This window comes from Haemaphysalis longicornis, unplaced genomic scaffold (genome assembly GCF_048455015.1).
Source record: "Haemaphysalis longicornis isolate Haplotype H1 unplaced genomic scaffold, Haemaphysalis longicornis Haplotype H1 scaffold_7, whole genome shotgun sequence".
In the NCBI taxonomy this organism is placed as follows: Eukaryota; Metazoa; Arthropoda; class Arachnida; order Ixodida; family Ixodidae; genus Haemaphysalis; species Haemaphysalis longicornis.
The window spans coordinates 109997278-110069366 of record NW_027526422.1 but is presented as its reverse complement, the minus strand read 5'-3'; positions in this window follow the sequence as shown (position 1 = coordinate 110069366).

Genomic DNA, 72089 nt, shown 5'->3' with positions numbered 1-72089 from the left:
AATAATGCAAGTTTGGTGAAAGTTCCATCTGTAATCGTTTTAATAGCTTAATTGGAAATCATTGCTTGAACGACATTTCGAAAAATAAAAAGAAAAGAAAAACATAAAAAATGCAGAAAAGGGCGAACCGTGTAAATCCCCCTTAATTTACAATACCCAAATTTGGCTACAGTTCTATTGATAACCGTAACAATAGCGTAAATGAAGAACAAAATATTGCGAAATAGCAAATAACAAATATATTAAAAATACGGGATATGATAGACCGTACAGCGTCCTGCATTTCCAGAATATTGCCGATTTCGCTAAAGTTTCAGATGTATTAGTTTTATTCGCGTAAATGATGATAATTGGTCGAACTATCGAAAACCTAAAAAAGTTAGGAAAAATGGAAACCGCATAACATCCTGCATTTTGACAATAATGCATATTTCGCGAAATTTCCACCAGTAATCGTTGTAGGACATCAACGTAGATATTTGGTTGAACAAAGTTTTGAAAAACTAAAAATATAGGAAAATATAAACGAATTACGCGAAATCGCAAAACGTGTATTTCCCTGCATTTCTGCGATATTGCAGCTATCGCGAAACTTCCGCCTGTAATCGTTATAATAGCGGAAATTGGTCGGACAGGATTCAGAACCCCCCCCCCCCAAAAAAAAAATGGCTGTGTAGAACCCACACTCAAGACATGCGGCGTAAGAATGCTGCTAATTAATGGATAATTCAATGCATTCGTGCAGATTTTTTATCTATACGTACTCCTTCGGATGGTGGCTATGTAAGAAGAAAATCGAATTTTGTAACGTTTACAATTCACTATAAACAATTTATGACCCTAAAACAAACTCGATGGGGCAGTGCAGCCGTCTCAGCAGTAAATTTCAGATAGATTTTTTTTCAAAATGCCTGTATTTTACTAACAGCTACCAAAACTGGATCAGGAAACTGCAGACGACATTTTAAAGACGATAGTCCTTCTTGGGATGTCTGTGACTCGATTCAGCCACCCGGCCAAAGTAACACAAGGCCTGCGAAATAGTCTTATATAGTCAAAGCTAAATCTACCCGTTTAAGTCCAGTGTAATGTTCATACTCGTCAACATTGTTGAAGAAGAACAAACGATTACACAAATATAAGACAAAAAATTAATACAGAATTGATATTTGCAGCGTTCCTTTATAAAAAATCACACATACTCGATATTTGCGAAATTAAATACTTCATCAACTGCAGAAAAAAAATTCACGCCGCCGTCACCTGCCGTCGCCCGCGCCACTATACCTTCTGGCACCATTTTAAGAAATCAACCAGCAACAGTTACGCAAGGTTCCACTAGATAGTTTCCACGTTCTGCTTGCAACGCACGTGGAGTAGGGAAACGCGGTTCTATAAATGTTGAAGTAGGGTGCCTCGATTAACGCGCGTCTTCGCGCTACGGCAGCGTTCGCATCGAGACACCCGGTTTGGAGCAGTGGAACGCGGGAAATTTAAAATGATTTAAGCAAAGATTTGGCGTCTTTACCTTGGGAGGAGCGCGACGCAAAAGGAAAACATGAGAGGTGAGCGGGAGAGTGAAGGGAGACATTTACTTGGCAAAAGTCGCTAGACTACCGTCATTTGTCGACATTTGCAACGAAACGTGCAGATACGGCGCCAATTTTTTTTGTGTGCCGGCGCTACGCTTAGGCGGACGCGCATTGACTACCACCGGGATGTAGCTCCGTACAGGCTGTAGAACGAACTTCTCCATACAAACGAAATGCTGAAGTCAGGTGCGCAGACGCAGCAGTACACAAAAGTCGACGAGCCCACAGGACCCGCGTCTTTAAACACGAGCAGCTGGAATTAACTTCTGCATCCACAGCGGCAAACGACCTCGACACTGCCGAGAAAGCATCGATTACCCTTTCAGCGAGCGGAGAAAACAACATTTAACTGTTATACAACACTCTAGGACGGCGTATGAAATCTTCTAACAGGACGCATTGATCCAGAAGGTGTCATTTTCGAGTCACGTCCGGGTCACCAATTTTTATGGCGACCGGCACAGACACAACCAGCATGAACAGTAAGTTGGCTTGAAATAATTTTGTTTCTAGTTAGCCTGAACGCACGTGCAGGTGCGCCTTTTGAGGAGCGCCAGCGTAGCCCAGGTGTACGCGTGGGCTTGCGCTATGTGAAGAGCTCCTGCCCTCGTCATTGTCGTCGTATTTGTCGTAATAGACCACTGGCACGCCGGTCCCTGCAAAATATACCTGCATCCTGTTTACCAAACCTCTTTTACCGGGCATTCTGACCATCTGAAACGTGTTGGTTTATCCCTGGAAGCAAATGAGGTGGCTCATGCCAGAGCCCGAGTTTCAACACGCCGGGAGCCTCATTCTGGAATCGCAGCCACTTCTTCGGTGGCCCCAACACGCCAAATTATTCCCAGAATGCACGCGGACATTCTGCTCGATTACCGATTTTTACTGAGCACTTTTACGCCTCAATATCTCAACGTGTCTAGTAAAGGCACGGTCATCTATCCACACCTCCAGAAAAACGAATTTCCCCGCACGGGGCACCTTGAGTAATCTTGGTGACGGTATTGGTGACGCCGCGTACCCCGAGCCCCCGTACACAAGTTGTGACAAACCATGACGATGTGTTTTAAGGTGAAAGGTAGAAACCGCAAACGGAGGCTGTCGGAGCCCAGGTCAAACTCCGGGGGATGGGCTCCCTGTCTGTTTACCAGGCTACGGGACCTCTTCAGCTATCAGGGTAAGGCTGACGAAGAAAGTACCCCCGTCCACTGCTTCTATACTATGATATATGGTATTTTCTAACCACCCCGAAAAAACGTGATCGGTCCCTGAAAAAGGCTCGCACCGAAGTTTTTTTTCCTCCTTTGCAATCAATCTCGCTCCCAAAGCCCGATAATTTCTCGCGCTTCGTGATCATGTAATCTCTTGATAAAGCAAAGCCAATCACTTCTCAGTCGGTGTTTCTATTCTCCAAGTATCTTGAAAGCCTTGTCGGTAAGTCGTGCAAGGCTAAGAAACTGAAAACGGGAGAACTACTGATTGAGGTAGACAACAAACAGGAGTCCGCTAACCTCCTCGCATAAACGTGCATTTTCGATGTTGAAATCAAAATAACGCCCCATCAGAGACTTAATAGCAGCCAGGGCGTGATCTTTCATGGGGATTTTATAAGTAAGCCGAAGCCGATCTGATTGAGAGCCTTCGTCATGAGGGCGTGACGGCAGTGAAGCGAATAACCATACGCCGAAACGACCAAATAGTACCAACCAAACACATAATCTTGACGCTTGAGCGCTCAACACTTCCTGAGTCGGTCAGCGCAGGCTTCATGACATGTCCGGTCCGACCCTACATGCACAACCCACGCCTCTGCTTCTAGTTTCATCGGTTTGGGCACGGCACAACCTCTTGTTGTGGTAAATTGACGTGCGGAAAATGTGCAGCACAAGATCATTCAATTTACAATTGCGACCTCGAGAACTCCACCTGTGAAAACTGCCAGGGACAACACTCTGCCTAATGAAGGAGGTGTTAAAAACGTAAAAAGAGAAAAAAAATTTTCCCTTGAAAGTGAACGAGACCATCTCTTTCCCAGCGCCGTGGAAGAGGTTCGCCTCTTTCCCCCTGGAAAGGTATGCCGACGCAGCTCGCCGGTGGGTGGAGCGGCGTTAGGTTCGGCGGGAACCCAGTACCAAGAGTCGTACTTGGTCCCGCCCCCACCCCTCTCCCCCCCTGGGTTGCCTTGCCCAGCCCAACCCGCCTCTGCCCCTGCTCACTGAACCAGCCGCGGCTGTTGTGGAAACAGCCACCATCAGGATCGATGCCCATCCGGCCCCTACTTCCCCACTCTCACTGCTTCCACTGGAGCATGCGGAGAAGATGGAAACCGGGGTTCCCGCATCGGCTCCCACCTCTGCCGCACCGCCCGTGCCACCTGTGGTACTCCCGACACTTTCGGCGGTTGCGGCTCAGAGAACAAAAGGCGCCCGAATGGGTGCCAAGTCCAAGGGGCCTGGTCCATCAGGTACGCCTCGGACATCCGAGGAAGAGATGGACATCGGACCGTTCCTCTTTGCGTCGCAACGGAAGAAACGGGTTCCCGCATGCACACCTGTAGAGAGGCCGAAAAAACCCCCTCCGAGAGTCGAAGCCCCGAAAGACGATACATAAACAACACACTCCACTAGCTCCAACACTTCACAATGCGAAGAGAAAACATAATCAAATGAAACTGCAGACAGTCCTGAAAAATCTTGATGATGTATACAAAATACTGCATGCCAATAAGCCAAGTGTAATGTGTGTTCAGGATACACATTTGAATTCCAAGCACACAAATTTCCTTAATAGGTACATGGTCTTCAGAAAGGACAGGGATGGCTGCACAGACTCGTCGGGTGGTGTGGCCATAATCGCCCAGAAATCCTCAGCATACCACCCTGTCACTTTGAACTCTGTCTTTGAGGCTGTAACAATTCGCAGAATAATAGGTAATAGGCTCATAACGGTATGTTCTATGTAGATTCCTGTGTTCCTGCACTTTCGAGCTCTGACTTCGAGGCGCTGGTCGACCAACTGCCCGAACTATACAGTTTAACATGCGACCTTAATGAACACCATTCTCTTTGGGGCTCTTCTCGCACAGATGCCCGAGGTCGCCAGATAGAGAAGTTTTTAACATCCTCTGGAGCATGCCTCTTAAACAACAAACAGCCTACATACCATAACGTAGGACACAACACATATATCTTGACTTGGCTATTGGCTCTGCAGTTCCCTTTCCTCTTCTCGAGTAGGGTGTGGGCACTGACCCATATGGCAGTGACCCCTTCCTAACCTCAGTAACATATATAGGTAAAGGCCCATGCAGTCCATCTTTCCAAAACAGGTTCAATAAAGCAAGAGCTAACTGAAATACATTTACAGAGACATTCAAACTCAACCACACATCCATTGGACACCTACACACAGATGAAGCCGCTCAACTCCTCACGGCGCACATTCTCGACGCCGCCGAAAGGTCCATTTAACACGCTTCTGCTGCCCCGCGCAATCAGAGGAGGCAATGTTGGAATGAAGACTGTAGGCGAACGCGAGAGGCATAGAAAGAGGCAAGGGATATTCTCCGTCGGTACCCCACGGCGGGTAACCTGCTCTTGTTGAAACGGGCTAAGGCGTTAGGAGAATGTGTGTGCCGTGAGGCCAAACGAGATAGTTGGCGTTCTTTCATACCATCAATAAACTACACAAACACACGAAAAGTATGAACACGTACACGCAAACTCAAGGGACAACAAACACACAGCCTGCCCCTGGTCAGTATAAAAGGGGACACACTGGAAGACCAGACTAACACACTCACACAACACTTCCAACACGTGTCCAGCTCAGCACACTACACACACTTTCATGAAACACGAACTTTCAGCTGAAGAGAAGCCTTTACATGACAGCAACAGATCCACCAGATCTTATAACTCCGAGGTTTCGCTTCATGAGCTGAGGGGTGCTCTGAGTGCCTGTAAAACATCAGCTCCAGGCCCAGACAGCATCACATATAGAATGATACAGCACTTACACGCAGACACTCTTGTTACACTCCTTCACCTTTAGAACAAGATATTTCTTTCGTGGCACATTCCAAAGTCTTGGAGGGAGGACATAGTTGTAGCATTCTTGAAAGAATGGAAGGATGCTTCCTCTCCTGCTAGCTATCGACGCATTGCTCTGACCAGCTGCCTGTGCAAGCTTCTCGTGAAGATGATCAACAGAAGACTCGTTTACGCCTTGGAGTATAAAGGTCTTATCGAGAGCGGCCACGCAGGCTTCAGGATGGTGCGATCTACGAATGACCAGCTTGTCGCTCATAAATCATATATAAAAGATGCCTTCGTGCCTAAACAATTTTGTGATACGGGGTTTTTCGACATCTAGAAAGCCTATGACACCGCTCGGCGGTACGGCATCATTTCTGACCTGAAGTCAATCGGTGTTGCCGGCAACTTGTTGAACATCCTTCGTAGTTATATGTCGGAGAAAACCTTTAGCGTCAGAGTTGGTTCTGCACTGTCATGTTGCTTTATGTGGACTCTTTCATAGATAAGATGAACTCTCTTGGAAACGCATTGCCACCCACAATCTCTTCTTCCATGTATGTAGATGACATCCAGATTTCCTGTAAATCATATAATATGTCAATCTGCGAACTTTAAGTCCAGCTCGGCGTTAGGAAACTTGCCGGCTGAGCAGGCAATAATGTTCTTTTTCTTAATCCTGCACAGACCTGTTGTGGTCTGTTCTCCAGGAGGCGTGGGGTAACCCGGACCCAGACATCACTCTGAACGGCGTGTCGATTCCTGTGAGCAAGGACCACCAATATTTAGGTATTGCATTTGACGAAAAGCTTACATTCATGCCGCATATCAGATAGCTTAAATGCAAATGCTTAAAAACAATTAATATCCTTAAGGTCCTCTCGTATCAATCTTATGGGGCCGACAAACAACTCCTGCGGCGCCTTTACATAGCCTTGGTGGGGTCTCGGCTCGACTACGGCAGTGTTGTGTATTGGTCGGATACAGAAACAGCACTGAAAATGCTCGACCCAGTGCTGCATCTTGGCCTTCGCCTCTCATGCGGCGCTTTCCGCACTAGCCCTGTCGAAAGTCTGTATGCCACGTGCAACATATGGTGCTTATGGCATCAGCGGGAGTACGTTGACTTGCTGTATGCATCTCATATCGTGTCTCTCGCCAACCATCCTTTTAATCCTATCATGACCAATACATCAAACTTGCAACTCTTTTTAAACAGGCATGTATTTCCTTACCTTTCTCTCTCAGAGGGAGTGAGGAGGCTTCTGCACTAAATGTTCCCCTTTCAAACACGCACAAGACACCCATCCATAATTTATTTCCACCATGGCGTCTACGTACTATATCGCGCGACTGTCATTCACACTTGTAGAAAACATAGGGTACCCAGAGCACTTCCTGTTCCTGCAGGACAAGTACAGGTGCGCAGAAGTCTTCAGTGACGCGCCCGAAACTGTTTCTACTGTCTTTTGTGCAGCGCAAGGAAGAAACTTTAAGTTAGCAAAACAATGAATTTTCATAACAGTTTTACACGGCAGAAGCGTATGGCATCTTACTCATTTTAAATCGCATCATTAAACATAAAATTCGCAAGTCCATCGTGTACACTGATTCCCTAAGAGTTGTACAGGCACTGTCATAAGAAGGTCACCCAAAAACTATGTGATCAATGCTCTTTTCAAGGTACTAATGACTGCATATGCCTCCTCAAATCTTCAAAAACGTATATTCTGGGTACGTGGGCACTGTGGAATTCCTGGCGATGAGGCCGCCGATCAAATGACTGGTGCTGCTGCTCTCGTGACTACAGTTGACATTAAATTAGTACTTTACACCGACCTAAAGATACACATCAGACGACAGCTTCGTAACACTTGGCAATTACACTGGAATCAACAAACAGACAACAAACTACATGTAATGAAACCACAATTTAGACGATGCACAACTGACTCAAATAACAGATACTCTGAAGTGGCACTGGCTAGGCTGCGGATAGGCCACACGCATGTAACGCACTCCTACCTGTTCACTGGAACTTCGAGACCCATGTGTAGCAGGTGTGGAAAGGGCCTACCTGTATTCCACATACTAATCACATGCAAGGCACTTGTCACAACACGACACAAACATTTCCCTGAACTATACCGATGACACATTCCACTGCACCCATCATACTTTTTAGCCCATGAACCAATGTTTTCTAGTCAACGTGTTTTTCAGTTTTTAGCTGATGTAAAATTTCTGCAGCTCTTGTCATATCACGTGTAATCATCCTGGCCGTATCACCAGCCATCTTCATTTTCTTTTGTTTTGCGTCACTTTTACTTCTACTCACAGGTTTTAGTATTTAAGTCTCATAAACCATTAAATAACTTCTTCTCTGGCACTCTTTGCCCTTAGTCGGCCTTGCGCCAATAAACACTAACCATCATCATCATCAGAAAAACAAATATCCACGTGGTACGTTGCTACACTTCATACACCCCTATTTACATAAATGCGATTGTAAAATCTGTGTCGGGCAATGCACTCTTTTTGATATGATATGAGAGGGCCGCAAGGCACCATCTCTTGCCCCAAATACCTCTCTTCATGTGAGTGGTAGAACTGACGAACGACCAGTTCCAACCCGAGTCACCAGCAACACCTGCTAGTCTGGGTGAGATAAGGCTCCCAGGCTTATGGATCCCTGGACAATGGAGGTGGACTTCCACAATACAGATGATATGAAGGTTATACATACGTGATAAACCTTGCAGGTCTCAAAAAGAGCATCCTGCCTGCTTACGCACGTATTACTTGTAAACTTGACTTCCTGCCCGTCTCTGTGCAGTTTATAGTCACAATGTGTTTGCTTTGGCCTGCTGTAGCAGAATCCGATCTTTTTAGTAGTATTACCTGAAAAATGCGCTGCCATGACGAGACCTCATGAAATGTTTTCACTTTCAATGATCTAATGGGCTTGCCTACTGGCTATGTTGCTGTTAGTTGCATTTTTAAAACATGGCTTTGAGCATGAAAGGTTAACAACCGTGTTTTTACATCTCACCAGAGTCTTGGAAGCGCGCATGAAACAGTCACTTAGCAGTGCAACTTTTATTTCACACAATTTCTCGCACGGGGGCTGGCACAATTTTAGGGGCGAAGCTCCTCTTTTTCGGGCCCTGTCCCGTCCCTCGATGCTGCAGTACACGGCACCAGGATAATGATTGTGGCAGGATCCCCCTGGGGATTGGCCAACCGAAGAGTGGCCGAAGAGGTCAAAACGTTCAACGTGTTCGTTGCTACCCAACAAGGAGGACAGGAAGAAGAAGAGATTGTAGTTCGTCGCCTGCGAGCTCAAGACACGTACCGAGGGTACGCGACAAAAGATGCTCTGCATACGGCGACGGCCGTGGTGGCTAAAATGTCACACACCGAATTCGCCAACTTACGCATGGAGATTCTCATCGTCCAAAACAAGCACTACATAATCCCCACAAACATCGACGTCGTCGACGGGCTTGTCAACAAAGCGGTGGGACGTCTCAAGCTTTGCGAGTGAGGAGTGGTGGTCTTCACTCGGCGGCGCCCGGTTTCGATCCTACTACTCTCTGGCCGCGACGGCAGGTACGTGGTGCAATTCCCACTGCTCTACAAACCAAGATGCGAGCATGGATACGAACGCGCCTTATGTCCTTCACTAATTCAGATGGTGCGCGCCGTCAAGAAGACCTATAACAATGTTTCGCGGTTTTACCGATCACCATTTTGGCTTCGCCCCGCTCCTCGTCATTCAATTCGTGGAGATGGAGGGATTTTTTTGTTATACCTGGGGCTCTTTGAAGCTGTTTGGGTTGACTTCAATCTGTTATTTCTTATACGTAATAATACTTTTGCCTTCACATGCATGGATCTCCCGCTGAAATAGTCCCTTACTGATTTACTGCATGTGCTTGATGTTCTGAGCAAATTACTCCTTAAAATAGGGACCCCTTCCATGTAGAGAATACAAATACTACTTTGGGCTGACAAAAAGTCTTATGTCTTTACCGCATACATTGATCACTTTTCGGTTTCTGGTTTTGAATTCATTATAGATACAGGCTGCAGAGGGCGCTAATAGGTCCCGTACTATACAGCATATTGTCGCGACGCAAAAGACGACGCAGTTGTCTTCAAGGAAAACTAGTTTATAGGAACGAACTTGTGCTCTCCTAACAACTCAAAGAATACGCAGGCGGCGAAGCAGCAGTCAACAAAGTGATATGCGCAAGCCAGCGTCGGCAACTCGAATACCGCAGCGTCTGCTCTACAAGCTTTTTATCGTTCGGCACGAGTGATTCTCGAACCGTGGATGTACAGCCAGAACATTGAAGATCAAACATAAATATTCGAGGCTAGTGACGTTAGAGCGAGGCACTCTCCCCACTAGAAGGAGATAAACCGTGCCGCCTAAAAATAAAGAATGGAACACGCGCTTCGCTTGGCACACAGATATGAGAGCTGGCGCGGCTGGGCAGTAAAAACTAAGCATACAAAAACAAACCTGATACCTGGCTCGTGGCATTATCCCCCCTTTAAGAGTGCATCGATTCGATGCAAAAATAAAACGACAGTCTGAACAAACAACAACCACAAAACAACAACAAAAAAGCCCTTCATCTTGCGCAGTCAGGTTTGAGGTGAACCACGGGGACGACTTCGGGTCGCGTGCGTCATCCTGATATGCCGAATCCACCATCGGGGATCACTTCGTAGGTAAGTTGGCCAACACGTCGCAGAATCTGGTGCGGTTCGAAATACTGTCGCAGAAGCTTCTCACTTACTCCGTGTCGTTGAATGAGTCCAAACCCACACACAATCCCCTGGCTGGTACTCGGCGTCCGGGTGTCGGATGTTGTAGCGGCCGGCATCCACCAGCTGCTGGTCCGTGATAAGGACTCGAGCGAGCTGGCGGGTCTCCTCCGCGCGTACAAGGTATATCTTCGTCGTTGAGGGCGTCGTCTTCTACGTGCGGAAGCATGGCGTCAAGCATCGTAGTCGGCCGTCGTCAGTAGACTAGCTCGATCGGTGTCACCTGCGTAGTTTCCTGGGTCGCCGTGTTGTACGCAAACGTGATATACGGGAGCTCATCGTCCCAAGTCTTATGTTCAACTTCGACGTACATTGAAAGCATATGCGCGATCGTTTCAAGCGTTCGGTTAGTTCGTTCGTTTGAGGGTGGTACGCCGTGATCCGTGTTGCTGTAGCGTAAGATTCTTTGCATAAGCTCCACAGTAAAATCCGTTCCGCGGTCCGTGATTACTACTTCAGGGGCTCCATGTCGCAGTACAACTCGGTTCATGTAGAACTTGGCAACTTCTTGTGTAGTACCCCTCGGAAGAGCGCCAGTCTCTGCGTACCGCGTCATGTACTCTGTCGCTACGACACACCACTTGTTGTCGGATCGTGAGGTAAGGAAAAGGCCCAGTAGATCCATTCCAATCTGTTGAAAGGGACTCGATGGGACGCCGGCCGGCTGCAGAAGTCCTGCGGGTCTCGTAGGGGGCGTTTTTGGTCGCTGGCAGTCACGGTAGCTACGGACGTAGTGGACCACATCCGTTGTAAGGTGGGGCCAGTAGTACTTCGCCTTGATTTTTCCCATAGTTCATGCTGTGCCGAGATGTCCGGAAGACGGGACGTCATGGCACGGTTCCATATATCCGTCACGAGGTCTGCGGATATGACAAGAAAATAATTTGTTCTCGTTCCAGGGTTGAAAGTTTTGTTCACGAGGACGGAGTTTTTGAGGCTGAACACAGGTAAGTTTTGTTTGAAAGCCCTTGGCGCGCTGACGTTGCGTCCTTCGAAATAGGCGGTCATGGCGCGTCCCTCGCGGTCGGCAGGCTGCTTGGCGGCTTGGTCGCCTCCTGTCACGACTCCGAAGAATGCGCCGTCTTCATCGGAATGTTGTGGAGGTGGGGAGACAGGGGTGCGGCACCAGCGTTCGGCGTCGTAGTGTTTCTTGCCGGTTTTTAGACTATTGTAACGTCAAATTCTTGAATGCGCAAGCTCCACCTACCAAGTCGGCCGGAGGGGTCCTTCAAATTGGCGAGCCAACAGCATGCGGCTCTGTCACAAGCTTTAACGGTCTTCCTTACACGTATGAGCGAAATTTTGAAACGGCCTATATAATGGCGAGGCACTCTTTCTCGGAGGCAGAGTAGTTTTTCTCCTCCTACAATAGACCACGGCTGGCATAGGCGATTACTTTATCCTAACCGCTTTGTTCTGGAACAACGATGGCACCCAAGCCTATATCACTGGCATCCGTGTTCATTTCCGTGTTGGCGAAACGAGTGAGCACCAGCGGGTTCTGCCGGCGTTGTTGCAACTCGCGGAATGCCTTTTCTAGGCGTTTTCCCAGCTGAAAGGGGTGCTATCTTTCGGCAAGCGCCTGAGTGGCTCTACAATGCGTGCGAAGTTTGCGACGAAGCGCCGGTAGTACGCGCACAGTCCCAGAAATCTTCGCACACCCTTGTCTTCCCCTGGTGGGAATTTTGCTATGGCTGAACGTTTCTCCGGGTCAGGCGGTATTCCCGCGGCGTTGACATGGCCCAATAACTTCAGCTCCTCGTACGCGAAGCCGCACTTTTCCGGCTCCAGGGTTAATCTCGCCGTGCGAATAGCCTCGAGTTCTAACTTCAATCTTCCAAGGTGTTCGCCGAAACTTCTGGCGAATACCACAACGTCATCGAGGTACACGAGGCAGGTGTGCCACTTCAAGCCAGCCAGCAGGGTGTCCATAACTCTTGGAGACGTTGCTGGTGCTGTGCACCGCCCGAATAGCATCACCTTCAACTTATAAAGGCCGTTCGAAGTTATGAATGCCGTCTTCTATCTGCCTTTCTTGTCCACTTCTATTTGCCAGTAGCCTCTCTTTAGATCCATTGATAAGGAGTACTTCGCTTGGCAAAGGTGGCCGAGGGCGTCGTCGATTTGTCGTTCGTTGCAGGGAGTAGACGTCCTTTTTGCTCATTTTGTTCAGTAGTCGGTATTCAACCCAAAACCTTAATGTGCAGCCTTTTTTCTTCACTCGTACCACCGGGTAGGTCGGGCTCCATCTTCGGTTATTATTCGGTGCTTCGCTAGAGCTGTCTGACGGAATTTGACTCGACGAAAAACGCTCGCTGTAGCGACGCAGCAAAGCCAATAATTTGTTTCGTTTTTTCTGCGTCAGCTGCGGATTCACGTAGAAGGGATGCCGAAGCTGGAGGGTATCTCCGGATGCGCGTTGAAAGCCGGCGAACGCGATCACGTCACCTGCTTCTTGCGTTTCTCCGAGGAACGCAAGTGCAGCGCCCTCGTTTAAGTGCTGGTACCTTTCGGTGAAATTGGTGACAAAAACATTGGATTGGCGCTGTTTCAAGCACGCAATGGGTCTTGCGATGGAGGCAACGCTGTCGAGAAGCAAACTTTGATCACTCTCTGTGATAGCGTCGACGTCAGGACCCGCATTTTCACAGTAGACTGTGATCATCATGCTTGCGCCTGGTGGCAGGGGGAGATGATCATCGGGGATCCTTACTGCAGCACGGTGTTCGGCGTTCGGTTCTGGCGTCATGGAGTGATAGGGAAAAAATATTATCGACTTAGTGTACAGAACGAATATTGCACCATTCTCCCTCAAAACTCCATTTTATAGAATTGCGTCACTGCAGCAGTTAGGCAAAATAGCGAACGCGGCAGAGTACGCGGTGACGGCGCGATGTGCACGTTCCACTTGGCGTTACGACATGGCCTCCTGCTGTGCGTATGAGAGGACCACACATCTTGGCGTGACTGTCTTCAGCTTCGACGCGGATGCTCCGCTCATTACTCAGTCGTCAACTCCATTGTGTACAAGGGCGACCACATCAACGCCGTCAATGGACACCTTGACGTAGGACGCCGCCTCCCTCGAGTTTCGGGTTCCTTGGGGCGTCGTTCTCGGCTTGTGCGTTTTGATGGTCAGGCACTACGCGTCGTCGTGTTCGTGGTCTTCACCGCGGAAGTCTCCGTCATGTCGCGTACGCGTCGCACCATGTGGCTGTCGTCGTGTTCGGGAGTCTCGTCAGGGTTAGATCGCGTCCTCGGGGCTGTTGGCGCGGTGTTCGGTGCGTACATCCGTCGTTGGATGGTTTTCGTTTTTCCGCCATTGTGCAGCTTTCCCTCCAGAAGTTCCTTTTTTTTATTGCCCCCGCCTGGGCTCGGTGACGTTCTACAAGTGATGTCTTCGCTGCTTCGGCGGCTTGGCGATTGGTATGCGCAGGATGAAGGAGAAAAGTTGAAGCGCGCTGGACCTCGGTTCGCGTTGGACAGGTAATGTTGGATATCAGTAGGGCGCCAGCAGTCCGGGGCGTGGTGCCTCGACGCAGAAACGTCGCAAACCGATCCTTTTGTAGGGGCAGCGATAGTAGATGTGGTCGGCTTCTTCACAGTGGTGGTTTAGCGGACGATTACCTGACGTTCGTCACACGTCGGTCTTCCTTGGAGCGGGGTGTGCACCGCAGGTGGTCGGGCCGGCCACAGGGAACGACGGTCGGGAGCCTCGGGACGATAGGGTGCAGGTTGGCGATTGCTTGCGGCTCGCGGGGTGTGTCTGGCGTCGTCGAAGTTCCCAGCAATTGCTGAACTTCTGCCCTAATGACTTCGGTAAAGGAAGCGACGTGGGGTTGCGGCGGCGTTGGAAGAAAATTGTGCAGCTCCTTCCTAACTACTGCAAACATAGTCTTGCGTAGGCTATCTTCTGGAAACCGCATGTTGCCGGCATAGTTCGCGTTGGGCACGCCAATAAAGCTGCGGTCATACTGATTAGCACCCATATCGAGGGCCTTCTCAACCATGCTGGCTTCAGTCGCAAATTCAGCAGCGGTTTTGGGCGGATTGCGGACAAGTCCAGCAAACAGTTCCTCCTTTGCACCGTGCATCAAGAAGCGTAACTTCTTTCTTCCGCCATGCAAGAGTCAGCACGCCTGAAGAGCCTCCTCTTGTCCTCGACGCACACATCGATGCTTTCCTTAGGGGGTTGTGTCTGCGTCTGCAGCAGTACTTCGACCCGCTCTTTTCAGACAGCCGTGGTGAACATCCTTAAAAATGCGCTCTGAAATCGTTCAAACACTCGAGAGAGCTCTCATGGTTTTCTAACAGGATTCATGCTGAGTGCTCAAGGTAGAAGAACCCTTGTATCAGTGTCTCTGCGTCGTCACATTGTTGTCGGCGGTTGACATGAGTTGCGCTTGCTTGTCGGCTTGAAGAGGCCTTAGTCTGCATGTACCCAGCACCTTACCAGATGTCACGAAGCCAAAGACGACGCAGTTGTCTTCAAGAAAGTCAAGTTGTTTGGAGCGAACGTGTGCTCCTCTAACAACTCAAAGAACGCACATGCGGCGAAGCAGCAGTCAACAAAGTAACATGCGGAAGTGAGCGTCGGAGAGTCGAATGCCGCAGTGTGTGCTCTGAAGGCCTTTGATTTTCCCGCACGAGTGGTTCTCGAACCGTCTATTACATCCAGAACATTGTAGATAAAAGAAGAATATTTTAGGCTGGTGACGTTAGGGCGAAGCACTGTCCATATCTGAATGAGATAACTCATGTGGCTTACAAATAAAGAATGGAACCTACGCTTCGTTTGGACACACATAGCAGATACCTGCGCGGCCGGCAGTAAAAACAAACCATAAAAGAACCCGGTGCGTGACTCACGGCAATATCGCCTCCTAGTTATATGGTTTCGATGTACACGTCACAGATCACTTTACTACTTTTATTGCTTTGCCGCTGGGTCCTCACGCAGAAATTTTTCATACACACATGTCTCTTAATTCTGACAATTTTTTCGTATCCCTGTCGGCAGCTAACTGGTGCACTGTCAATTTTCCGTGTGACGCTGACAAAGATCTGCGATTTTTGAGGCTGTGCCTTCAATTACAACTGCTCTAAAATTTAGGGAGAAAAATAAATACCAGAGTAAACCTTGGGGCAATATGATTATCTTAGAAGGACAAAAAAGGCGGTCTGTCGAATAAAAATAAAGTAGTTTTCATTACCTTGCCCAGCGTTAAAAAACATGCTCATGTATTGTAAACCTTAAAATAAAGCAGCACATAAGTGTTCAAATGGAAATGAATTTGCAAAATGTGAAGGCATTCCAAGAAAAAACAATGTTAACTGCTGACCACCTTCCTTAAAACATCGTCAATAAACACTGAAAAATTATTCATAATAGCATGAATTTATATGAGCTAATTGAGATAACTCAAGCTGTTATTGAACATTATCTTCTTCAGTAGGCGTACACCTGTGAGAGCTTCAGCGTGCGACGTAATTATCGAAGTGCTTCTCAATACTACTTCTGTGCGCACCATTTATAATTGGACTTAAAAATGAATCCCGTCCGTCATTCTGCGAGCATCATGTCCCCAACGTTGGCCACTCAAGATAATATTTGATATTGAATAGGGGACGGAAATAAAAATAAACAGAAATATTTGATTCGAACGCAAGCATTTAATTGATTTGCGCTGTTTTCTACACATTCTTTTTCGATAAGACGCAAAGCTTATCTGCCTTAGCGCATTTCACAAAGATAGCACGGCAGCAACAGCAGCAACTAGGATCACCAAAATATTTGATTGATTGTAGGGTTTAACGCGCCAACGCAACGCAGACGATGAGGCGCGCCTTAGTGGAGGGCTCCGGATTAATTTTGACCACCTGGGGATCTTTATCGTGCGCCGAAATCTCGTACGCACGGGCGTTTTTGCTTTTCGCCTCCATCAGAAAAGCGGCCGCCGCGGCCGGGAATCGAACCCGCGACCTCGTGCTCAGCAGCGCAACGCCTTAGCCACTGAGCCACCGCGGCGGGTATCACCAAAATATTTACGCTCCGGTATTTTTAACTAGTGATCCAGGAGAATGGGCGCATGCTGTTACTGGAGAAATGTTCCTTGTAGCACCGTTCAAAGCAGCTGCTCCTTCACCTGGCCAGAATTGCAACGAAACCGCCTCCCGGGCTGATGCGGCTTCTCATATTGCTGGAACACACCCGACATCGTCAGGAACCTACCAGAAATATGATCCCCACCATACCGAACCTCATTTCCAGCCGGCTTTGTTGATTCTGCAGTGGTGAACCGAGCGTCATGTGTTACTGCCTATAATACATTTCCCCTCTACTCAGGAACTTAATGTGCGGTCAGCGAGTGACTAACGCGTTTTTAGAAAATACCTCGTACGAGTCCTCGTCCGCCAAGCCAACGCGGAAATTTTGCATGTTTGCCACCGTTATCCATACCGCAACAAGCTCTCCGAGTTAATTCACGCTACACTGTGACCACTCCTTCCCGCCGTGAGGAGAAAGAGAGAGAGACAGAGAGAGAGAGAGAAAGCTTTAATGAATACTGAAGAGGTTAGCCTTACAAACCAGGGGAGATTGAATAAACACAGTGAGATGAAAAAAGAAATAACAGTGTGGAAGAAATACAAAGCAACAATAAATAAGAGCGAGAAGAAAACAAAAGAGGGAGACAAAATGAGGAAGATTAAAACGAAATAAGAAAATGAAGGATTACAAAAGAGAGCAGGGGTTCATTTCACCGCACGGCTTGGGGAAGTGAAGTAGATGAGGACTGCTACGGGTGCGTTACGCTTCGGCTCTATTTAGTACATGACGAGAAAAGCATTCAGCTGCGGGTCTCAGTACTCTCCCGCAGGCGCAGGCCAGCATTTTAATAGTGTACTTACGATTTTCTTCTTGCTTCTGCCCCCTAACAGGATAATCGAAAACGCAGTCACAAAAAAAAACGCGTGAACATTTATCTCACCATATTCTGTGTGTAGTAAATCATTACTAAATAACTGATGGCGATTAGCCCGGAGAATACTGACGACTAGAGGGAGGGTAAAGAACAGGGACAGAAAAAAAAGTCGCGCTGCATATTTCACTGCACCTCTCACTGTCATTTGGTAACTACTGATAGAATGTCTTTGGAGCCCCTATATATATAAACTTTCAGGGTAGGTGGTTTTCCGGCCGATTACGTTACAGGACGGTGTCGTACAAATTTGTTTTTTTGCTCACGTACCTTGGTGGTAATACACCGTACACGTGTGTTTTTGGTTATTTCAGTTTTTATGTATTTATTTATGAGTATTTATGTTAACAACCCCCGCATTAGAAAAGAAATGCTGCCATAGCCGTTCCCGCAATCTTTACATTTGAACTTGGATATATGGACCAGTCCTTCTTGCATCTCAACGTTTGAAAGTTGTATTCACTGCCACACAAGACATTGATGATCTGAGCAAGTTTTCCAGCTAGATGAATGAATGAATGAACTGTCGTGGGTGTTTCTTTGTACAAAATGAAGCACGAGGGTTTTCACTCTGAGCCCTTCTACAAATCTTTATTTCCTTTTAGGAGCAGTGAACACAACATTAACTTTTGAACGTTCAAAATGTTTTGGCAAAAAGCACTACCTTTAAAAGCAGCATCTGCCCAACTTCGTGTTATATTCTACAAAAGCGTGCTAAGGTTTATTGAACCAAGAACCCAATGCCCGAGCGTCAGACCTTAGGAAATACAGACACATGTTCATGGCAGCAGTCTTCTTAGCTGTGCAAAACAGAGCCGTGCTTGTGAGTAAATTAGGAGCTCGACACCAATCAACCAACGCAGAATTGCACAAATTTATTTTACAATCAACCATCTAAACGACCCAGCAGATGGTAGAGGAGATGCGTGGGCTTGTTGGTGATTCATATTCGAGTTGAATGCACGGCCGAAAACTCATAAACACGAGATAAGGCAGGCTACAGCACATGAAGTGACAATCCTGTGCTCAGACGTCCCCAAAATGATGATTGATGACCTCAACAAGGCAATAACAATTTCTTCAGAGTATATTAAACTATTTATAAATAGATTTATCTATTCAAGGAAAACATTTATTCTGTACGCACTGCTGCTGCCATTCCGAAAACATTGAGAAATCACGAATGGAGAGGGCCTACAGACATGTCTTGGAGGGAGCAAAAAATACACGTGCAGCATTTTTTTTGCGAGAAGAGTGAAGCATTCCCTATGTCGATGGATCTTAGGCACGGATACCCTGTGGCTCCAACATCGTTTCCATTCAGTGTCTCGGGGATATTCAGAACGATTTAGGTGCCCGGTTACTTCTGCAACTTTATATTTCCGGGTGAAATTTTATTGTTCACTGAATAACGAAAACGTAAAAATACGCCAGGAGCTTCACTAAAAAACTTATATCAGAATACGGATGATAATGATGAAACCGAAAGAATTCCTAACAGTCAAACTGGGAACATCACGTGTGAAGTGTGAAAAACATTTCATGAAATGAATTAATATGCCTGAGTAGTACAGCACGTCCTCGTGTATCGCAGCAAAGCAAAAAAATCCATCGTGAAATAAATATTGAGAGGGCCCTTTTTGCAAGAATATTCCAAAACCTAACTCTATGCCCCTGCATTACTAAAAGGAAAACTATACTGCCAATGCGTAAGGCCAGCGATCACTCCGAACCGTGGCGCCCTACTAAGGTCTATGCATAAAATTTTAGGGCAAACGAACCAGCAACAAAAACAGGACTGATAAGAGTACCCCTTCAAAACACGCAAAAATCACCAGGTGTAAGAAAATAAACTCCGGTGGATATCATAACAGAAATCAAGAGAAAAAGTGAATTTGTGTATGGGCATGAAAGTACTAACTGACGATTAGGGGACCATGAAGGGGTGTGGCTATCGAGAAGCGCCCTAAAAGTAGATGAATACCATTACCTTGATGGATCGGTGAAATAATACTGAGAGGCAAAGAATTCAGTCACAATTCTCCTCATTAGGCATCGCAACTGTGGAACGGCTGTAAGAACGCTAAATAGCCTCCGTACTGCAGTGAAAAAAGAGCCGGCCTATGAAGATAGCACAAAAACAATTATGCATACAAAACTTGCTCATCCTGATCTAATGCAAGTTTCTGTGTATGTTCTGACACGCTTTTATGTTAAATAGTCAAAGTTTAGCATTTTATGTGCTGTTCAAGCACGCGACTCACGTATGAATGCAAAGGAAATTTCACTTAGCGGTGTGGGCATAAAAATGCAAGGAAACGGCACTTTCTTGCCGTCATGTACGGCAGGGGGGCCTTCTTGTTTTCTTTCAGCGAATGCATGCCCTTTATTGTATATTCCGTAAGCTTTGCCAGTCTATCACTCTAGCGCAAATGTTGGATGCTAGTGATCCGCCGTATTACCGCCAAATAATCGTATAGGTGCCCAAGTTCACCCATGCAATGATTGTTATATTCACAGTGTAGGTAAATGATACCCACAGAATTGAGAAGAAAAACTTTAGAATGAAAGAAACAAGAACACAAGAGCGTGGCCTGATCTGCCACATGTGCTAGCATGCAGTTCTTTACAAAATTGACGAAAACCTTACTTGAGTTGTGGTGCAGTTGAATCTTACGAAAGTATGGGATTGCAGGCCCTAATGTCATGATAGCAATGTATTGAACAACTCACATACCCCTTGAAAAATGTCTTTCTAGGAAAGCATTCTTACGCATCTGTAAAGCATTCTAAAAATTTCGAACAAACTGAAAAATAACAATTATGCTTATGAGCATCCTCGCGAATTCAGCTCACAATAGGAAACAAAAACGCAGAAGCTCACAAGCATAAATATTTTTAAAAACTGTAAATATATTTCAAAGAATTGTCTTAACCAGCACCAACCCACCATTGCCTCACAGAAAAAAACTGAAAGGGAAAATTAGAACAATGTTATATGGTTTACACGGTGTACGCCATAGCAATCTGAGAGGCCTGCTGGCATTTTGTTACGATACGAGAAAATGGGAAAGAAAAGACGACACGAACAGTAAGACAATACACAGCACTTCACCGTGTGGTGCTTTTTTTCGTTTCATACCGTCATATTTTTGCGTATTTATCATAAGGGGTTGCATGCAAGTGTGTCAAGGACTGCGCCTGTCCTTGTGTACCTCTTTCTGTGTCGTGACTTCCTTCGCGAAGTTTGCTCATATTGATAATATGAACCACCTCGCCCAACAACAAGGCCTTCTACTTTTTTAAATACTTTAATTGCGTCAAGAAATCCAGACTATACCTTTCCTCACCGAACTCGACACCATAATATTTTCCCGCCCAGTTCGCCCCAACATGACAGCCTTCCCCTCTACATGCGTTGCATGCCATTTACTATGGGGTGCCTTCACAACCCAAGATTCACCCTTTTCCCCACCCATTCCCAAGATCAAACGAGAGCCAGCTGGTCAGCTCCCACCTTGAATATAAGCTAGAAATTAAATCGCTGGGTCCGCTGGCTGCGCGTGCCAAGGAAATCCCATACTAGGAACGTTCTCTGTGCGACGGAACTGCTCCGCTATTGTTCATTTTGGCCTACATAACTTGGCCTACAGACCTTGGACTGCATAACTTCCTCTCAAAACTCATAGAAACTCAAAGAACCAGCCAACTCGCTCGATTCAGGCTCACGCCCACAGGCCGCACAATAGTCCAATATTCAGTCCGCCCATTACGTGATCGTCATGAAGCGTTATAGCCAATACCAGCTCATTTACGGTCCAGCATCAAAGTCATCCCAATTCCAAAACATATGCGTAGCGAGTTCAACAGAGGACTTCACAACGCTCCCGATCGCTACCCACCAACGATAGGCTAACGACACCCGCTACACTGACATCGCTCACTCACCTGCCCATACAACTTTTGCGGTCACTGGCACAAACGGCACCATTTACACCGCAGCCGCATACCTCCACCTATTTCCACCTGCAGCGGAAGCTAGGGCAATGGCCCTAGCAACGCACACAGCAACGTGCGATTACCCCTACATCACGATTGTCACCGAGACACACCAAACCTGGCGAACATACCGCCTTAGAAGAAGTCCCCTACCTGCCCTTAAGCTTCTACAAGCCCTAGCATCCCCCCTAAAATCACCATCCTGTGGACCCCAGGTCACTGCCTCCCTCAGCGGGAAGGAAGCCGCCCACGCTGCGGCCCGCGAACTCCACCAGCGGCAAATAACGACGCTTCTGGACGCCATGGTCACTTGGACAAACACGCTAAACATTTTGCCACCAGCCTACTCCTTTCTTTTCCGCACTGCCACCACACCCGCCGACATTACCCTCCACATGCTACTCCCGCCAACGAAGAATGCCGCATCGGGCGACGTCTACAAACCAATACACTCTAAAACGGCACCATATTGTCTCACATCACCCCCATTTGTTTCACCTACAACTGCCCTGATTTGCACACCCGAGACACAACTCCCCACTTCGTATTCTTTTGCCCACACCACCCCTCCGCACTCCCTTCACCTACTAACGAACCGTGGAAATGCGCGCTGACCAGCTCGAACCTGCAGGGCTAGCAAAACCTGATCCATCGGGCCACTCAAGCAGCGGGAGAACGCAGCTACGTGGAATGAGGCGGCCACCCATCTGCTGTAATTTTTTTGAAATAAACGTTTATTCCTCCTTCTCCTCCTGGAATTAAGTGTGCGTTCTTCCTTTTCATTGACGTTTGGGCTTCGTCAGTCACGGAATATCCTACGAAAGCAGCATGTGAAGCATTGTCGAATACCCTATTGCGGGTATTTTAAATAATCGTACGCTTGGAACCCTTCGCTTGGCCTCAGCGTCCGCATACATGGTCACAGCTGGGAATAGATTTCTTGTGACTGGCACTTATAGTGCTTGCGCCTAAAGTAACTGCTTCATTCATCCTTTGATTGGGTGCCGGGTCTATACCCGAGCAGCGCGAGTAGCGACGCGCGCTGCAGGAACATACATTTCTATTTAGAAAGTACGGCCCAATGTCCCCCAATGCGGGTATAAGCGACGGCGTGGTTGAGAAATACTCTACAAAATAACAGCAAGCTTCGGGTATGTTGTCCTGGTGAGTCCAACAATTTGGGCTCTGCGGCTGCCATGGCGGGGATTTTCGTTTTCGTCGAGGCGAAAACCCATAAATTCCGTCTCTCAACATATAACCTGTGATAAAGACCCACAAGATGTCAAAATTTGCCTGAATCTTTTTATTAAAGTGTGTCGTAGCCCAGGTGCGTAAGCCCCCTCCACCAGAGTTTTTACTTGCCTGTGTTTTGCCCTTGCACGGGATAGTAAGCTTAAAGTTAAGCTTTGAGGTCTAAGATTGTGAGCTGGTGACCGCCGCCTGAAGGACACTGCACAGAATGAGTCCTCTTTTCAGTGAGAACAGTTTGCGATGTTCAACCTCAAAGAGTGACGTTAATCCCAACGTCCTATTTCGCGACGGGCGTGAAGTACCCTTGGAGTTATGAATCAGGACATTCAAGAAACTATAGGCTCATTTTATTCGGTGCTGCGAGTAACGGGTGACAGCATGATAAATATATTGGTGGCGTTAGGTGTCACGCCAGCGCTGCACACCCGCGTCATCCCCTCACATTTTTTAGCAACGTTTGAGGAAGCAAGTTGCAAACTGAAAAATGCCTGTTTTCAGCTGGTGTCGCTTATATTTGGTGGCGAAGAACTTGCGCTCGACGGTAAATGCAATAAACATACGTCACGTATATGCCGCCAACGTAACTGAAGGTCGCCCAAAGGTGGAACACCAGTAATATTCTTTGCACTTCCATGGAAAATTCTCATAATTTCGAAGGTTGTTTGACTCTTAGGGCATCAGCGTGACATTTACCCCCCGGTTGCTAAACCTTGTTTTGTCCTATTTAATAGCCTCGTTTTACTTAATGTGTAGTCAATGATGAACGATAGCCAATTTGGGAAAAATGTGATTTTATTGTATGGATTAGCTAATTTTGCTTTTATTACAGCCTTTGGAACAACATCCACTAAAAAATGCAACTTCGACAAAAGACAAGATATTGGTGGCCAAGAGTTTGATGGTTTCACTGTAAGTAGGAATCTCGTATAAAAAATATTCACAATTCGACCTTTTATGTTTTTGTTTAAAAGTACAGTGTCACATCCTTTCACACGGACTACAAACGTTTCCTGCGACATAGTGATTCATTTGTGTTTGTGTATAATGGTAGTTGCTCTCGTTTCCTGCACCACATCCGACTTTCAATCGCTTCGATTTTGATTGATTGATTGATTGATTGATTGATTGATTGATTGATTGATTGATTGATTGATTGATTGATTGATTGATTGATTGATTGATTGATTGATTGATTGTAGGGTTTAACGGGCGACGAAACGCAGGCGATGAGGGGCGCCGTAGTGGAGGGCTCCGGTCAACCACGTGGGCATCTTTCCCGTTCGCCGAAATATCGTACACACGCGCGTTTTTGCTTTTCGCCTCCAACAGAAAAGCTGCCGCTGCGGCTGGGAATCGAACACGGCTTCAATTTCGCTCGACCCGCAGAAATTACCCGTTTTTCTCTTATGCTTCGAAATTCTTAAGCGATACCAAGAAATTTTTATTTCAAAAATTACAAAATGGTAAGTAGCCGAGAGAAACAGATTATTGTACTTGCTTAGAACGGCGCTCATGTGCACCCATTCCTGTGGTCTCGCGTCGTCCGTCCCCGTCAGCCCCGTCGTAACCGGGTGAACAAGTAGGACACCGAAGATAGACAAGATACAGTGCGCAGGATATCGGGAAAGGAATCTAAGGTTAAAGTGTGAGGATGGGCTGGCATATCGAGGCCGTCCAAGTCAATTCTCCGTGGCCGTGACACGCTGAGAGATAACGCTAGAACCCCCAAGCCGCGGTGCGTTTACTGATCCCGCCATCACTTCCTCAAACGCAGCATCTATGCGCCGTCACCAAGAAGCCTACAGATGGCGCTGCGCTCAAAGTTTTATTAAAGAGTACCGTGATAGCCCCTAATGTTTTTGCGGTCTCATTTCATTAGCGCGAGCATTTTGGGCAAATGAGTGTTTTATATTCGCACGAGGATAATCAAATTCACTACAAAGAGTCCTCATTTTTTTCTTGCCGTGCACGCTAAACATCGGTTAGTCCGCTTTTGGATAAATAACAGGTAAGATTACTGAAATCTTTGGATAAAAAGCCAAGATTTTGAAAGCGGTTAGCGGAAATAAACGTAATGTTAGAATCGCAAACGCGAATGCAGGGAGTTCGATAACTCAGAAATGAGACTTTACCAGTTGGTAAGTTTCCTTCGGCACCCTGATTTCTTAAATTATAGAACACAGTTATTGTGTTTGTGAAGTGTTTAGCAGTCTCTTCCCCCAGCCGGCTTCTTCCTTCTTAATTTCTGTTTTTTTTTCCTCTACCCCGCGCTGTCGGATGTCTTCCATTGTATAAGCAGATTTATTACAGCGACGCAGCACACCTCTTACCAGCCAAGAAAATACTCGTGTCTGCGTCAGCAGAAACGGCAGTGTAAATAAAAGAAATTACTGCAACCACTAGGAAGCGAACCTGGACCCGAAAAGAGAAACGAAGGGTGAGACCGTCGTCTTACGAACTAAGCTACACCCACACGATGAGACGGGGGGACAGGCGGTGCACTCCACGAGCACAGCGGCGGGTCTACCACCTGTGCTCATTCAAAGCACTCGTGTTAATTGAAAACCGCATAACGTGTGTTTACGGCGTTGACGTGGTTTAAATCAGCGACGAACGGAACAGCGTCTGAAGAAGCGGAAAGGGGCAGGGCTCTCCTAAGCGGCTACGCATAAAAAAAGAGTAAGGGAGGGGCAAAGAAAGAGGTGACGCTTTAGGAAGCACACTCGGTTGAAGCGGTTGAACCTTCCTACATTTATTAAGGTTCCGCAGGTCCGGCCTAAACTGGAAGCGGTGGAGACGAGCAGCCGTCCAGGCGCGCAGTCCTGTTTCATATTATCCGTTGCAAGCGCGCATGCGCCAGTCCCAGTCCATTGATGATGATGGCGCTCAAGAAGGCGATGACACTGATGTAACTACAGGGCTCCCGCTCTAGTGCACACCCCGTTAAAGTAACAAATGTAAAGAACAATGCGCACAAAATACGCTACGTACTGGCATTTACAGCAGAGTCACTCAGCAACGTTTGTCCGGATTGAGGTTAACACAGTAAGCAGTCTTTTTCAGACCAGACAGAGCGCCCAGTGAGCACATGGGCTTGAGGAGGCCTTGGCTTGGAGCGGACGAGGGTACGAACTCGCCTGCGTGTTAGCAGTCTCTCTCTACAAGGGGCATATTCCGCGGCCATGGTTTACATGACAGCCGCAGTGTTGACGACGTGACGAAGCTTGTAGGACTGGAGCTTTTGTAGAAGTCTCTCTCGACGCGTGCATACTGGCATCTGGCTGAAGAAACGAGCAGTTTTGTATACTGGACGTTTAGAGCACACTGTCAAGTGCAGCATCGTCGGGTAAGTTCTAAGTGCCACCTTGGTACAATGTCCATCAATATGACTCCAGCGAGACACCGATTTCACGGCACACCGATGAGCTTGAGCACAGAACGGTAGTAGTAGCCCGCGTGCAGGTTTTTGCCGCTTGGCAAAAACGTACTGACTGCTCGTGGGTGCACCTCGCTGTTGTACCAATGATGAAACTCGTCTTTGTGATGGGTGGGTGACGCGTAGAACTCGGCATCCGCGCCGAATGGCGTAAATTCGCTCAAGGGCTTACGACTTCGAGCAGTTACGAACGTGGACGTCTATTTCCGGCATTTCGTGCTGTCATGGCTCTCGCGGAACTGGGGACAGCCCACTTGTCGTAAGTGTATTGTCCACGTACTATTCGGTGCAGATTTTGGGCTAGTCCTCTGGTGGTTGAGAGGCAAAATTGTAGTACCTATGGTTTGCAGTTTCACGCCCTGGAAAATTCAGGCGTGGTGTTGAATGCAGGCAAACGGGAGACGTGAGTTCTTCGGCGTTGGCGTTGGGAGCCACAACATGCGTCTAGTGCGAGTCATGCTGTGAGCGCAGTGTTCCAAAATTTCTCGCTTTGTGTTAACTACTTGGTGGACGTGACGTGCAACGGTGACGTAGCGGGTGGCCAGGTTGGAAACGATTTGACGGCTATACAGCAAAGTCGCTCGCCGGAACCCTCGTCTGAGGCGGTAGAAGCAGGCGAGGCACGTTATGGTTGGTGGGCGTCAGCTGTGTCGGCGGCGCCCAGTACCGTCGGGAAAAATACGGCTGCCAGCTGGAGATCCGCGCCGATGGAAGAGAACGTTACCATGCTGGGTGGCACGGAAGGTACCGTGTGCGGTGGCGTAGCGTGCACAAGCCGTACGGGTACTTCACGCGCTGCAGGCTTGAAAACCAAGCTCTGAGGTTACTTGGCTCGAACTCCGGTATAGGTGGGTCCCGCCACGTCGCCATGTCGGGAGGCCGCCAGTGGGGCGACAGGGTCAGAAAGTGCAGGTAACCACATTTTATGCACCGGACTCGGTTATATTTATGCACCTTCCTACATATATTAAGGCTGCGTATTTATTGTCACCATCAACCTATCCAGACCCACAGAAGGGCGAAGGTCGCTTCCATGATCTCCTATTATCCGCGTCCTGTGGTAAGTACGACCAATGTATCTTGATATCATCTGCCCATGTAACTTCCTGCCGCCCTCTGCTACGCTTGCCTTCTCTAAGCATATACTCGGTTACCCTTACTGACTAACGGAATTATCTTGCCTTCGCATTACATGCCCTGCCCACACCCATTTATTCTCCCTTGTATCTACTAATATGTCCTTAACACGTGTTTGTTCCAAGACCCACTACACCTAATTCTTGCCCCTTAATGTTCTACGTATCATCTTCCGTTCCATTGCTCGCTGAATCGTCCTCAATCTAATTTGAAGCCTTTTAGTGAGCCGCCAAGTTTGTGCCCCGTAGGTTAGTACAGATAAGAAGCATCTGTCATACATTTTCCTCTTCAGGACAATGATTGGCTCCCATTGATTATCATAAAATGCCTCTCGAATGCGCCTCCTCCAATTCGTATCCTTCTAATTATCTCTGCCTGATGGTTGGCATTCGGTGTCACTACTTGTCCTGAATAGATCTGTTCGCTTACCACTTCCAATGCCTCGCCACCAACCTCAAACCACTGCGCTCTTCCAAAGTTACTAAGGATTACTTTACTTTACTGCATATCAGTTTTGAGGAGCGTGGTTCTACTTTGCTTGTATTCATGCTTTGCCATTCATCCCCCAAGTTGTTTAGGAAGGCAACGTCACCAGCAAATCTGAGGTTACTGAAGTTTTTTTCATTAACTTTTATGCCCCCAGATCCCAATCCACTTTTCTGAATACCTTTTGTAAACATGCTGTGAATAAAATTTAAGAGATTGTGTCTCCTTGTCTGACGCCCTTCCTTATAGGTATTTTACTGCTCTCCTTACGAAGGACAATGGTAGCTGTGGACCCATTGTAGATATCCTCTAGTAGTCGTACATAATGCTCGTCTAAACCCTGATTCCGCAACGCTTGACTGACTGCTCAGGTTTCTACAGAGTCAAAATTGTTCTCAGAATCTATGAAAGCTATATATGGGGATTGGGTATACTCCGGGAATTTCTCTATTACCTGATTGATGGTGTGAATATGGTCCTTTGTTGAATAGCCTTTATGAAGCCCTCCCAAGAATACGCCAAATAAGGTTGCGTAGGTCCGGCGCAAACTGGGAGCGCCGAGAAAGCGTGGCCACCCAGGCGAGCAGTCGTGTTCTATGTGATTTGTGGCCAACGCTGACGTGACAGTCTCAATCTGCTCATGACGACGATGGCGCTGAAAAAGACTAATACGGCGGTGTCGCTACACAGTCGCCTAGCATTCAGACCTTCCTAATGCTTGGACACGACGGAAACAGCAGCGTACTCCCTGCCATCCACATACACCAGTTCAAACACGAAAAAATAAACTCAGACTCAAGCAAACTACGCCGAGGGATCACATTTCCAACCATCTTTCCTTACAAGAACCTCAGAAATATTTAACAAATTATTTACGGATGCATCGTTTTCCACAGAAACAATTCATAAATGGTACTACCCCACCATCAACCCGAAATGCTCGTATTGTCAGCAAACCATCAAGCCTGATTTCCAGCACTTGGTCTACACATGCCTCAAATTCTGTCGATACCAGATTTTCACTTCGCGAAACCCAGATCCCCCAACCCATATCGATTCCCTCACACTAGATGAACACACCACTAAATTTATCATGCAGTTTTGACTAAGAGTGGTCTAGCGCGATTTATATATCGATGGTCTACGCCAGTGAAAACGCCATTCAGTGCTGCACAACCTTGCAATGAAAAGAATCATGCAGCCTCCCGATGACCACGAATCCAAACGAACCCCATTAGGCAATGCATCCTCCACTCCTAACTCCCCCACAAGGCCTCCGGCATTCTGTTTTTGAGTAAAAGGTTTAACAACAACAACGGCATAGCCAGGCGTTCCGCCCTCCCCCTTCAGGCTTTCCCCAGACCCTCGTCTCCGTTTCCTTTCCGCCGTCGCTGCTGCGCTCGCTTCCTCTGTTGCGTGACGCCGCCACAGCAAAACCGAAGTAACAGGTGCCCAAGTCTCTGATTTCATTCTGTGTAGAGCCACACGTGTGAAATCAAGTAAGGGCGCATGTGTAATCATTGTGGGTGTCATTCACAGCGTAACAGTCCAAATACCTTCTCAGCGTAGATCGGAACCTATCTATTTCTTTCTTTCTTTATGTCTTTAATTATTTATTTATTACTTTGTTTATCTACAAACACCTGAAGGTTTCTACTGAAGAGCTCAAAATTGCGACGGAAACAAGAGAAAAGAATGACGACACAAAGTGATCCTATCAACAAAAATTTTATCCTATCGACAAATTCGGTCGTCGTCCTCTTGTTCTTACTGCGAAGCAATATATGTCTCACCCCCAAACCTTTAGTTCTGGTGAAGCCAATATTCTCTACGGCGCGCCGGGGCTCCTCATCGGCTCTGCCTATCCCTCTTTCACAGCGGCTATCCGGACAGTTATTCCCCTCGCCATTACCTATGCCTCTTTCGCAAATTGTGCAGCGACTGACAGCGGCCGTAGCGATGTTACGAGATTAGGGCGAAGAACCAACAGCAGCCCGAACGGGCGTATTAAGGCCGGAAAGCCGAAGCCAGCCGCCGATATTGTAGACACGGCCGTTGCTGCCTCAAATTCCCCCTCCATCAGTAGTGGCGGGTCCCTGCCGGTTGAAATGAACTAGCCTGTTCGAACACTGGCGTGAGAAGATAATTCTTTTTAGCTTGAAAGCCGTTCCGAGTGACATGGTCGCTTCGGCGGCCGTCGTTGACCGGCTAGCTGGTTGTAGTTTATCAGGGGTAAGACTAATAATACATCTTACCCTGGTCGCATATAGCCTTTCTCTCTCTGTTCCCTGTCTAGTTCACGCCAAATTTTGTGCCAATCCCCGGTAGCCGGTGTAGTCGAGCACGGGGTCGGTGTGGAGTCAGGGGACATGCACGCACTGGAGGGCTTTATGCTGCTAACCATGACGTACTCGTTGTGGTGGTGAAAGATTTAAGTGCGGGAGTCTCATAGCTCAATGCGACCTTTCATCCGTCCTCTGCAATGAATTGGTTACGGTCTGGGTTGGTGTGTTGCACAGAAAATAAGATGCCTATAACCGGGCAGCGAAAGGGACACCCAGGTATGCGTCCACTGGAATAAGGGTCGACACCTCCGAAGTTTCAACTCGCTATGGGACGGGCGCATGTTGTTGGATTATAGAAAGAAGAGCGGAAATAGAAAAAAGTGTCAGCCCCAACAGCAGCGTTAATAGGCGCAAAAACAACAAAAAGTCGCTGCCGCCCCCATTTTCGTCTACGATTTCAGTCAGTTGAGTAGCTGCGAATCCCTCCCAGATCAACAGCAACTGGCCGGTATGCAACTCAGCTGTGGGCCAATATCACTAGTTGAGCAAGGCTTTTAGAGCAACATGTTCGACAGCGTCGTTCACTTCTAAGCACCCGCTCATCGCCGGTTGCCGGTTTATGCGTGTACGGGTTATGCGTGCAACCAGCCCCGTTGGAACACCAGCGGCAGCACATATTTCTTCTTTAGCTTGAAAGCCATTCCGAGCGACATTTTCACGTCAGTGGCCATTGTTGGGCAGCTGATAATAGTTCTTATGGCGGAAGAATATTAATACATCTTACTCTGGTCACATATAAAGTCTTTCTCTCTCCATTTGCCAGTGTATTTCCCGCCTAATTAGGTGCCTCTCCTACGTTGCCGGTTTAGGCCTGCAGCGGTTGGGGGTGAAGGGAGGGGGCATGCATGCACATCAGGGTTTAATGCTGCTACCAATGACATACCCGTTTTGTTGTGGCGGGAGATTTAAACGTGGCAGTCCCGTGGCTCAATCCGGCAGTCAGCTGTCCTGCACAATCGAGCTGCTTCGGTCTCGTTTGGTTAGTTGCACAGAAAATGAGATGCCTATGACTGAGGAGCGAAAGGGACACCCACGTGTGTTTCCACTAGTACTGAGCTCGAAGCCATCGAGATAGTCTCGCTGTGGGACGAACGCATGTAGCTCGCAATCACGAAGAAGAGTGGAAACTTAAGAAGCGTCCGCCCGAACAGACGCGTGAATGGGCGCGAAAACCATGGGAAGCTGCTGACACCACCCTTTCCCCCTCACGTTCCAGCTGGTCGTGTGGCTACGAATCCCGCCTGGATGAACAGCAACTGGCCCGCTTAAAACGCTGACATTGGCCAATATCACTCATTCAGCTTAAAGGCCTTTCAGAGCGACATGTTTGACGGTATCTTCACTTGAAAGCACCCGCTCGTGACCGGTTGCCGGTTTACGCATGCACAGATTGGAAGATAAGGGCCATAGGTGGCGCAGCTGGCACATGACGGTAAAGGTTTTATGCCCTTACTGATGACTTCTTCATTGTGTTGGCCTGAATTTTAAAAGTGGCTGTCAAACACCCCAATGCGACCGGTCCGGTGTCCTCAGTGATAGACAGGATTGAGTTGGCGTGTTACACAGAGGCAAATGTGTACGTGCAAGAAGATAGCAGACAGCTTACGTTTTTTCCGCTAGGACACAGCTCGGGTCTTTCCAAATGTTATCCAGGCAGTTTTCTAGGAAGTATGCTCATTCGTAAATAACAAGCAAACGTGTTTTCTACCATGCTCTCCGTGGAGGGCGTGACGCTGCTCATGTCTTCCGTTTTTATACAGTGGAAGGGCACTATTTCTTCTTGATTGCAAGTTGCACTTGGCAAGCAGAGATTAGTAATTCCAACTAGCCTAAAAATTGCCAAAGGAATTTGTGGAAAGGGCCCTTATGCAGGGTAAAAAAGGGTGCCATTGTAGCAGAAATACCGAGTTTTATATTGCCGCAAATAGGAAATGCAAGAACAGATATGATCCTTTACCAGCCGCTATATTACTAACGTAATAATTGCAAACACAGATACAAAAAACCAAGTAATGAAGCAATTGCAAATGTATGTTGTTTTGTAGCAAGGCTCGAAATTGTGCTACTTTCAGTTGCACAGAAATTAGTTGCAGTCTTTTTGGCTTGCTATATTTGGCACATCCCAATAAGTGGCATTAAAACTAATAACCCTGAACAAATAAAGTTGATAAAATATGCCAAATTATACTAAAAAGCTCTACCTTTCCTTCCAAAAGAAAGTAGCGAGAAGCGCAAAAGTATTCTGACATATCAGTTGAGTGACGAGAGCCCCAACACCTTCGCTAAAATTACCCCCAAACTTTGCTCAAAGTGCGCCCAATCTATGGTGAAACCTTCAAAGTCCCAAACAGCGAACTAACAATGAACGCATGCGACGATCTTTCGCCGCCTAAGTAAACGTATCTACGAACGATCTAACACCGATTCGTAGCTTATGAAATAGCGGTATGCAATTTTACCTGTTATCCATGCTAGATGCTTGAATTGCCTTAAGTTTGCAATTGTCTTGTCTTCGCAATTTTCACTAACCATTCTGACACAATGGAAGCCCCGTTTCACGCTCGCGCCCTTTGTCCACAGATCCTATCAGAGCTTTCCGTCGACCAACCGGTCTATGGGAAAAGCATTAGTTTAATGAAATGACGCAATTGGTCACAAAAAAAGCTTTGGCTTTGAATGTCGTACCGCAAACGAACAAGGCGATACAACTTAAGGCAGAAGACGGAGCGAAGTAGTTATTAAACATTTGCTAATAAAATTCGTTTCGCGTGATGTCGAAGGTTTATGCGCTGGAGCACGGTGAGTGGTTTTGGAAAATAAAAGGGGCAGCACGCTTTCCCAAGTCGCAGATACCACCCCTCTTGTACACCAGATTGGGATCTACTGGGGCCGATGTGTGATGATTGTAAGGCTATAAACGAGATGTGGACAGGTTTTCTGATGTGTAAATGGCATGCTCCAGGTTTTTGCATTAGACCCAGTGACTGGTTGATGAATGCAAGCCTGTCAGAGTTATGACTAAGCATGATTTTCTACTAAAATTCAGCTTTAAAATATATATGCTGAGAGGAACTCTGATCCAGGAGGGTTTATAGTTCAGGACGAAGAAGAGGCGCCGGAAAGACTTTTAGTTCACGAGGTGTGAAAACTATTCAGAACACACTGTTTTTTTAAAGTGAGACCAAGAGAGCTTAACATACTTCTCACTTGGTATCACGCAATAAGTACCACAGTGATTGCCAAATAGAGTTACCCCCGATATTCAGCTGATAGTAGAACTTACAAAGAGCATGACACCACTCCCGCTACACGGAGGAATAACGACCATTTGTGTCACCTAAAATTGATATTTCACCTAATGCAAACACTGGAGGATAGATAAAGTAGCATGCTATCATTAGATGCGAAAATAAAAGCACTTATTTCACTTGGTTCGTCTGCAATTGCTTTGCCAATTGTGGCGCTAGGACTGCAGCATTCATATCCAATAAACCGCACCTATGTCTTGCACAAACTACTGTTTATGTTGCTGCCCCAATGCCTGCCCCAGAGCTGAATGAGAAGTAAGCCTCGGGGAGAGAACACAATTCGTTAAGCGATTCTCCGTCAGCGGCCGCTCGCCGTGCTTCGCTTCCCATGCACGCGATATAGACGGCGTCGAAAAAGGACGTCCTAATTTTTTTAGTGAAATATTTCTATAAGAAGTTTTTGGTTTTATTTTAATACAAGTGATAATAAAGGTGTAGCATGCATTTTCAGTGATTACCCCTGCTCCGGTGAATGCAACTCTGGACATCTTTAGCGAAAGAATAGTCGTATGTATTATTAATGTATGAGTGGCTTGAAAACATGCGTGGTCCTACCGAAGCGAGTTCCGCTCGAAGTGCAATGAGCAGTTTTGTTGAACCCTTCGTGATCAAATGGCAATAAGTTTTGAATTGTTTGAAAACTACGTCATTCCCGCCCTTTGGCTTATTTCTTGCACATGAAATTTGAAAGTTTCCTGAAGGACCCGAAGCCATCGAACTGAGAAATGTTTTGCATTGCCGTCAAAACTCGAACTAAGTAAACCTGAATCTGACGAATTTGGCGATCTAACATGCAAATTCGAATTCCCCTGCAGGTGCATGTGTGGCTTTTATGAACTTTAACTTTAACCCGTCGCTTTTATGAACTTTAACTAAGGAAATTTATTGAACTATTTAACGAAGAATTTTAAGAAACAGAAACATTTTTAAAAAGGAGCAATTTAGAATGTGTTTTGTCACAATACCATGAAGGCGTCATAAAAACCAAAGCATCTATTTTCTCAGTATTTCGCATGTTTGCTGGCGTGCGACGACTTCAAAACCAAGCCGGGACTGGCTCCTTATTATTACCGTGGACTTTTAGCGCATTGATGTATTATGGGTAGGCAATTGTCCGGCCGCTTCAATTACGATGTTATAAAAGCTGCTGGGACGCGCCTCCGATGAGACATCAAATTTATGGCTTGTACTATCACATTCTTGATTTTACGAAGTTCTCAAGTTAACAAAATTATTCGCGTTTCCCGGTTACTTAATTAGACGGGGTTTTAACTGTGTAAGCAATACCAGAGTCCTTTATTTTTTTCGGTGGTCGCGAAACATATCAGTAATTTAAGGCGTAGTGCACCGTGGCCAAGGACGCCATTTCGATGACGGATGCTGTAGGTGCTTTTCAAATGGGAGCAAAAAATGAAAATGCCGGTTTTTTAATATGTCGGGGCCCGTTAAAATTCTCAAGTGGTGATCATTATTCTGGAGGCCTCTACAACGGCGCGCCTCCATGCCCAGTCGTATCTTCTGCTAGTTCGGCCCCGCAGGGAATATATCAATCAGTATCAAAAGTGTGGCGCGTGTTTTATACAAGGACCGTGCGCGATGTGGCAGGAGCACCCGCCGCTGAAAGGGCTTCCAGCATCCGGACGTGCCGAAAGCGATATTTGTCCCGTCTCGCCATGACAATTCTCGCCACGTGCTTTCCCCGTTGAAGTTTATCTGCCATTTTTAACCGAGCTCTAAGCGATACATTGTCCAATCTCCGTAAACGAACACCGTCTGCCTTACATGAGCATGTGTTTTAATTTTTTTCCCCATTGCCTCCAGACGTACTCCCGCCGCGCCTAATGACCCCAATCCTCAGGCCTACAGCACCTACATGTTTACATACTTTCAAATTTCTAGTATTTTTGGCGTATACCTTATAACCATTCAACACGCACGAGCACGGAAGTCTATAGGAGCTAGGATCTATCGATAGTAAAAAAAAATTCTGAATTGGGGAAATATGCGCCGTTCAGAGAACACCATTATTGAATCTGGTAATTGCGCTAATAACACACAGATCACGACAAAAATATTAAACTATAGGAAAGCACAAAACGGTTATCGCTTTGGAGGATTAGTACATGCAGCTAAGTGTTTAAGTGTTGTCCAGATACAAAAGAAATTGTAACAAAAATCACATTATACACATTGTGCCCTGCAACTATAACGCATTTATATCCTCGAAAATATGTGAGCGCAATCAGAAGAATAGAAAAACTGCAGCAGACGCTTGAAAAAAATAACAGGTCATTCTACACAGAAAGGCTCGAGCGCGTGATTTGCTGTACACAACATCTTTATTTATTGAGATAATACGCAGCACACAGCGGGAAGTAAATATGGACGTCACAAAGAACACAGGTACAATTCAAAAGTTTTTTCGGCACCCACTACTGGGTGGTTAGCTAGCAAGTGATTAAGGTACAGGTCCCAAATTTCTGGTAAGACGAAATTCTGCATAAATTTAGCGAGTGTTGTACACTGATAGGGGCAGGGACTAGCATAGGTAACGAGACGCTCGTACAAGTAGAAGAATATAGTTTGTGTCAATGCTGGCACAAATTACAAGGGAGAAACCCGACGCAGAATAGGAATGAACTTCGGTGCAATCAGCAAGCAATCCCAAATAACAAAGAGAGGTATGTTTATTACTGAATAGCAGAATATACAGCCAATGCGTCCTGCCAGTATTGGCACATTGATTGGCAGCTTAGCGCCTTATTAAACAACTGGAAAATATACTTGGGTCGGCTGAATTGTTCAAGAAACCAAGACTTTTATGCGTAATGCGTATGGACAGGAAACAAGCTTTTTGTATCAGCAAACAAACACAGGTAGAAGATCTGGTAGTTCCAATAAAAAAAACAAATGGACTCTGGCTAGGAATGTATATAGCGAAATGACAACCGGTGGAGCACAAGGGTGGCTGAGGAATAAAAGTAAGAAAATACCCCACCTTCCCGCTAGAGGAACCCTGTGGAGATGCGACGCATTTTGGGGGTTCACTTGGTGTTTCCGTTGGATTTATTCTCTAATTGCCTGAAACGTGTGAGGAACGCGTATGATGTATTCTTTATTTAACACGTGGCGTAACGTTAGCGATGATGGCCTTGTGGTCGCTGAAGTGTACGGGTAGTGGATGGTCAAGTAACGGGACCACCGTTCAATTTGCAGCGAAGATCAAGTCTATGCACGTGCCCGAAATCGGAACGCAGGTGCTGGAATGACCGCGGCTATGACGCAACGTGGCGCGGCTATGACGCAATACAATCCAACACAATCCACTTTAATTCAATGTAATCCAAATCCAATCCAATCCAAGCCAAGACAAGCCAAGCTAAGCCAAGCCAAGCCAATGGAATCCAATCCAATGCCCCTCGCGAGAGAGTGTTCGCTATCGGAGAGGAGAGGGGGTGAGCGGCGGAGAGCGCAGCTCGCGCGGCGAGGAGAATGAGGGCGGGGTGTGGATGGACAACAACAACGCCGTATGGAGGGACAAGGCGAGTGAATGAGATGCAGTCGCATCTAAAAAAGTAACTCAATAAAGAAAATAAATTAGGAATTTAAGCAATATTTTATCTACTTATTAGCCAAAAGAAATCAGGAAATCCGGAGGCACGGAAAGGTCTCGAGCAGTGCAGGGCAGAAGCGGCTGCACTTCACTGGCAGAAGCTATCGTCCTGCAGTAGACCTAACTAGGCTACTAATGAGGATGATCACAATATTATAAATTTTTTTTCATCACTACGGTGTCAACTTAATTTTAACCTGAACACACCATGGTCCTTTCTTCATCGCATGCGATAGGTTCTTCTTTCTCTCGTGAAAAAATGCAGGCCGAACCGGAGATGAGAGTGAATCACTTCATCCTTTATTCTCACATATTTTGTAGGGCAGTCGACGATAGCATAAACTATACAACTGTCAGAGAGAGAGAGAGAAAAAAATATTTTTATTTCTCCAGCAGAGGCTGATGTGTGGGCATCGCCCCGTGGAAGGCGTCCCTAGTCCGGGATGCCTTGACTTCGGCTGGCCGTCCATGCTCGGGTCACCAACTTAAGCTGGATATCCGGGTTCGGGCTGGCCAGGGAAGCCCTCCACTGCTGGAAGGTTGGGTTGGCAAGGGGGGCAAGCCTGGAGTTCGTTGGCACTCCCACAGTATATGGTAGAGGGTGCCAGGCTGGGGACAGTGAGAACAGAGGGAAGAGTGTTGGGTGGGGAAGATGAGGTGGAGGCGGATGGGATGTGGGTAGGTATTCGTTTGGAGCCGCCGCCAAGTTGTAGCGTCCTCTCGAGGCGCCAGTGTGGTGGTGGGAGACGACAGCGAGTTTGCCGGTAATGCGCGAGAATCTCCGTGTAGCCACTGAGTGGGTGGGGTTGATCGTGAGGGGGTAAACATTGGCCACCGTCGGCAATGGCTCGGTGTATCATATCGCGAGCCGCGGCGTGAGCCGCTTCATTGCCGGGTATGGCGGCGTGTCCAGGCATAGAGTTTCATACAAATTACTAGCGGGGAAACTGGCGCTGCGATCGTACGCCTCAATGGGCGTGATGGGTAGTTGTGGATTCGGATTGGCGCTCAATGGCTTGCGGAAGTTACTATGGATTGCAGGCAGTTTTGTTTTCGTTTTGGATTTACATGAACGCATTTGCCTATGCGGTGTGTTGGAAGAAGCTATCGAAAATACGTTTCAGCTTGAACTGCATGCCGCGGGCGCACTGACGCCACCCTGAGTAGAAAGATTTATAACTAGAGTTGCGAATTGGGTGGGTTATCAATTCGTTGCCGGCACAGCGAGCACGAAAACACAAATGACGGCGCTCTGTGCGGCGAAGTTGTCTGCGAATTAGGAGTTGCGGCGCTGCTTATTCGGCAGAGCAATGTATTGTCGAAGCTAACGACGGTTGCGAATCGCTTGGAACAGCCACTCCTTCCGTGCGAACGCCGGCTCCTACAACGTAGACCAGGACTATCGGCGGTTGATAGGAACGCAACTTGATGAATGCCACTAATTCAGGCAAGAATAACTTCTCCAAAGGTAATCTGTTTCTTTTTTTTATGAGCACAAAACTTTTCGCTTCATAGTACAAACCACCAGCGCTGAAACTTTTTAGAAGTAGTTTTTAAAGAAGTCCGCGTCCTGCTATAGTTGGCGGCAAATGGCAAACCTGCTCCACAAACCTTCTCGACTGCGCGTCTGCTTGTTATTTAACGCGGCGTTTTATTTCGTACAAATCCAATTTTTTGTCAGTAACTTTTCTGTTCGCCATATAATTTGTAAACGGAGAACCGTACAATAAGAGGTTTTTTGCCAAAAAACACAATTTGCGCAGCCAGAAGCTTGTTTCGATCCTACGCAATCCGGTTCCACAACTACCCATCATTCCCACTGAAGCGTAAGCGCCGCTGCCATGTTCGCGTTGACACTAGCGCCAGTTTCCCTCTAGTTATTATTGTATGAAACTCTATGTGTCCAGGAGCCCAGACGAAGCGGATGTCAGGGGTCGTTGAGCAGTTTTTGAGGATGTGAAGTGCTGATGAAGAAATTCGGCCAATTTGGTAATTTCGGCAGGCTGTCTGCGAATTGGTGAGGATGGTTACTCGGTCAGGGCGGGAAATGGCGGCCAGGGCAATGGCTATTTCTTCGGCAACATCGATTGAGCTCGTGGTAGTAGTGGCGGCAGTGACGCATTGGCCAGTATGAGTAACTACGCAGGCTACGTGGCCGGCGCGGCCAGGGTAGGGGGTAGCATCTGTATATAGGGCGCTGGGGTCTTCGCCGTACCGCGCAGTCAGGGCTCGAGCACGGGCAGCCCGGCGGCCAAGGTGGTAGTTGGCGTGCATATTGCGAGGAATTGGGGCCACCCGGATGCCATCTCGTACGGCTAGAGGAATGCGTTGGTTTTGTTCCTTCGATGGTATCGGACGGAGTCCTAATGCTGTAAGGACCTGTCGACAAGTGGGAGTCAATTGCAGGCGCCGTAGTTGAGCAGAATGATGGGCTTCTTGCAGCTCTTCCAACGTGTTGTGAACTCCCAAGGCGAGTAGTTTGTGGGTCGCAGTAGCAGTGGGTAGGCGAGAGAGAGAGAGAGAAATGACCTTTATAAATTCGTCCTGCGAGAAAGGTGCGGGTCAGGCCACGCAGGGCTTCGCCGCACCTCGTCTAACTACCTGCGCTAGGTAGCGGGCGGAGCCCGAGGCGTCGTGCCCGGCCGGCCGCGCGGGTTACTCGGATCGCCCGCGCCGTCGCCGTCCGCTCGACCCCCGCGGGGGCCGGGAGGCGAGGGGCGCTGGCTTTCCTTTCGCCGTTGCAGCGCCAGAGCTGCCTCGAGCCGCTGGACGGCCCTGAGCTGGTTGCCGTGCTCCGGGGAGCCGATCAACGCGCGAATGTCCGGCGGGAGGCGGTCGCCTCCGTCGCGCGCGCACTGTTCGTTGCAGCCCCACATGATGTGGGCCAGGTCCGCGGGCACTCGCGCACACACACAGCACTCGGTCCGCTCGTAGAGTTCCGGGCACACGTGGCGCGCCAGCGCCGGCGTGAGCACGGTCTCGGTCTGTAACTGCCGCAGGAGCACCGCCTCCCCCCGGGACAGGCCGGGGTGTGGAGGCGGAAAAGTCCCTCTTTCGCGTCTGTACCACCGGAGCACTTCGCCGTAGGCGACGAGGGGCTCCCCTGCGTCTTCGTCGTGGTCGTCGTCTGCTTCCTCCCCGGAGTCTTCCGGGTTTCGGTCGAGGCGGGGGGGCGCGGTCCGGCACGTGGCGAGGACTCGGGCCGCGGCGTCCGCCTCTTCGTTGCGGTTGTGGTGGCCGTTGGGCAGCTCCCGGCCCGCGTGAGCCGGGAACCACCGGATGCTCGTGCTGTTGGCGGCCCCCTCCCGGATCCGAGAGAGGAGCCGCGCGGTGCTCCTGCACACCGTGCCCCTCGCGAAGGTAGGCGAAGCGCAGTTTAGTACGCTTGGCGAATCATTGTGTTGAGCCGAGCCTTTTTTGTTGCTTTCAGAGCGAGGTACGGGGTTCCGTAGGTAATGTGGCTAATAAGCAAAGCTTGCACTATCTGTAGGGTATCGTGCTCTTTAAGGCGTCGACGGCGGTGGGAGATGCGTTGCAGAAGGTACATCAGTTGCGACAGGGTTTTATGCAGAGGGGAAATTGTGTGCAGTCCAGAGCCGTTTTTGGGTATTGTGAGACCCAACACCCGCAGTTGCGGGACGTTGGGGATTGGCTGCCCTGCAATGGCCAGTTGAGCTTCAGGTATACCGCGAGCAGATTTGTGAGAAGGCTGGGAGTGGAGCGTTAGCAAAGCCGATTTTTCGGGTGCGTACTCGAGACCTCGTGTCTGAAGGTAGTGAAAGGTAGCAGTAATCGCTTGCTGCAAGGCGTCTTGCTGCTCTCCAATGGAGCCAGTAGGCTTCCAGACGGTAAGGTCATCCACATATAGTGCGTGTTTAATGTGGGGAATTGACTGCAGTTTCGGTGGGAGGTCCTTCATGGCGATGTTAAATAACAGTGGCGAGATGACTGACCCTTGCGGAGTACCTTTCGCTTGAATCGTGAAAGCAGACGATTGAAGATATCCAATACCAATTATCGCAGTATGGTCCGTTAAGAAGGTATTGACGTAGTCATACATGCGCTGTGCACATCCGAGAGATGCGAGTCCTGCAAGTATTGCCGAGTGTGAAACGTTATCGAAAGCACCCTTGATGTCCAGAGTGAGTACGCAGCGCTTGTGGGATGACGTGATGCGATCAATAATCTCCGACTTAAGTTGGATTAAAATATCTTGCCTGGACAGATGGGGTCGAAAGCCAAACATGGTCATTGGGAACATATCATTATCCTCGATGTGTGCTACCAAGCGGTTATGCACTAAATGTTCGTACAGTTTCCCAGCACACGATGTCAGTGAAATGGGGCGAAGGTTTCCAGGAGTTAATGGTTTCTTAGGCTTTGGGATAAGAGTAACATCCGCGTGCCGCCAGAGTTGTGGTAGAGTACCCACATTCCATTGTTTGTTGATATACTCTAATAAAGCTTCAAGGGCGGCGGTATCGAGATTGCGCAAGTATTTGTTCTGGATGCGGTCTTTACCCAGTGTGGTATTACGGGTGAGGTTCCGCACTACTGCCTCAATTTCTGGAAGGGTTAAGGGTGCATCCAGGTCAGCGTTTTTGGGGGGCCTGTGTAAGGAGCATGGGCAGGGACGAGTCCACGTCTGGTCGTGTCCATGGTTTCCTTAGCCCCTCTAGAAGTTCTTGTTCCGTGCCGGGATAGTTTTGTATGAGGCGGTGCAGTTGGTGGGCCACTGCAGTTTTGGTTTCGTTGTTGCCCATTCGGGATCTGAGGAGATGCCAATTTCGCCGCGTGCCCAGCGTTCCTTGGAGCTTTGTACAAAATTGAGCCCAATTTTGCTGGCTAAGATGCTGGGCATAATCCGCAGCCTCCTTGGTTAACTTAGCAATGCGAATGCGGAGTCGCTGATTGGTCCTTAGAGTTTTCCATCGCTTGATTAGAGCACGGCGGGCAGCCCAAAGATGATCGAGGTGAGCATGTACCACGGGGGTGTCAGGAGTCAGCGGGATTTCCTTTGAGCGCTTCCGTGCTGTGTCCAGGATGGCAGCTGACCATTATTCGATGTCATTAATAGATTGGGCAGGAGTGGCATGACGAAATTGTGTCCAATCCGTTAAGCGGGCAGTGCCAAGACGAGCTTTTGTAGCTTTTGTGTGAGGCAGCTGCAGGCTGATGATGTAGTGATCACTCCCTAATGTGTCTGGGAGGCACGTCCAAATTGGGTCTGTAACATTATAAGTCATAGTCAAGTCCGGGGAAGAGTCACGAGATACGCTGTTGCCAATACGGTGATTGTGCCGGGAGAATTGCATAGGTGCAGGTTGTTTTGCCGTATGGCTTCGTAAACCTGCGTGCCCTTCATGCTGTCCTTGGGGTAACCCCAGGAAGTGTGGTGGGCATTACAATCTCCTACAATTACCAGCGCATGGTCTTTGGTGCGTTGCCGCACGATGCGAATGAGTGGGAGTAACGTGGGGAGTAGTTGAGAGGGAGGACTGTAGATGTTCAGAACAAAAGTGCTTTTAAGCTGGCGAGTGGCCGGGAGGAGTTCCACGAACACACAGTCTAAATCAGTGGGAAGGGTGTGAATTTGGGCAGGCTGGTGCGATTGCACTAATATGGCCGTTCGACAGGCAGAGCCGGAGACAAATGTGGAGTATCCTTGCAGGCGGGGGTTTTCTGTGTCCGTTTCTTGAAGCGCAATGAGAGTGGGATGGTTGGGTAGAACCTATTGATTGAGTACATGCTGCTTGTTGCGATGTGATCTGCAGTTCCATTGCCAGAGAGAAAGGTGCGAGGGAGTGTGGCACTTACTGCGGTGGATGTTCTTGGGAGAAGTGCTCATCGTCAGATTCGTCCATTGCTGCGGAGCTGGCTGATGGTGCTTGGTGCTTCCGCGGGGTGCGGCGTTTCGGCTCTGGTGAGGCTGGGAGATCTGACTGGCTTTCAAGGGCAGCTATGCGTGCCGAGAGGGCTTGGCCGATATCACGGATGAGGCTTTCAAGGCGAGCGATGTCCGGTGATGTCAAAACGAGTCGAATATAATTGTACGCTTTGTGCGTCGAGAGAAGCGGAACTCTTTTCTTTCCAAGGCCAAAAAGATGCGGATCACGACAACTGAACTTGGCTGCACCCTACAGGCACCCGTCTACGTAAATGAACATTTGACTAGGCAAAATAAACAGCTTCTGGGTGCCGCGGTTGCAAAAACAAAACAAGCCGGATGGAAGTACGCATGGGTGAAAGACGGCATAATCTTCGCGCGCAGAGAAGATAAGACGCCGATACTCCGGATTTGGGCCCTAAGCGATGTCGACAAGATAACTTCGGCCACATGAGCGGCTGGAGTTTTTCTGTTATAGACGGGAAACGCTGTTTCACTATGGCAGTGGAACCTTCTCATCTGCAAACCAGTAATGCAAAAAAGAGTATGTGCATTCTTCACGTCAATGCGCGTTCATTAGAAAACAAGCATGAAAATCTCGATCTATTAATTGAAAGTTGTGGCATCTCGTTTGACGCAATCATGGTTTCGAAAACTTGGTATACCAAACACTCCATTCCTTATTCGTACCCCAACTACAAATGTTTTGTTTTGAGTCGTCCAGATAGGCGAGGTGGTGGTGTGCTGTTATTAGTCAAGAAGATGCAGAATCCTCAGATTGTCGATGAATTTACCGTTTCCAACATAAATTATGAAATGTTAGCTGTTGTAGATGGTTCAAAAATGTTTTCAGTGATTTATCGTCCGCCAAATGCGGATCCGCAAGCTTTTCTCTGTTTTTTGGAAACCTTTTTAGATTTTGCATCTATTAACAAATACTCTCTTTTTCTTGGAGGTGATTTCAACATTGACCAGATTAAAACATCCAAACAGGGAAACGAATTGTTATCTATACTTGATTCGTATGGTTTTAAGAATGTCATTACTGTCCCTACTCGCATAACACCATCTTCTGAAAGTCTTGTCGACCTCATTATCACAAATACTGATAATTTTGTTGGAAACAGTGGTACTCTAGCATATGAAATTAGTGACCACCTACCTATCTTTGCGATGATTCGTGACGATAAAGAAAAGATAGCGGAAGGAAGGCCTCCAGCATGTTATCAAAGCATAACTAGTGTAACACTGAACGCATTTCGCACGGATATCCTGAATCATAACTGGAATGACGTGATTTTAAAAACTGATGCAGACTCAATGTACAATGCTTTAATGTCCGATATTGTTAACATTTATAGAACGCACTTTCCATACGTAACTGCCCCTAAGCCAAAGAAATGTCGCAAGCCTTGGATAACGAAATCCCTTTTTCATGAAATTAGGGTAAAGAACAAAATATACGCGGCGTTTGTACGCACAAAGGACTCGGATAAATGGCGTGTTTTCAAACAATACCGAAACAAACTAAATGCTAACTAAGAGCAGCAAAACGTAACTACTTTTCTACCTATTTTGACTGCGTATCACACAATACTGACAAGTTACGGAAAACGGTTAACTACCTTATTCGACGGAACACTGAGATACCTGTTCAAAGTATGACAGTAAATAATCGCATTGTTAAAGGCAAAGAGCTTTCACATCTACTAAATACATATTTTGTTTCAGTAGGCGACCAGGGCGGCTGTCATATAAACAATTACCCGCGTCTGCATAGAACAGCAAATTGTACAAGTAGTATGGTATTTTTTCCAACCAATGAGGCTGAGATTATAAATGCTTTTAGGGGATTTAAAAATTCCAAATCGAGAGATTCTAACGATATGCAGATGGGCCCAGTTAAGTATGTTATTGACCTTCTAGCTCCGATTCTGAAAATATTGTACAATTTACCTCTAGAAACTGGCCGTTTTCCTTCTAAAATGCAAATAGCAAAAGTTATAGCAATATATACAGGCGGTGATATAAATAACACTGGTAACTTTAGACCAATATCTATTTTGCCTATACTGTCCAAAGGCTTCGAAAAAATAATACATTCTCGTTTGAGCGAGTTTTTGGCGAAGCATTCACTTCTTTCCACTGATCAATACGGTTTTCAAAAAGGCAAATCTACTGAACTAGCGCTGCTAACAAAAAAAGAGTACATTTTAGATGCATTTGAACGAAAGGCTGTCGTACTGGAGTTGTATATTGATTTCTCTAAAGCCTTCGATTGCGTGAATCATAAAATACTACTATACAAATTAGACCAATATGGCGTACGTGGAAAGGCAAACGAACTTCTTGAGTCCTATTTAAAATATCGATACCAGTATGTAAGCAACCACGGTGTACAATCTGACCGGAAACGAGTAACCACTGGTGTACCTCAGGGGAGCACTCTTGGCCCTCTTCTGTTCCTTATATATCTAAACGACATTTTTCAACCTTTACATGACACCCTTTGGATAGGTTATGCCGATGACACATCAATACTGTTGCGTGGGGTACATCAGGATAGCTTAATATACAGGGCAAATAAAATCCTAGAACGGATCTCTAAATGGTGTGAAGAAAACTTTTTAAAAATAAATACCAAAAAAACCCAGGCAATATTGTACCGAGCAAAGAATACAGCCTTAAACATAAGATCACAGATATATTTAAATACAAATTATATTGAAATTGTTGATCACGTTTAAACCCTTGGCGTTATTTTTTCTGAAAATTTAACATGGGATTTGCACGTTGAACACGTATGCAGCAAATTAAATAGAGTTACGAGAATGTTAAATCGGAATCGCCACGTTATTCCTTTGGCCGTAAAACGAGTTTTGTACAATCGACTTTTTTTACCCATGCTCAATTACTGTCATTTAGTCTGGGCAACTACATCCAAAACAAACATAACTAAACTAACTGTGTGTCGAAAACGAGTGATACGAATTATTGTTAATGCCCCCTACAATTCTCATACTCTAATTATTTATTCCGCTCACACAATATTGCCAATAGAATATTTTTACCAATTTCGTCTCGGCCGTACGTATCGGACATGTATTCGTACGCGAAATAAGCAGTTCAGAAATTTATTTAATCTTGTCGAACGCCATTATAAATACAATACTCGAGAACAATACCCATGGATTCAACGTTTTTGTCGCACATCCTACGGATTGCAGTTATTATCTTATAATATTGCACTGCTTCTAAATAACCTCTCGTCATTGGATATTGATATTTCCACGCTGTCGACTCGTTCGCTACTTACGCATTTTCTTTCTATTTTCTTATCTCAGAATAGGTAATGCACTGTATTTTCTTGTTGGAGTTTTGTTGTACTTTTTCCTTGTTATTTGTCTTCCTATGCCTCTTCAATTTATATTCAACGAAACGTGTGAAGTGATGATACATTATGTGTGTTAAATGCCCATGATTTACTACCTAACATATATGCTTACCTAATTTTTTGAGCTATGGTAAACATACTTTTCTCCTTTATTATATTTTGTAATTATACATATGTATGTGTATATGCATGTATAGATGTGGATATGTATATGTATGCGTGTTTTTATTGCATTGCCCATAGTTTCTTCGAGAATCTCTTATTTACCATTTGTATTACTTCATATTTATCAAACTTCCACTTTTTCGTTCTTATTCCAAGTTGGAAAATACTTGCTTCTGGAAAATTGTGTGCACTCATGACGCTACGTGATAAATATTGTATATTACAAAACCGTACCGGAGAAAACAAAATGGGGGTCTTGGGCTCCGGCAAGCTGCAAATGTGCAGCTTTTTCCCTATTCCTCCCTCTCTTTCTCAAGAGAAAAATAAAGATTTGATTTGATTTGATTTGATTTGATTTGATTTGATGTGAAGGGGTTTGGGGGTGGCGTAGGGTTGGCAGAATAAGGGGCGGCTGGTGCAGGGGCAGTTTGGGGCGGGGGATACGGTTTTGCTGAGTAGTTCTTCTAAACGCTTTTCACGGTTGGCGGTGCGTTCTGCGTGGGCTGTCAACAGTTGCCTGAGCTGGGCATTTTCTTCTCGAAGTGCGGTGATCATGGCTTGGCTGTCGAGGTCGGGCTGCGTAAGAGGGGGCGAGGGAGCGAATCTGTTGGTGGGGTTTGGTGCTGGCTAGCAACATGGCTCCATGACTTCGCTAGTGGTGGTGGTGGAGGGGGCGAAGCGGTGGCGACTGTATTTGAGGGGCTGGATCGCGGTTGGGTGGTACGTGTGCTGGATGGGAGTTTGGCAAGTCGTTCAGGCACTCGTAAGGGGGATGGAGGAGGCCTGAGTTTCTTTCGACACTCCTTGCTTGCCGTTGGGTGTTCTAGGCCACACAATTTGCATTTCGGTACGCATTGGTGATTGTCGCTCGGATCGCGTTCGTGACACTGGGGACAGATGCGGACGTCAGGGTTTGGACATACGTCACGGCGGTTACCCACATACCCGCAGATCGCGCAGTACTGTATAGAGTGGCGGTATGGCCGACATCTGGTTTGCAGACCATAAAGATTGACGTGGAAAGGGATGTGCGGCCCTTCGAAGGTGAGAACTACTGTCGTAGATGAGCCAAGCACTCGGGCAAGAATGATTCTGTGACGTGGGGAGGCGATGATGTCCGGTAGCTGCTGGGTAGTTGTGCCTGGGTCCAGGCCAGTGATTACACCACGAACAGCGCCACGGAAAGGCTTCAAGTACGGCGCGAGCGCATATGTAGCAGTGCCGAGTTGAATGTTGGTAACCTCGCTAAGGGCGGCCGCGCAGGCAGCCGTAGGGGTGCTAGCCACCATAAGGTTATGTGTGGCCTGGACTTGTAGAGTGACTTGCTGGTAAAAGATGTTTTGCGGGATGCTGCTAGCCTGTTGAAGCCCGTGGGTTGTTGCCGATCGCTCCATGTGGCAAGTCTCAGGCCATCGGGAGGACGATAGACGGCTTTATAGTCTGTTTCGGGTAGTCGGGGAGCAGAAACCTTGCGAGGGAGTGCCAGTGGCTCACCTAATTGGTGCACAGGGGAGTTGAAGGCAAGCAATGGTGTCTGGGGCTGTGTGGCTTCGACGCAGCGTTGCCTGAGCAGAGTTTTCCATGGTCCGGGATGATAGATTGTCCTATCGCTGTTTTCGTCATAATCCATTGCGTTTGCGCACGGTGCTGGTGGGTTGGTGAGCGAAGATGAATCGGCGGCCGCCATAGCCGCCACAGTTGTCAAACAAGAAGCGTTTGACAAATGCATATTTCTGCACCGGCACAAGCCCTACCATCCTTCTCTGTTGGGCAAGGATGGACAACGTTGTCCTAATAGTATTCTCATATTCAGAATCTCAATCCGATCTCCTACTTGTTTAAAGAGGCTGGCATGGTGGTGAACTTTCTCAGGGCGGCTTTAGGCCTCAGAATAGGGCTGTCGCGCTGAAGCAACAAAGCATTGTGGGAACCCAGAGTCCTGGCGCGTTCCCCATTCTTCGCCGCCCGCCGCCGATGCGAGGGGGAAGGGCTCCTCTCTCGCGGCGGCGGTGGCGTGGCCGTCGCTCGTCACGTGACCGGCTCTTCGGGGCCCCGGGGGGCCGGTTTCGGTGCGCGGGACAGAGGAAGGGCCTCTTGGGTTCCGGCGGGCAACGAGGAGAGACGTGAGTACTGGAGATCCGGCTTCCCCCACCTTCCTTTGTCTACCCCCTTGCGCCTGCCTCCTGATCCTCCTGACGAGCGAGAGTCGGCTACGTTATTTGCTGGCACGCCAATAGACGAGTGTTTGGCCGTTTCGTTGTGTTTGTGTGTTCCTTGCTGCTCTCTGCCGCTACGCCGGGCGGCGGTCCGTGGCGGAGTTCAGCCGAGCTAGCCTTGCGGCCGGAACCCTGGTCCCCACAACATAAACTTTTACAACAAATCTGTCGGCATGGATGATAGCAGAGGCGTCAAAATAGTTACTCCAAGCACGCAGGTAGCAAGTGGCGAAGCTCAAGTTGCCCTTTGTTTGCCGCGAAATTGTCCCGTTTCCACTTCAATTTGTGTTCTCCGCCGCTTGTTAAACCCAACGAAACATTCATTTGTTTCACACTTCAGAAGAGCGTGATACGTCTTTTTACATTTTTTTCCCTAAGAACTGCCTACTCTGCACCAAACACTGCCATCCAAACACTGCATCGTAACTGGAGTGCGTTACGCAACAAGAGGCGCGCCCTTCAACAGACGGTCGCCCCACCGAGCGTCGGCGAAAGGCACCATATAAAGCTCGCCATTTCCGTTATTGAGCAGATTAGTGACTGGTAAACCAGTACATCATTAAAAACTCCGATTGTGACAAAGAATTGTGTATGTGATGGTACAAAACGGATGCCAAATTCTAAATCCAAAACCAAGCAAAGACTGGCCTCTGCGAACGGTCACCTATTCTCAAGTAATTTACGACCACGAAGACGTGTTGCACAATTTCTATTAATGCTTTGAGGTTTCGATGGTCCCAGGAGTTCAAACTCAGGTGCGTCAGCTGCAAATTTCTAGGGTGACTCAACCCATTAGTAGTTTAGGTAACTAGGAACCCATGAGAAAGCTACAAATTCCACATTTTTGATGTTGGAATGCTGTCTGACGTCTCTCCTGTTATCGACAATCTGAATGTCTATTTAGAAGCTCAAGTGTTACCCTTTTCAAATGTGTAAAGTTGCGTCAACCCCTGCTCGTTCTTGTTTGTCAAGTCGAAGCCGTCCCAACTAGTGAAGGTTTGAAATCTGCCGACCACGGTAGCAGTGCCCAAGCAAACGGAAAAGAGTAAACTCGTCTGTAACGTACCCAATAAGTAGACGCCACAGAACACTGTGTTGTTCGCGTTACCCTGAAAACTTTATTTTGTATTATGAAATTTTGTTAAGCGCACGAAACGAAGGACGCACTTTTCTGCTGATTTACTTGGGGGGAGATTTTTAACTAGTCATAAAACATTGGGAATATATTATACAAAAACAACCACATGCACAAAGTGTCGAGATTCCTGCGGTAGTTTGCGGGCAAACATTTATAGATACAACAGTAAGAAACATCCTGTCCTTAACCATACGCCCGTCATTTTCACATTGTAGCGAAAGCAGTCTCTCGGCGATTGGAGTAAACTATAGCCACATTGATACTACGAAAAAAGGTTGTGAAGTCTAATTTACCGGGCAATGTGAACAAATACCGGGTTCATGGCTTTGGTTTCCGTTTCCAGGACTGACACCATACCTAAAATCACGCCCATTGGGCGGCTGGTGCCTGCGGCGAGGCGTAAGCGAAACCGCCTCATTTTATATACCGCGGTTAACCATGGTTTGGTCGGGCATTTCTGTGGCGTATGTGGCCTAAAAGCAGCTGAAAACAAATAGGACGAATACGACAAACTCACTGAGGTTCTCGCCCGGAAAGAAAAAATGATAACCCATTCCACTCTTCCAAACTGGGTGACCAGCTCAGTTCTTGAGAACATGACACAAAGAATACAGAATTTCGACCTTCGGTGCGAAAACATTTGTGCTAGCTTGTGGTACCAATTCATGTCCTGCGTAGTGATTTAGTTGTCTGAACGGCCAATAGTTATACCACTGCATTCACAAAACTGTCAATAAAGCAAGGCTTACAGCTCTTTTCTGCAGAGCTTTCCGGATTAGGTCATGTTTGCCGCAAGAAGTTTTCGCACTGGTTTAACAAAAATCAAGGAACTATACAAATAGAAAGTTTTGCATTATTATGAACAGATGAAGATGAGAATCAACGTGACAAAGACGTGCACGCGCTTTAATGGCAAAAAGCGAAAGATAATCAGAAGCCATTCGACTCTCTACAGTAGATGACAAGGAAATGTCGCGAAATTGCACACAATTGTCTATTACTAATGGGTAGCAGCCTTTTGCCACGTGAATTTTTTGTTGTTCACGAGCATATTTCGCTGAGTTGTTCTATTCCTTTCGAGTCTTCAGTTGATTTTTTCCCCAAGGTACATTTAAACTATCATACTGGTTAGATACCCTAAGGTTGCCTATGAGGTATTTTAGAGTAGATGCAAGGAGTTAGGTTTGTGGCTCTGTTTCCACGTTTTTAATAGTATTGTTTTCCTTGTTTCTAAGTAATTTTTCTTTTGTGTTTTTCATGGGATGTCTTTTTTTCATCTGGTAGCTTCACATGTAAATTTTCGGTTGTGTGCATTCGTTTGCTTCCGAAAAGTTTGTTCGGGCATTTCGCAAAATGTAACGATTAGATGCGCTCTCGAGTCTCTACCATAATAGAATTAAAAGAAAATGTCGGGAGTTATACCAATCAGCCGTTCAGTTTCAGAACAAATGAAAGCCGTCCCACTCAATTTGAAAGCTGTCGGAAGCGCAGAGCAGTGATTCGCCATAATGGGCTGTAGCGCCGTTATCCGCTCTCTGCTACCACCCAATGCAAATCAAATTTCCCGCTTTCGCAGTGTTCGCGCGCCCCCTGCGTGATAGTGCGCCAGCAGGAGTTCTATTCATTTTGTGCTTGCTTTTCGTCCCGCACGTGCCGGCGTTGCACTGCCACTTTTTTTTTTCTTGCTTACTGTTGTAAAGGCCAACCCAACAAGAGTTCCTACTAAATCAACGCTGTCGCTGCCGGGTAATTACGTATGTTTTGCATAAAATGTAGCTACAGATTTCTTTGCGCTAAAAAACGGGGCGATGTAAGACAAGCGCCAGAGGTTCACGAGTTTCGAACGTTATGACTACATAAACTGCTTGGCTTTCGAATCCTCTGGGTTACAACGCGATGATAGCAGCTAGGACGAAACTCCGGCTCTACTTGGGTCCAGCGAGCGAGCTACGACGACAAAGAACGGCCCTTAAGTGCAGCGCACTTGAAAAGGTAGTGTAAAAAAATTTGAAGTTGTTCGAGTCGTGCCTCGCGAGCCGGTACCGTGCGCGTGTAAAGACAAGCAGTAGTATAGAGGAGGTCGGAAGAGAGCCACGAAAAGAGGCGACGCAGCATGGCGGTTAACACTTCTGCCTTGCGAGACGAAACAGCTAAGGATGGTGCTGCCAGGGGGCTCGCCAACTCGTGACGGCAGCTGCTGCAAAAAATAGAAAGTTAAACAGCACTTGAAGAGGAGGTCCAATTAGGCATTTGCTTTCGTATTCTAGAACACGCTTACGCACCCGCAGATATTTTTGCTTCTGTAAGGGCACTTTATACGTTTTACGCCAAGCTCAATATCACAGGTAGACACTTAGGAAGTGCCGGTAGCGTCCCTCTGATCTTAAACCTTAGCCGTGGTCAACCAAGCGCCTCCTACCAGGTCAACCGTGGTCAACCAAACGCCACCTACCTGGCTTTGGCCACCGACAGGACACATCCCGAGGAAACGACGGACGAACCCTTAACCGCACTTCGATCGTCATCTAAGGCAAACAACGTCTTCTGGCCTTACCAGAGCTGCGCTTCCTTCGTAGGCGCAAATAAATACTCCACAAAGCACTTTATAAAGGACACTTTTGAAGTGGCATAATATTGACCATTCCTTTCATGTGTATTCCCACGTATTGGTGGGATTCTTAATTTTTTTCATTTTGTGTATTTTTGAATTTTTCTGCTTTTCATTCAGTTTGAACCATATTCACTACTTTGCCTTTAATAGCAATTGAAAGTGCTGACTGAGCCGTTTTTGTATTTAGCCGCAAACTCTGGGCGTAAGACGGTTGCTGCGTTGTTTACAAACAGAACTTTATTGAGGGTATTTTGTTCTTGGAATGCAAAGCTTTACTAATCTCGTTAAGCGGTTTCATCGTCGCGGAGAGTTAGACCTTCATTTTCAGTGACTGTGTTTTGCCCTTTGAATGCAAACCTTTTCTAAACCTGTGGAGCGGTTTCACCGTCGCGGAGTGATAGACCTTCATTTCACTGCAGCTGCGGCGCACCTGAACTCGCCGGGCCGATGTCCGCCAGCAACTGCGTTCACAAGCTGCCCGCCCTGCCGCAGGTGCAGGCTGGGCGCATGTGCTCTTAGCTGCTGGTTTGCCGCCTGATCACGTGACTCGCCTCGTGCATGCGAGGCGATCTTGCCCATGGGTGAGACTGGTGACGGGCATCTTCTCTTCTCTGAGTATTTCCTGTGAGCTGGAGGCTTTTAACCGTCGGCGAAAAGCGCTGTCTGACCACCCCTCGGATATCGCCGGGCAGGCTTCTTCAATAGAAGGATGCCAAGCACGCGAAGCTAGCGTCGGAGACTGAGTACGAGTGAGCCTTTAAGGTCAGAAAACCCCAGACGCGGACAAAAACCGTAGACAAAGGCAGGCTTGTGACGAATAGTATAATAATTACAGTGAAATCAAAGATTAACCACGAGAAAACAAGACCTAACAAGACCAGGCGAAGGTTTTGCTTTGCATATATTCATGGTTTTCTGAGATAAGCCGCAACCATTTTTCCGGCTTTTTATTTTACATAGGTCTGGTCGACCTACAAAAGCTTTTAGATGCAAAGCATCTTTTGCTCGGGGCTATGTCCGTTGTCCGTTGGCATCCGCACCTCTCCACGTTATCCCCCTCTCCACGCCAGCTTTACAATAATGCGCTTCTCACTCCGTCCTACTCTCCACGCCAGCTGCGCGGTAGCGCCCTACTCCCTCCGTCTCTCCTCTCCACGCTAGCTGGGCGATATCGCGGTGCTCCCTCCGTCCTCCTCTGCACGCCAGCGGTATATGTAACCGCGTGCACGCGCCGCTGCCTCAGTTGCTTCGTTGGATGAGTCTCTCTCCGGCGTGTGATGAGTACCGACAGTCCTGCTAGCGGATTGGCTGACACAAGTTCAGCCAGAATCAGCCAACCAGTTAACAGAGCCGTTTATCAGAGGGAAACCCTGAGGTGATGCGAAGCATCGGGGTGTTTCCAACAACGTTCACGCGATGTGGATAACCAACGCAAGTGAAAATAAAGAGAACTTCGCGATGCTTTGAATCACGTAAGGGTTCCCCTCGAGAAGATCGTGTAATTTTTTCACTAGATTGTGTTCCTGCTCTATTGCGGTACGGGGCTGTATAAACCTTTAACCAGACCAGTGTAAAAACGCCGAAATGGTGATTTGGTCAAATCGACGCACTTATGCTTATATATCTGTAAGTCGGGGTGACCTCGCTTACAGTTTGCATAAATGTTTGCCACTTTAAAGGGACCGTGCAACACTTTTAATAACTACTTTCATTCTTTCCTTTGCGTCTGCAACCAATGCGAAAGCTACACACAGTTATCGCCAGCACGGAGCGCCACGGCGTGATTTGCTCGTCGCACCAGATACGCCTTCCGTTCCTGCTTTGTTGTTGCGGCTTTATTTTTAATGTTGCTATCGAAAAGCGTTCATTGCTGCAACTGAAGAAAAACCGGCCAATAGCTGCTACATGGCCTCAGTGACGCAATTCAAGCCGTCGAAGAACGTCAAGACCGAGAAAGAGAGAAAAATCTTTTAAGCGAGTTTCCGAGTCATCTGATGGGCACAGAGCAGTATTTTTAGCTGAGGTACTTTGCGACACCCTAATCTAAGTACTGGGTGTGTTAAATGACTTCGGTCTGCAAGCATTTAGGATTACAAAACAAGTTGAAAAAAGTGTTGCAGGGTCCCTTTAAGTGGGGCATCGGGCAATGTTGTATGTTTTTAATCACAGGTCGAATCAACAAATGGGGTACGACGGATAGTAAAAAGGGGAACTCTTCGGAGCGCGTGATTAACGAAACGCCATCAATGCAACAACTTCTTATAAAAAGATTTAAATAAGTGACAAACTATTCGCGGGGACAATTCAACCTTCTTTACTGTGCTGCGCTCCAATCAATGTAGGTGTATACGTTGCTGTCGCACCATTTGGAATTCAATAATTTAGCTCCATCATGTCATCAGATGTGATATTTCGGCCATAATGGGTAATTTGGTCGGCAGCCTCTCTCGGCAATTATCGGCTTCAATGGACGACATGGCTAAAATACTAAATTAGATTTAGTTGTGTGGAGCATATTCAGGTCGCTGAAAGTGCAAATTTCTAAACAGGCCGTCGGCTCATGGCTACAGTTGTGACGCGTCGTTGGCCAATAATTCAAAGTGGGTAAGCGGGAATGGGGAGTGCACATCTTGACGTCGTAACCAAACCAATATTTGTAATTTGTTTGAGATCTTCAGAGTGCAGCTTTTACGCACTGCCTCACCCACCAGAGCGAAAACGTTATTGTCAGTCAACCTTACCGGCGGATTACCTTAACGTTGAGGCACGCAATGCCCGAACGTTGCAGGTTAGGTGAAGATTTGCAGCTACTAGGATTTTTCCACTGTCGTAGTCACACCACCGACGCCGTACTATCGCAGAATGGTCCTTCCATTGCTTTCACACAAATATTTATAAGCCCCAACATCCTCTATATTTTTCTAAGGGGTCCTTCTTCGACTTTTCTAGTTTTTTAACAGGTCTGGAGAATTTTGGTTAATGCAAAGTACCTATAATTTGTCTGAAAATTTCAACGACTCAAGGTGTGTAAGAGCACGAGCAAGGAAACCAAGATATCAAGACCACCAATTACTGAAGTTCTTCGATTACAGAAATCTAAGCTCCACGTACAGATTGCACGAATCCGCAAGACACTGGTAAGAACAAACGTCAATATTTTTTGCATGATATTTTATGTGCATGAATCCAGAAAAATTTGGAGAAATAGAAATCACAATATTAGTTTCAAAGTGTAATAATTGGGACTACAAAATATTTTATTGTACATGGTATTTACCAAAAAAAGTAAAAGACCACACTAAGATATAATTTAAGTGAGCGCCTACTTGCAGAAACATGCACTCTATCCAAGTTTTAATATTGCGGACTTCCAAAGACTTTTAAGAATATCAATAATAATGAAAACATGTTCTCGCATGTTTTTCATTAAACTGCGTTCTCGCTCTCTCTTTCTCTCTCGCAGGGAGAGCATTCAAAGTAGGAGCTTCTCTACAAACTTTTCTAGGAAAGACACGGGGTTGATAACAATCCAATAAGATAGTTATGTCAAGCCTTTTAATGCACTCATTGGGAAAGAACTCCCTCACCAACACCCTCATTTGCGGGAACACGTATTTCACTTTCCGTAAACCTTCTTTCACTTACCTCCAACCATTCCTGCTATATGGCAAGCACTGACAGTCTTACAGTCAGATTCTCTATTTTATTTGAAAATCCATTTTGTTCCCATCTTGCATGCTGACTGTTTCTTATATTTTTTCTTTTTTATTCTCTCTATCTCACTGACTTTAGATTATTTATATCTTAGGCTGTACAGTTGCTTTGTTTCTCTGCCAGAAATATTTTGCCAAACGCCACAAATTTATTCTAAACTGAGCCCGATTATTTTCTCGTTTGTGTTCTTATCTACGCCGATCTTGTTCAATTTACAAGCGGTACTCCTGGCACTCTTCCTGCTATTGGGTATAGGCCTCATTTTTTAAGGGGTTTATTCAGTGCCCGCCTTCTTACCCCTTAATTGTCCATGTAATAAAAGCAAATTTGCATGCCATTCTTCTTTTGACAGGCCTTCGTTACCTCGTTACCGCCAACTAGTTGTTACTCTTTGATCTATAAACCTCAAGCGTAACCTTACGTATTCTACTCTTAATTTGAATTTTGTAAAAGCGCATGGGAGTTATGGAGAACGTTATAATCACATACCTGGTTATTTTCACCGTCACCTATGTAGGTAGGAGGCTGTGTGAAGGTTTTTACCGTTATTTTACAGCCCTTATCCGTAGTACATGATAATAGGCTGGAGGGTTCAGACGATGGTAAACGTAAACTTCGCAGAATTTTTGGAATACAAATGCAATGCCATGTCCTCTGCAAATATCAAGTGCCTCAAATATTAGTCATTTACTCGGGGCGGTAATACATGCCACTCCATCTGTGTCACACCAGTCTCTGACAGGATATTGATAGCTATGTAGAGATAATGTAGGCTTTCTATCTCCCTTATTGATTGTCAAGGTCCCAGAATTTTACTGTAGTTTATCGGTCAACACACCTACACCTTCTGGTCAATGTCATTTCTATCCCCGATTTCCCATTGGCTACGGTAAAGTGCGATTTCCACTGCAACATCTTTTTTTCTGTAAGCCAAGTGTATAATCTAAAATTGTCGTTTTGAACAGAACCTTAAAGGGACACTGAAGATAAAACCGAAGTGGTTTGAAATCAATAGATAGCAATCCCCAGAAAATAGATATACCAGTCTCTGGGGTAGTATCTTCATAATTATCTCGTAAATAATGAAGAAATGAAGCTACCAGCAGTCCAGTAGAGATGGCGTAAACGGCGAATGAGCAGATGTCACGTGACCAACAACAGAACGAAAAGCGAATACAGAAGCCCTCGAAGAAACACATGAAATCTTTTATTGCACGTTAACTTTCATAAGTCATAAACAACTATCAATGCGCAAGTATAATTCAAGCCTTGCCAACGTTCGCAAGCTGTCCATCAGCAACGCTGGTGGCGGTTGCGATAGTGTTTGCAGGTTTGGCGTAGTCGCGTGTCTATTATCTCCTTTGTTTACATCATGGCGGCAGGGTGCGCGTCGGCCTTAGGCGATTATGCTCTGATGTTGACAGTAATTTGCGTCTGATAGAACAAGTTTTTTGTTCACTCACGAGGCACAATATGCCCGAACGGCGTTTAACGCGTCGGCCTTCAACGATTATGCTCTGATGTCGACAGTAATTTGCGTCTGATAGAACAAGTTTTTTGCTCACTCACGAGGCACAGTATGCCCGAACGGCGTTTTCCGCCAGGCCGGCGGCCCAAGCTGTGTGCGTGTCGTGGTCGATTTCGCTTCGCTGTAAAATGCTATGCCGTGCTCCTGCGGGTGAGATACGATAATTCAACTCCGCGCCGGGCATGAAGAGTGCGAGAGATTATTTAAAAACCATCTCGGGTTGCGCCGTAGTGAAGTGACTTGTTCGCCCCACCAAATCCCAAGAAACGAGTGCTTATCTTACGACGAATGAAAGGCAATCTATCTACTGTTCGTTTCGTACTTCGGCCGCAAAGCGCATGCCGGGACGATGTGCTTGTTCGAAACCATTCCTTGAAAGTCTTACGGTTGAATCAAATGTGTCCGTCAAACCGGGTATCGTGATTCAGAGCGTTGTGTGGTTCTGTATTTCCCGTACGGCGCCTCTGAAGGTAAAAAGATATGTGTATTATGTCATGGACCTTTTTCAATTCGCATTGGCGACGAGCCGATTGCTGGTAGTGGTTTGGGCGCTCGTTGAAGCTCAAGACACACTTCTGGCTGACAGGCTGATAGGCAACTCGGTTCGCACAGTATAACAAATCGCGCAGTAACCTTTGCCATATTGCAAGGAAAAACCAAAGAAACGTTGCACTAAACGCCACGTCGCTCGGGCGAAATCGCTTGCCGCAAAAATTTAGCGCTGCACGCTGTTGCAAGTTTGACTATCAGATGGCGACACACTGTTATGACGAGGGCATCGAGACGACAAAAACCAGACTATCATAACGAGGGTTCAAATCGAAAGAGCACCCATGTCGCTGTTCTGGATTCAGTTTTGCTGTCCGTAGACAATTTTTAGCCAAAGTAAAAGTCCTCGCAGCACATTCACATCGTTTAATTACCATCTGACGTCGCGTGTGGCAATAGGATTGACGTACACAGAGTGGCAGGTAACAGATGTGTATTTGTTTTGTTGTACAGTTGAACCTCCTTATACCATACGCTAATACAGGGAATTACTGGCTATAACGAACTAAATCCGAACCTCGTTTGGTCATTCTTTATTTCAATCACACTTACACTGTTATAACGAAACTGAAACCACGACAGCCACAGCCATACGTATAAAACTGTAGTGGGGTTAGGTAAAGGGCTCAGCCAATCCACCAAAAGGATGGCGTAGCACCTCATCACGAGTCCTATACAAAGAAAGAAGCGAAGAAAAAACAAGCAATTTGGTGAAGGTGGTAGGAAGACATTGCAACTCATGGTGTAGACCCGCGGACCGTCGGCGGCGCTGCCGTCCAAGCCACCACCTGAACTGCAAGGAGAGGACGGCCACCCGTCGTGGTGAGGGCCCGGCGACCGTCTCCGACGGTGCGGGGAGAAGGTGGTGTCTGTCGACGAGTGAGCGGTGTGTCGGCGGCACACAGCGCAGGCAGCGAAGCCTCGTCTTGAGCAAGGTCCAAACTCTCTCCTGCCGCCGCTAGCCGTCGGCTACCGCCATGTTCCTTGCCTTGAAACACCCACGTTTATGCGAGTTTCTCTTTGTAAATGGCGGAGTAGCTTCGCCGAAACAGTCTCATCGACCATCGACCGACCTGATCCGACAGCCCACCACCTTGCTCTTTGGGACCGCTTGCAATGACTACGTCGGGCGAACATATGTCTCCATTTTGCTTTCCACCCTAACTTGAGTATTCGATGTTCCTTTACGTACAATGTATTTTGCTGTGCTATTCATTATCGTGCTGTGACAAAGGTCCAAATGGTTTTAAATAGATCGTGTGTGTGGGCTTTAACCATGACTTCGGGCTCATACCTCTCCGCGTGATCCGGCGCATCAATCATTCACAACAATAACGAAGAAATATTCGACTAAAGTGCTAAAAAGCGACTTGAAATAACCCCCATAATCCGAAACTGCAGAAGTATACAGGCCCTTTTGTTCGTAGACATTGTGAAAAAATTACACCATCTTCCCGTGGGGAACCCTGATGAGGATGCAAAGCATCGTGGCGGTTCCGTGTGATTCCATTGTGTTGCCGTTATGTTGAGTGATCTGGTTTTTACTAGCGCCAGAGGTAATTCCGCGTGCGGGTCCACACCGGTGGCAAAGGCACGCAAGTGCTGTTGTGTTACGGTGAGTAGGCGGTGGTTCTCGAGGCGCCGAAACTCGTCCATCATGTTCTTGTCGATGTCTCTGTGGTAGAATCGGTAGTCTCCGTCAGCTTTGGTGAGGTAAAGGTTGTTGTCATTGGTGCACCGGCTGAGAGCAATGTACACGCCCTCCTCTTCGCAGCTTTGTTGTTGTTGTTGTTGATCCTGATAATTAATGGCGCATACCCAATCAGGGGATCGGCCAAACAACAGAGGATTGTAAAAATGAATGGTACTCTTATCAATTCACGACACGCCTAGGAAGGATAATTTAGATCAGTTGGTTTTGAGAAGAAAAAAAAACTGGAATATAAAGCGAGGATGACCAATCTCAATCATAAAGAGAATCGTTTAGAATTTTCAAGGTAGCGCAGGAGAGAAGAGCATACATCCCGGCGGCAAAACTTCGTTTCGGATGCCCCTTCTTCTTCGGCGGTTCCCCTACGGGAAGATGACGACGGTGGTTGAACGCGAACCTATCTCGTGATGGATTCTTTGGTTGGCCAATCCCTAGGGGCATCCTGCCACAATCAGCATCAGAGGCGCTGCGGACGGGGCTGGTTGAGCTGCAAGGCGCGTGGCGCTTCCCGCCACAGCTTTCCCACGGGAAATTCAGCATCCCCCTCTAAAGTTTTCAGTTCGTCGTTTCCGTTGACGTTCAGCTTCGCGTGCCTTCGTTGTATCAGTAGCTTCTTGACGTAGTTTGAATGAGAAAAGGACATAAGGCGCGTTCGTAGCACTTGCTCCTGTCCCTGATTTGTGGCGTAGTGGGAAGAGCACCGCGTACCTCCCGTTGCGGCCAGAGAGTCGTGGGATCGAAATCGGGCGCCGCTATTTCTTTTTTTTATAGTGTAGTATCGCGGAGCTGTGGGTGTAAGGAGGAGAGTTTCGCATGCACAGTGAGCGTGTGGACGGCGCCGCCATCAACGTCGCAGGACAAGGCGAGCCTAAGAAATGCTTCGCATTTAAAACTTCATCCTAATCGGTGCTGTGAGTAGCCACCAGATCGAGACCACATGCTAGATCAAATAAATAAGGACCCAGGCCATTTTTGTCAAGTGAACTTTGTTCTGTTTTAATTTCACATACTCATGTTCCCGAGAGAGGTAAGGGTTACCTTGTTTATAGTAGGTTTGAAGCCTTAATGAATGCATTTTTGTATTAACTATTTTTGTGCGGGCCAGATTGTCGAGTCACTATAGCCAATTTTGCATCTACTGTTCTAACGAATATCGTTTATAAGAAACCAATTTGCTGTCCCGATACTACTTCATTATAACCAGGTTCGACGCGCCCAGTGCGGGACCAGTGGCTCCTGCGGCCGCGATCGTTTGCTGCGTAGGATTTAGTTTTCCTGGTATACCACACCACCTTCTTACTCCCTTCCGGTGTCCGTTTACGTCCCGCTAAACTTCATAAAATTGCGCGAGCAATAAAATGCCCCTTTAATTTGTGAATTCTCGACAAATAAAGCAGCTTTCGCCTCCGACTAAATGCTGAGAGGGCTGCGGTGCAAAACTTTTTGTCTGGGCCCACGTGGTTAGTTGCCTCACAAAGTCATTTTAAATGTCAACCAAAATTTGTACTGTCCATAAGTTCCGGGTACATAGCAGCAGGTTGAGGACGGAATGAAACAAAATCTAAGTAAAAGAACGGGGTACAGTGTAGGCCGAAGCTTCACAACACACAAGTAAGCAGAAGATGTTTTTTAACTGCGAAGCAGTATACCTAGTCCCTCCCTGACCGCGAACCCCATGTGTTCATTCCGGGAGTGGCGTTTCCTAGGCGCTAGAGGTCCTCTATATAGCTCCCGCAGGGAGCTAATAGTTTCGGGACCCTGTTCTGCGCGCCGCCTTGATGACGCCGCTCCGGTTATGCCATGCTGCGCAGAGAGACTCCCTCCACGGTGGCGCCGCAGCCACCGACCGGGTGGTACGACGCCCGTAGCCCAAGCGTAGTCGCCGCAAGCCGCCGCCGACTGAAGCACCTGGAAGCGCTTTGGCCGCCGTCGGTAGCGTGGCGGCGCTGCTCCGACACACGCGACGGGCGGCTTTCCCGGAGCACCTCGGATTACAAGTTGGCGGACTGTCAAGCAACCCTTCGCTCCCTGCTGGAGCTGTATAGAGGATGTCCATTTGGCGCAATTCCGGGGCTCATCCTCACTGCCGCCAACCCTTGTTTTAAAACTGTTATTCCCCTCGCCACCACCGATGCACCATTCATGTTTCACAATCGGCTGACAATGGCGGTAGCGCCGTTATCCAATGATTGCGGAGAATCAACACACGCGCGAATGGGCGTAAAAACGACAGGCACCCGCCGTTCTCGCTTCACGTTTCACCTCGTCGAGTAGCAGCGAACTTCTCGCGGCCGAAGAGGAACTTGCCCACTTTAAACGCTGGCGTGCGCTCATAGTTCTTCCGCTTGAAAGGCTCTCCAAGCGACATTTTCCTACGTTTACTTCACGCCTAAGTATGAGCCCATCTCCGGTGGCTGGTTTATGTGAGCACGGGTTGGGTGCTGGAGTAGGGGGAGTTACACACAGCTGGGCTTCATGCCGCTAGCGATAAGATGCCCTTTCAGCTGGTATGAGATTTGAATGTGGAAGTCTTCTGACTAAATTCGCCTGGTCAGCTGTGCTCCATAATTGAAGCGTTTTTGTCTGCGTTCATGTGTTACATAGACACTAAGATGCCTATGGCGAGAAGGTACATGGATTTAACTCGCTATGGGAAGGAGGCATGCCGCCCGCTTCGAGGAAGAAGAGAGGGAAGCGTGACGCTGAACAGAAGTGCAAATGGACGCAAAAACCATGTTAAGTCACTGCCGCCGCTTCAGCCGTCTCACATTTGAGCTCGTGGAGTAGCTGCGAATTCCTCCGGAACGAACAGCAACTTGCCCGTTCAGAACGCCGACGTGTGCCTTTATCATTCAGCATAAAGGGCCTTCACAGAGAAATATTCGATGGGGTCTTTTACATCTAAGCATGAGGACATAATCGGTTGCCGGTTCATGCGGCATGGGTTGGGAGGGGGGCAGGGGTGTATGCGTGCACACGCAGCTGTAGGTTTCAGGCACCCCCTCACGACACGTCTCGTGCTTGCCAGAGGTTTAAAACTGCGCATCCAATGTCGCAATTGGACCAATCTGGTTTCCTCAGTAGTCAGCGGATTGGGTTGGTGTGTACACAAACAGCAAGATGCCTACGACACCGGAGGAAAACAGACAGATCCGTGTTTGTTCTCCAGGAAAAAAACCATGTCGTTCCAATTTTATTCATCGAATTCGCTAGTAAGTATGCTCAATCCCGAATGAGAAACAAACCTGCTTTGTTTCGTGTGCTCCGTGGTCGGCCTCCGGCTTCGCAGGTTATCCTCTTCATAGAAAAGAAGGGCACTGATTTTTTTACTGCACTTGCGAAATACAATTATCCATGGTTTAGGTAATCATCCCCGGTATCACTTCGTGAGAACTACAAGTTATTGCGTACTAGAAAAATACCATAGGTGCTTGTTTCAGCTCCAAGCAGATTTTTTGTTATTGTTGAGCTTCCATTCTCCACGTACTTCTCTAAATAGCGGGTCGCCTTAGCCAAGCGCTGTTTTCATACTATTACCGCAGATATCTACGAATTACAATTTCAAAGATTTTTCATTGTCTGCTAACATCTCGGCAGCCTGGCTCATGACATGAATATGACCCAGTGTTCAGTACCTTTCCTCTCTGGAAGTTAGCCAAACGCAGTGTCACTACAGCTCTTTTGAAAATGGCTTGCAAAGGTCTTGCCACCCCCGCATGAGCGGCAGCTTTCAGGCGCAGATACGCCATTTCCACTTATCTCGTTACGCTCACCTTATCCTAACAGCATGAGCAACAAGATTTGGCGGGGACTGCGCAATCGTTCATGTATGCATGAACGTGAGCAGATGTAAAACACTGCATTGGGGCTTTACATTTTGCTCAAAGAGGTTCACGGACGCGCAGGTGTGCGACTACTTTTCTTGGCTCCCAACAACCTGAGCAAGATGTCTGCTCGCGTGCATGACGGGATACCTCCCCGTAGAAAATGTGGCATATACCACGTGCGACCCTTCACAGAGGCCAAGACCGACGTGGTGCACTCTATTTCATTAATTTGCGGCCGGTGGTACGAGAGAAAACTTGGCAGTGCTTAAAATGTATGCTAATAGAGTGCGCAATAAGTGCCATCGGTAAATCTGGTGGCTGGCTTGCCTCGCACGTGTCTTTGTGCAGGCGTATACCTGAATTTGAGCCGTGCCGACTGATCAAGCATTAGAGAAACAAGAGCAGACGGGAGTTGCTGGAAGCTTACACGACACACAACAGCAGCCGTGATTTGCGGTGGACTCCTTTTGTTTTCCTGTCTGCAAAGCAGGTGGCACTTATTAAGGACTAAGTTTTACCAACAGAGTTGTTCGAGCTTTTAGTTCCGCCGTGGAGCGTTACCAGAAAACTATCAACATCGGCCAAGTGATAGCTTTAATGCTAGGCCATGAAGTGCCAGGGAAAGTGGCGAGGATACACAGAGCCCACGCGCAAGTGTTGGAAGTGCACGCCTTAATTAAGAAAAAAATCTACTCAGAGAACTGCTGCGAATCACGCCTGAGACGTTCACCCTGTGATACGGGACCCCTAGCCAATCGGTGACGCCACTAGGCTGAGTGGTACAGGTTTAGCAGCGGTGGGGAGCAATAACACGTGCAGCCAATTGCAAAGAAAAAAGGTTGCGTTGACTTGCAGTGCACAACACCTGCAAGTACAAAAGGCCAGAGAGGAATTTTCAGAATTAACATAGTCCAATAAGTTATTTTGAAGCGGAAGAAATAAGCAAACATCAGAACAAATTTAGGCGCCAATATCGTGCACAAACTATTCCGTCTCGCGCTCCCCGACCGCCTCATTACAAGAAGGGAAGCAAAATGCACACACGAGTGTGGGGAGTCGTGAATAAATTATATCAAAACAAAAAAAAACGTATGTCGAGGTGCGTTCTTCTAGGACGCATTACGTTCTATCCCGAAGGGTTGACAAGCTAGTGTCCTGGTGGTTCACTACCGTGACTACATGATACTATGACGACATGAGACGACGAACAAAATGACACGCCAACAGCCCAAACCCCTAAGGTGATTTGACCCTAAAAACACGTCCGATGGTCGGAATCTTACCTAGGTCCTTCACGTTCTGAAACCGGCTTCTAAGCAACCCCGTTCCTGGCGCGATCTCTGGCGTGGTGTTCTCCTCGCCAGTTCACGTGCGTTCATGCCGGAAGCGCGAAGCAGATGCGCAGAGTTGCCGCTACAGATATCGAGTTCCGCGGGTTCTAGCTCGTGCTAAAACGGTACACTTTGGGAGAGATGTAAAAGCCAGAGGACAACACGATGCGGGCCTGCCAGTCATGTACAATCTTCAGCAGTAAGTTCGGAAATACATGTAAGGTGCAGCAACCGGGTCTCCCAATAAGCTCTGCTGGTTCTTCGGGCTTGCACCACTAGTGCAGCTGCGGCAATTTATTTACCTTAAGGCACCAAAATGGTTCAACTATTATTACGATGAGAGCTGTGTTTTTTCCTGAAGACAATTTACTGTCCTTCATGTTTTCTGTGCCTATCTTGTTTTAGCTCTGGTGTTGGTGCAGCCTATTCGTTTATAGACCATCAGGCAAATGGACACATTTGTAAGCATGCAGTGCTACGTGTGTGTAGAGGGCTTCATCTGTTCCGTCTTGAACGCTTTTTTGGCTGGTGATATGAACCAACAAGCCGAAAGACTTCCATTGCTTTAGTTATTCCCCAGAAACTGGAACACGAACAAGTGTAGCTATGCACGGCGAATAAACACCATTTTTAACTCGAAACACGAAATGATGTGGATGACTACAACATCAACAGCAAAGGCGAGCTTCAAGATAAGATATGCATAAGATAAACCTCCAAGGACGGCTTCGAATCGTAGAAATCACTAGCCGAGCCCTACACAGTGGATGAACGCCCTCCGCGACCCCGCAGACGCTCAAATGCCATGCGCTTTTCCTCCATTTTTGGAGTTTGCCTCACTCATGCCTGTATCGTAAAAAGCGTGTTGGCACCAGGCCAAGGGTATGTTGATTCTGGCATGCGCCCTCTGCCCGGAAGCAGTCGGTGCTTATGGCAACAGCACGCCAATGAGAACTCGCTAGCGCGCCAGTGTCAGCCTACGCGCGTTCTGTGAACTAGTTTGTGAAGCAATAAACGTTGCGGCCCCCACAAAAGGTGAACTCAGCAAAGTAAACATCGGCGGGAAACGAAAAAGTCAACTTATAAAAAAAAAAAGAATGTACCCGCGGACATCCGAACTCGTGGCTTACAAAACACTTGCAATGACATACCTAGCGCTCCAGACCACTCGGCCACGGGCTTTTTTTGTATTTATTGCCCGTGGTTGACAATTCACAATAGATTACATCTCAACATTGCAACTATGTACACATACAAGAGGTGGAGTTGCCAGCCACTACAGGGCTGACTTTGTCCATTTAAAATGCCCTCATATTGATTAGTTGCTCTATTTGCGGCAGCCAATCAGGTAGTTCCTGGTGGAACTTAATAACTTCAACAAATCGCCCAATGCTCTCTTTGAAATACTCCCTTGCACATCGCGCATCAACATCATTGTGCAACCTTGCTCTACGAGAGCGCCATATACTATGGAGACCCAGTTCCATGGCTAAATCGTAAGGCACTCCATCCTTATTGTCTATTGCAAGGAAACGTATACCGTGAATATCTAGTGGAAAATGTTTGTGTAATGTCCACTGTAGCACATCCCAAAAATATACTCCCTCCAAACAATGCAAAAATAAATTATCTATTGTCTCGGGGGATTTACAACTAAAACAATCTGTCGCCCATGGCACGAATAACCCCCTTTCTTCCATAAACGTTCCTACTAATGATGTTCTTGTATGTAACCTAAAATAAAGAATTATACCCCCGGTTGAATCTACATTCTTTTAACCCTCTTAGCACATCGCTACCGGGCCTTCCAAAGTACATAGCGCTGTACATGGGAACAGGGAACACAACATCGACAATATCATGGTACAATTTCTTACGCGCAACCGTACTTAAATAGTCTTTTGAAAATCTTGCGTTTAAAAACTTCACGCTGGACACGACCTCCTTAAAACATCCAAAGATACCTCCCGTCGTGTATTCAGTCGTAATCAGAAAATCGGGGAGAACCCGGACTAGCCTTAATTGACACACGGTACGAAGAAAAGGGTCCATTACTTCTCTCAAAAATAGGAAATCTATTTACTAGTTGTCGCACAAATAAATGCGCTAGCCCCACTCCTCCATCTTTTACACGCCTAAAAAGGTTGTTACGACTGCACCTCTCCCAATTCGAGGCACAAACAAAAACAGCGGACACTATATGCAACTTTTGCACGTTCGTGCGTGAGCAGTGCAACACCTGCGACCCTACCACAGTTTGCATACTAAGAACAAATTACACACAGCCGCACTAGCAAACGTGGACAAATAAGCCCCTTTCCATTTGTCCGTTTTGCGCGACTTTCTTTTGTCTGTTCTCGCCAATATGGTTCGCTATCCCTATAAAACTGTAGGGGGGCTCCCAGATACCGAACTGGGGTTGTTGTCCAGGCTACGTTGGCAAAAACACTGGGGGTGGATTGCCATTCGCCATGTTAGAAACCAAGACATTTTCCCCAAGTTATTAGGCTTCCGGTTGTGGTACTGAACCGTTTTTTGACATGGACTACTCTATAAATGCTCTCTTTGTTTTCACAGAACACAGCAATGTCATCCGCATAAGCCAGAAGTTTCACTTCGGTATCCAGGAGGCAGAATCCATGAATCTCTACGTCTTTTTGGATACGCAAACACTAAGTTTCAATGTAAATACCAAACAATAGTGGGCTAAGTGGGCATCCCTGGCGCACCGAGCGTTGAATGTCAGTGGGCGCTCTCAATGTCTTATTCACCACTAACCGCGTAATGCAATTTTGGTACGCGAGAGCCACCCCATCTTTGATAACAGAACATACATTGATATCATCCAGTATACAAAGCAACACTTCATGTGACACACAACCAAAAGCGTTCTCGAGATCCAGCTGAAAAACCACGACTCCTACTTTTGCGGCATCGCTACACTCAAGCACGCACCTAGCCTGGTGAATTTTAGTACATATAGATCTTCCGCGTATACCGCAGGTTTGATGAGAGCCTGCTATTTTTTGGATCACTCCCTGGAGTCTAAGCGCTAATATTTCCATAAACATTTTGTAATCAACTTTCGTGAGTGAAATGGGCCTGTATGAAGTCACTTGATTAAGTTTTTCCCCATCCTCTGTTTTTGGGATTAATATCATGAGACCGGATTGATAAGAAGGTGGCAGGACATTCAAATTAAACGCTTCATAGAAAATGGAAGTTAGAACCGTAAAAATTTCACTTTTAATTTCTTTATCGAATGCAGCACTTACACCATCCGGCCCGGGCGACTTCCCCGGGTTTAAGTTGTCAATAGCCTCTTCAACTTCTCTTACTGTTATTGGCTGCTGTAACAGCTCCTTCGTTTCATCGTCCAGTCTCGGGATGTTGCCAAGGAATTCTTTCTTGAAGTTTTCCATATCAACTTCCCGGAAAGCGAAAAGCGATTTGTAGTAATCGAAGAACGCTCGCTCAATGGGGTTGTTATCGTCTGATGTAACGCCATTCCAATCAATCTCGCTTATATGGTTCCGATTAACGTGCTCCTTCTCCAACCCCAAAACTCTCTTCGTAGGCCTTACACCCGCTATCACCTGTTCTTCTCTTGCTCGCACTAGCGCTCCTTGATAGCGTTCATCTATTATTTATAGTTTTTGTTTTGCTTGTCTTGTGTCGTCTCTGTAAGCCCCCGGCTGTTTGCTTTCTTGTTCTGTTAATGTTTCAGCAAAGCTCGTAGCGATGTTTTCTTCTTATTTTGTTAGTTCCCACATTGCCGCCACCATATTTTGGCCGTCCTGTTCAATTTTGCCAAGTTTGTCCGCGACTAAGCATTTGCATTTACCTTCCATAGGTACCATGTGAAACTATTACTCCGTTTTTTGCACCGAATCCTACACTTGACCGTACAATGGTCAGAAAAGGACATTGCCAGAACACTGTAGTTGCGGCACTTCGGAACCAGTTCTAAAGTTATGTATATCCGGTCCAGCCGGGCGTGGCTTTTACCCTGGAAGTGGGTTTATGGTACGCTTCTGGCTCCCTCCATACATTCAGCAACACCCTCCATCCCGTATTCTACAATCTGCTGACGTAACAGCTCAGTGCTCGCATCCTTAAAAGGCCGGCTGCTTGTCTTATCACGTCGGGTTAAAACACCGTTAAAGTCCCCTAATATAATTATCCTATCATTAGATAAATGCCTGCCTCTATTCGCAAAAAAATCTACCCGCTCGTCGACTAAATTAGGCGCATAAATACACACAATACGCCACTCAACCTTACAGAAAGATAGGTCGCACACAACAAATCATCCAGACACACAAGTGGTAACAGATTGAACCACTAAACCCAGCAGCTGTCACACAAAAAGCACACAACCCGCCGAGGTTCCGACTGCATGACTAACGCACACATAGTACCTCACCGTGAAACGTTGTACCATGCTCTCAGTCTTTGCCTCCTCCTGAACTTTGGATTCCTGAACGGCTAACACATCAACGTCATGCTCAGTTAACAGTCTGTGCACTTGACTTTACTTTGTTTTGCTTGCCAGTCCCCTGACGTTAAGCGTAGCTATGTTCAGGGCGGGGTCCTGTGCCATTCCAGTTCAATTTGAGGCTTGCTTGCCAGTCCCCTGACGTTAAGCGTAGCTATGTTCAGGGCGGGGTCCTGTGCCATTCCAGTTCAATTTGAGGCCGAGAGCATGGCGCATACCTTTCGCGTCACGCGACGTGCTACGTATTGCACCCCCTTCCCCCCCGCTGCTGCACTGTCACTCGGGCTGCGTTGCCCGGGCGGCGTTTCGCAGGGTTCCTATTCGGTGGGATAGTGGGCCTGGGCCTCAACGAAAGCCGTCGCCCTTGAGTCGCTTTCACTGGTGGTTGGTTGGTTGGTTGGTTGGTTGCCTCCCACTATGGCACATTTCCACGCAGGGGAATGGCCAAGAAATTTCGTGCCTAATGAGGATGTGACCTATATTATTTTAGATGCCAAAATTTAGAAAATAAAATACCCAACAGAATTTTTTAAATATGTATAATATGAAAGTAGATTCAGGAAGAAAAATGAGATAAGTGTGAACGTTTAGCTGGCTAGGAGGAAAACCTGCCTGTCGCCGCAGCATAAGAATGGAGAGCAGACATAACATCCCTGTGGCAGAATCCCAGGGCGGAAGCGCCTAGTGACAGGATCTCGGAACTAGATCACGGAAGGTTAAGGCGTCTAAATGTTGACTCCAGATGCGTGCGTCGCATTAGGGAGAAGCTGCGGCAACAACATAGGAATTGTTCTATATTTTCCAGTTCGTCACAGAAAGGGCATTGCGGATATGGAGCCAGACGAGATTTGTAAAGATAAAAATTTAGTGGGGGAATTTTGCACCGAAGTTTAGTGATTGCTACCTCGCATATCCTTGTTTCACAAAACATCGGCTTCGATGCATGACGAAGGTGGCTATATCTCCAGAAGATACAAGGGCGTCTTGCTGGAGTAGCTGTAGACGTTTAAATCTCGCCCCAATAGAAAACTGTCATTTGGACATTGCACGACTACAGGGCCACCAAGAGACATGCTTGCAAATTGATCAGCCCCTTCATTGTATGAGATTCCTGCATGTCCTGGAACCCACACTAGTCGAACGTCACAAAGCTGATGAGGAACAAATGATCGGAATGTGCGGATAATTGGATAATCTTTTTCGGATGTTAATGCGGAACACGCAGGGAGGAGCTCAGAAAGTATAACTACATGGGAAAATCTATGCTCAAGTTTTTGAAGAGCCAAAATTATTGGCAATAATTCCGCCTTAAAAATAGGTGTGAAATCAGGTAACCTGATCGAAAAGGACCAATAGATGTACTGGGAGATAATCATGACTCCAGCTTTCTCATCTGGTGGCTCTCCATTCTGCGCGTCTCCTTCGTCGTCTTTCTCTTCAACGTGCGGATGCTTGGCCGAAACCGCCGCAGTTACGGCCATGTCCGCGTCTATGGTTTCCTCCCCTTGCACCAACGCTTCCCCGGAGGTCCCCGCGTTCCAGCGTCTTTCGTCGCTCTTATCCGCGCCCTCCTCCTCGCTGCTCAGCGCACCGTGTGAGTCCTCAGCGTCTCCTTCCTCCACGTTAGCGTCGCTTTCACTCGGTGTCGTAGCAGTAGTTCCCGGGGTCTCACTGCCACCCGTTCCTTGCGCTGCTTCCTCTGCTTCGGCGACGTCCATGAGGTGCTCAGCAGACGCCTCGGGGTCAGCACGCCCCATTACCGACGCGTACGAGCGCACGCACTGCGCTGCGAGATGTCCGAATCGGCGGCCGGGCGAACGCGGCCGACCTTGGAAATATAAGGTATATAATGTATAACCAGTTAACCCTTTTATTTATTTTCAGCATTTCAAGCAGCTTAGGTGACTATTTGCTGTAGTGCGCTCGTGCAGTAAGCGTCCCCCAAGTTTCCACAATATCTCACGTATAGCAATTGCATTTCGTAGACGGAAAAGCGTTCGCAGATACGTAGTCGCGCTGCTCACCGCTGTGCTTGTTCGCCCAGCGCAAGAAAGTGCTTCCCGCAGCCTAGTTTTACGCTGTGTGGTAAAAGTATCAGTTGATGTTAGTTCCTTAGTACCTATATTGACTTCGCTGACTCTTCTCGTACCGTTAAGAGGCCCTATATTTTCCTACTGGTGTACCAGTTAGCGAAGCGTCGCATGTGCGCTTGTGCAGCGCTTGTGTGAAGAGACCTTTACTTGGAGCTAGATACAGTGTACTAACTAACGAAGTAAAGAAACGCACATTCTTCCATTCACAAACGTGTCCTGGCTTCGTTTCAACTGAGCGAACGAATTGCGACGACCCGTCCACGACCGGCGAACGAAACGCTGGGCCGACTGCCTCTGTCTGAAGGCCGGGGAGCCGTGCAGTAGCGCAGCCAATTGCCAGCTCATCTCATCCCGACGTCACGCGAATACGCCACACAAAATGGTCGAGGGTGCGGAGAGGAGGACAG